Source organism: Mesocricetus auratus, unplaced genomic scaffold (genome assembly GCF_017639785.1).
Source record: "Mesocricetus auratus isolate SY011 unplaced genomic scaffold, BCM_Maur_2.0 Super-Scaffold_100676, whole genome shotgun sequence".
Taxonomy (NCBI): Eukaryota; Metazoa; Chordata; class Mammalia; order Rodentia; family Cricetidae; genus Mesocricetus; species Mesocricetus auratus.
Genome location: NW_024429266.1, coordinates 77,489,207 through 77,561,295, shown reverse-complemented (window position 1 = coordinate 77,561,295; position 72,089 = coordinate 77,489,207). Strand labels below are relative to the sequence as shown.

At 41.8% G+C, this 72,089-nt stretch overlaps 1 long non-coding RNA gene and 1 pseudogene across 1 annotated transcript in view; both read left to right on the top strand.

The window, feature by feature from the left end:
* Window positions 1-3,157, top strand: part of LOC121136699 — a 9,963-nt gene extending 6,806 nt beyond the window's left edge. The window contains exons 2-3 of the long non-coding RNA XR_005873755.1: window positions 1,753-1,806; window positions 2,988-3,157. This is a non-coding gene — a long non-coding RNA (uncharacterized LOC121136699). The remainder of the gene's footprint in view (window positions 1-1,752; window positions 1,807-2,987) is intronic.
* Window positions 3,158-28,486: 25,329 nt separating this feature from the next.
* Window positions 28,487-32,959, top strand: LOC110342975 (annotated as a pseudogene).
* Window positions 32,960-72,089: the final 39,130 nt, after the last annotated feature.

Below are 72,089 nucleotides of genomic sequence, written 5' to 3'. Positions count from 1 at the left end.
GCTAGGCTCAGCCGTTAAGAGCTCTTCTTGCACTTGCAGAAGACCCAGGTTCAATTTCCATCACCCTCATAGCTGCTTACTACTCTCCATAACTCCTGTCAAACATCTGGTGCCCTGAGCACACATGTACACATAAACAAAAAATTTGCATACAAAAAGTAGGTAAATCTAAAAGGTATTTTAAAACAAAGAAAAATATATTTTATAGGAAGAAATCTAACGAATGGCATCAAAGCCAGGATGTCACAGATAGTATTAGCAACAATGGAACACTAATATTTTCCTTTGTCATATGAAGAGTGCTACTAGAAATATGCACACCTTATATTCATGTCAAAATATGTAAAAATGAATGTAATCATGAGGAAATATGGGACATTATTTGGGATTATCTCAGTATTTAATTCAAAATATCAAACCATCAAAGTAAATACAGGATACTGTTCTAGATGAAAGGATTCTCAAGAGAGATGACAACTAGATATAATGCTTGATTTTATTGGTTCCTTGAATTAAAACTCTAAAAGGCATTTGGGGGTAATTAGATAATTAAACTATGAGCGTATTAGACACTTTTTGCCTCAATCAATGCTAACTTTCTTAGGTAAAGTAATAACAAGGTAGCTTGTAGGAAAAAGCCTGTCTTCGAGAGACGTATACAGAAACACCAAAGGTTGGAATGCCGTGATGCAGGAAAATTAATAGAAAAGCCAAAGTAAATGTAATAAAATATTAACACAATCTAAGAGGGGTAAACAATGTACTGTTTCAGTTTTCTCTTGGTGTGAATGTTTTTTCAAAATAAAATGAAGAGTCTAGAGTTCCCAAGTACACATCCAGAGGATTCATGAAGATAGTACAGAGCCAGGCTCCATTGATACACAACTCAGTCACTATACGTCGATGTGACTATAATGAAATGGAAACCTTCTTACCACTTAGTAGTTTCACAGCCATTATAACATCAGCACAATACATTCCTGACTTACTTGTGATGATTCTGGTATAATAAGCCCATGGTGCTGCCCACCATATGAAAGTGTAACACATGCAGCTGTATGTAGTATGTACATTGCTTGAAGATGGTAAGTGTTTGCTCCTGGTGCATGTACTATACTTGGTTATTTTGGAGTGCCCTACCTATACATAACAGAGTGCTGTGGCACACTCACACCAGACTCATGTTTATTGTGTGTCTTGGTTGTGTTGGGAAGTCATCTGGATGCATTCTGTAGCGTTCAGACAGTAACATCAGCTAGCCATGCGTTTCTCAGAATGTATTTCTGTTGTTAAGTGTGCTCTGCCACAGTTTCCACTCTGCAAGTATAGCTTAACACATTCATCAACCAGTTTTCTAAGTGGGACAAAACATTATTCAAAGTCCCTTCAAACCAAGATATAAGATTTGTAAAGGGGCTTAAAAAGGTGGAGAGCTGTTTTTCTGAATGTGTTACCTCAAGTTATTGACCTTTCAAAAAAACTTAGGGAGTAAAGCTGGACAGAACTAACTGGTCATGACTTGCAGACTCACAAGGTGTCCCAAGAATCGGTTTGTCAATGTGTTACAAAGGAAACCTGAGACAGAGCCAAGTCCAAACAAGGTCACCATCAGCGGAACCCTGAAGGGAGGCTGGAGAAAATCATAGGGCACAATAGTACAGTGGAGTGCCAAGAAGATGCCATCCTGCCTGGACTACCAGAATTCAATTCTCTTCATTAGTTGATCGTTTTATCTGCCTTCTTTCAAAACAGATCCAAGAGGCTGCTTGTCATCTGAAACCGGAAAATGGACAGCATGTTCACAGGGTAAAGCTGACTCCATACTCCTGGTGTGATCAGCTCCTACAGCCATGCATATAACTTTCTGTCACTGCTAACACCCACTCTGCCCTGGAGAAGAGTTCGTTCTTTTGGTCTGTCTTTTACTTTCATAAAGAATTCCCTTTCATCTGTCAGATTTTCACTCTGTAGCTGTAACTCAGAGAATCAGTCTTGACAAAGACTCCAGTGTCCTTGTGAGTTACTGTGAGAAATGGAGGCAGGCTTGCTACCTACCATCATGACGACAGGGCTGTTCCCATATTGGAACTGAATAAAAATCTGTTTTACCAGAACCTTATAGGTAAGTCAGAGTAACCATTCCCTCTGAGTGCTACCAATTGGGGTAATGATATGACCTATAATGATGACTCAGCCTGCTCTTCATGTTCTTTGAAATTATATATCATATTAATGTAAATAATATTGATATGAAACAATACTGCAAGACTACTGCACGCTGGAACAGACTTAATGTAGCTCGCTTGAGAGAGTAATTCTCTAGAATGCATGAAGACCCCAGTTCCATCCCCAGGGTTACATAAAGCCTGGCCTAGTGACACTCAGTTGTAACCCTAGCACTGGGAGGTAGGAGGATCAAATTTGCAAGGTTATCCTCAGCTACATAGTAAGTTTGAGGCCAGCCTAGGATATATGAGCCTTTTCATTTTCTTGAGACAGTTTCTCACAAGATATCTCTGGAAACAGGGTCTCACTGCCTGGCCTGGAATTCAGTATGCAAACAAGGCTGACCTTGAACACACAAGTGCTGAGACCATACCAAGACTGAAACCTTATTTTATAAAAATAGTTGGAAGAATTTTTATAATTATTCAGTTTTAAGTGTTACTTATCAATTTTAAAGGAATGGTTTCAAACCTTTGCACAAACAAAATAAAAAGTAGATTTAGTTAAGTCCTAGGTAAATCTGATTACTTTTTAAGATTATTTTATTTCTGAGATTATGATTACATCATTTCCCCTTACCTTTCCTCCCTCCAAACCCTCTCATATACCCTAATTGCTCTCTTTCAAGTTCATGATCTCTTTTTTCATTAAATGTTGCTACATACATATACATATATAATATATTCCTAAATATAATTGCAACCTGTATAATGTTACTTGCATGTGTGTAACTGATTTCTTTTAAAAATATATTCATTTAGGAGCCTGTGAGATGTCATTGGAGAAAAGCACTTGCCATACAAGCCCAATGTCCTGAATTTGATCGCCAGAACTTGGAACCCATGATTAAAGGAGAAAACCAACTCCTGCAAGTTGTCCTCTGACTGCCACACCTCACAATAATAATAAATAAAAATGTACTCTTAAAATTGATTTTTAAATTTTGCTAAAATACATGATAAGTCTATTTAGTCCATTTGAAAATTATAGTCAGTCAATTTAGAAAGATATATTCTGCATTTTCAACTGATTATCATAATCGCTGGAGCTATGCAAATATAAACTAAGCAAACATTAACTATGTTCTTGCTGTGTTTGCTTAAGAGTTTAGTTCAACATGTGATGCTGACTTTTGTTGGAACCCAGCCCCCACGGGGTCTCTGTGAGTTACTTGTTAGCCAGTAACCACAGGTGCATCCTGTTTTCTTGTCCTGGCTTACATCACCGGCCTTGCACCACTGGCATCAACCTCTACCTATGAAAACATGGACTCTTACACCTGGGGTTTCTCTACTCTACTGTGCTGTAAGTCTGCATATAAGGCTGCTCCCTCCTTGCAGTAAACACACACACACACACACACACACACACACACACACGCACACACACACACACACACACATATTCTCTATTAACAGATAGTTATTTTGTTACTAAACCTCTAATCAAGGTTCATTTTCCTACAGGATACAGAAGTATTTTAAATTTTTCATCACTCTTTGCAACGTTGATAGAGTTTTCAATCTAAGTCTCAAAGTTCTTATTGCTTTTAGGAAATTCTTCTCTTGTGTTTTTGTGAGACAGACTAAGATGAAAACTTTTAATTTGCACACACCTATTGGTTCTCAGATTCAACTGCAAGTATAAGACTAGCAAGCACATGGGGGGGATCCTTGTTGCCACTGAGATTTGGGTAGCCTGCAGAACCATTTTGGGTCTAGGAGAAGATTTTGGAGCTGGTGCCAGAAGACTTAGAAGTGACTAAAGAACATTGTCATCTGCTGGCCTCTGACCTCTCAGAGTCTGGGTTGCAGCTGATGACTCATCAAGCTAGTCACATGTAGGAGACAATCACATGGTACTAAATTGAGGCTCGTGAACATGATCAGTTCTTCCAGAACCCACGCCAGCACATTTACTGCTACAGCCAGCCAGTCCTTTGACTGCACAGTCTTGCAGTGCTTAAAGTCAAGGGATGCTGCCAGCTCTGGTAAAAGCTACACTGCCTCTTCCCCAGATGGCACCTGGTACCTGAACACTGAGCCAGTGGCCTTAAGAACTGATGCCATTCGTAGATGTAAAGGCTCAGGCGAGAGCTGCCCCAGTGATGGTTTCTGTTTTCTTCGCCCAAGCCTTCTAGCCAGTGTGTTCGTTACTCTGGTGGTTTGAAGTCACAGAAAGGAAGGAAATGACAGTCAAGGGAAAAAAATAATCATTTCCTCATAGGAAAACAAGACTACCTTAACAGAACAACCACAATGGTGTGAACGACCATGCTGAATGCTGGGCAGTGTGAATTTACTAGCGATTTTGTGAGCATCTATTCATCTTCATGGCACCCTTCAGACATGTGCCATTGTATAGATGAGGAAATGGAGGATGAGAGGTTAGATCATTTCCCCTAGGTCTTATCCTAGAAAGCAGCCCAGACATTCAAACAGTGGTTGGCCACCCTAAAACCAAGCTTCAGCTACTACACTGGTAATGACATGTGAGATACTTTCTCAATGAAACCAAAGAGTTTAATGTTTACCATTTGTTTCCTGAATATAAATCCATGTGAATCCACTACTAAAATTTTAACTAATACAATGAAAAACTAAATTAGCCACAATTCCTCTAAATGTAGTTAACGTTCGTTTGACCCACTCTCCATGGTACTAGGAATTGACTCGGGGTCTCCTGCAGGGTAGGAAAGTCCTCTACCACTGAGTCCTACCCCAGCCTACAAGTCCTGTTCAACGTTTTTCTGTGACTGAGTTGTGTAGAAGGTTCTGGGGCCTTGCACTTGTGGGAAGTACTTTACCACTGAGATACATAACTGACTGGTGATTTTTTTTACATTTATTTATTATGTGTGTGCACACACACATATCTTGGCCTGCCTGTGGAGGTCAAAGGGCAACTTGTAGGAGTTGATTTTCCCTTCTCTCCATGATTGTTGGCAAGAGGCTCTTACCAACTGAGCCATCCTGCAAGCCCCTGAGTGTTGGTTGTTGTAGAATACATATTCTACATATTTTAAACATTTTGTTTAAAAATAGATTTCTAGTTTCAATTTTGGATATTCACTAATATGTAGAAATATTATTGATTTTGGTATGTTAAAATTTTATTCTGCAACCTCACTGATTCCTTCAATACTTCTAGTAGTTTTGTGTATGTGTGCGTGTGTGCATACATGTGCATGTATATACTCATGCACATACATTCCTCAGTTTCACATACAGGATCATAAGTCTATAAGGATGCTTTTAATAAAGTTCTCATCCCTAGCCTTTTTTGTCTTCCCTGAACTGCCTAGAACTTCTAGAACAAAGCAAACAGCGATGACCAGAACTGGCACTTTTGCCTTCAGCCCAATCTTACCAGGAGAAAAATGTAGTGTTTTACTGTTTTTGCAAGTCTGTACATGTTTCATTCAGTGTGTGTGTGTGTGTGTGTGTGTGTGTGTGTGTGTGTGTGTGTGTGTGTGTGTGTTTCCTTCTATGTAGAAATGGTACACTGCTGAGCAATTGTCCTAGACTCCCGGCCATCCATCAAGGCTGTGGACCAGCAAACCTTCCCTGAAACTTTACATGCCAGGTCCACAAGGGCCTTCAGACTTCTGGGAAAGACAGAGGGTTTTATGCTTTCTCTAGTACTTACGAAATTGTACTTTGCATGTGTGGGTATTTTGTTTGCACTTATGTTTCTGTACTAAAGGAGTGTCTGGCACCCTCACAGGCCAGGAGAGGAGTGTGTGGAACTTTCAGAACCCCCAGTTGTGAGCATCCATCTGGCTGCTGGGAACCAAACTCTGGTATTTTGGGAGAGTGCACCTTGTGCTCATAAATTTCTGAGCCATCTTTCCAGATCCTGTTATATTTTCTAATCCTAAAGAGATGCTGGATTTTGGAAAGAAATGCTTTCTAGTTTTTGTTCACATGATTGTATGCTTTTTAAATTCTATTTTATTAAATGACATTCTGATATTAAACCAGTCTTACATTCCTGGAACAAATGTTAGTTGGTGCAATCTTTTTGTATATTATTGGTTTCACTTTGCTAATATTCTGCTTAGGGTTTTGCTGTGTTCCTACAAGGAACATTAAAAATATGAGTTTTTTTTCCTTAGTACTTACTCTTAAATTGTGCATATGTGTTTGTATTTTAATGTCTTTGGTTTGGGTACACATTTACATGGTCACAGAATAACTTGAAAATATTCCCTCTGGCTTTGTTTTCTGGGAGAGCTGAAGTTATTTTTCTTTTGTACATGACTTGTAGAATCTGTCCCTAGAAAAATAATTGGGCCTTGGATTTTAACTGTGGAAGTATTTTAAATTACAAATTCAAGTATTTCACTATGGGTCTGTTCAAAGGTTCTATTTCTTTTAGAATTCAGATGCTTGAATTTTTTCTTCATAGGAATTTGTCCATTTCATCTCAACTATATGATCTGTTAGCATAAAGTTCTTCATGATATTTTCTTTAGCCCCCCCCTTTTTGAGATAGGGTGTCACTATGCAGCTTTGACTGTTCTGGAACTCACTCTGTAAACCAGGCTGGCCTCTAACTCAGAGAGATGTACTTGCCTCTGCCTCCTGACTGCTGGGATTAAAGGCCTGTGCCACCACTGTCCAGCTTCCTTTAATGCCTTTAATTTAATTTTAATATTTATAATTTCAGTGGTGATGTTGTTCATTCATTCTTGCCTGTGTGTGGTCTGTCTGTCTGTCTGTCTGTCTGTCTGTCTTCTCATCATTTTTTCATCAATCCACCTAGAGTTTTGACATATTCTGATATTCTCTCAAAACCTTTCTACCTTTGATTTTTCTCTATCTGTTTCCTCTTTCATTGACCCCCCTCCCCATTTCTCAAATTGATTATTTCCTTCTTTTTATTAGTTTGGGCTTATTTGCTGTCTTGTCTTGTCTTGTTCTATTAACAGTGCTCCGCCAACTGGGTTCCTCTGTGTACTGCCTTAGCTACAGCCCCTACATTTTTTCTTTTTTTCTATATATTTTTTTCTATATTTCACTAAAGGTATTTCCCTTGAAATATTGACATCAAGTGAACTTGTTGGACTTATCCTAGAATTCATTTATTCTTTCATAACATCAAATCCATTACTGAGACTCCCCAGTGCATTTTTTCATTTCACTTTTCACCTACAAAATTTCTGCTTGGTTACTTTAACCATTTTCTATACTTTTATTAACATTTTTTGTTTGGCAAGATATTGTCATTTTGTTTATTGTTAACCTTGTTTCTCTCTCTCTCTCTTTTTTTTGGTGTTGTTTTTGAGACAGGGTTTCTCTGTGGCTTTGGAGACTGTCCTGGAACTAGCTCTTGTAGACCAGGCTGGGCTCGAACTCACAGAGATCCGCCTACCTCTGCCTCCCGAGTGCTGGGATTAAAGGTGTGAGCCACCACCGCCTTGTTTCCTTTTTTATTTTAAACTATACTTGGTTTTTGGCCACTGTCTCCAACATCTGACTCCACTCAGAGGTTGTCTCTTGTCTGTTCTTTTGTATATCTCGTGACTTTTTTTTTGGACATTTAGAGAGTATATTATAACAAAGCATTCGGTTCTAACACCTGCAGCTGTGGTCGTGGCTGTGATCTTTTAATCGTCTGATGGTTTACCTGGACTGGGGAGGCTGGCCTTCTAAAAACATGTAGCAGCTGTTGTCTGTGTTCAGCTCTTGATTGGTTTTTGGATTGAAATTCATCATTCACTGTGCAAAAAGTTCACATTTCTACCCTGTATCATAAAGCCTCATCTTCAGTTAGCTTCGAAGTTACACAAGGCCTGTGCTGCTCTCTTCTGAGCATGTTTACAACTGTGTACATGCATGCAGTCTTCAAACCTGCCAGGAAAATGGAGGAGCTTCTCAGGGTCACATAGGGGACACAGCCCCCAGATTGTCACACTGTTTAACTTCTCTTTGGTCTGATGGTGTGGTGCTTACCCCAGCCAATGGTATGATCTTAGGCTTTCCCTAATTGTTTGATACTGAAATCTCTATTGTTTTGGTCAATGTTCCTGGGTATGGGTTGTTTTTATTTTTGTTTGCTTGCCTGGTTGGTTTCTTGTTGTTTTTCCCATGTCTTCTCAGAATGATGTCAGACCTCTCTGATAGGTACAACTCATAGCACACTTTTTTTTCAGCTGAACTGCCACATGCTGGAGCCAGGGGGAAGGGACAGGTGGCAGCTCCAGGCTGAAACAGAAGACTTCCAAAAATTTCTCTTGAAGATACTGCTTTCAAATTTGTTGTATGACTCTGGCCAATTCACAGGGTGTTAAGATGGTTGTTTCTGACAATTCTATCCATTTTATGCATTCTGAAGAAAAGATTCGCCATTCATTACTGTACTTGTCTTAAAAATTAGTTTGTAGGGGCTGGGGAGATAGCTGAGTCAGTAAGTCCTCACTGTGTAAGTATGCAGACCCGAGTTTAACTTCTGGCACCCATGTGAAAAGTTCTAGGTAGGCAGAGGCGGGTAGATCCTTGGTGTTGACTGGTTAGCCAGCCTAGCCTACTCAGCAAGCCCTAGGTCCCACTGAAAGACTGTCTTTAAAAAACACTAAGCCTTGCTGATGGTTGATGTGGTCATATAGGCATTAGAGCTGGGCAGGGCTGTTGGTTGCATCCTTTTGGAAGCATGCATGGTGCCTTTTGACACCATGGAAGCTAATCTTCAGGGAGGAAGCATTCAGATCAGTTCCAGCTCAGGGGTCCCTGGACCCTATTTCTGAAGTGTGTTGTGTCTTTAGCAACAGAGACTCACCTTCTATCTCTAGAGAGCATCCAAGGGCAGCAGCAATAGGCTGTATGTTTTGGGAGTCTCTTGGACAGCCCTGGGTAATGACTCAAAAAAGGACTTCTTGTGTATGGTATTGGGGTTTCAGTTACGTGGTCTTTGTCTTTTGGATCGCTGTAAGTTCACACCCTAAAGGGTGACTGACGTGCAAATCTTGATGATAACCATCAACTCTCTAGCTAGACTTAAGACCCACTCAATAAAAGGGACATCATGCCTGGTACAGGAAACACAGCTAACTTCTCAGTGCTAGTGAAGTCATGGATATTGATGGAGAATCTACAACCAGTTTTACTAAACCAGCATAATCTGTAGCAATAATCTATAAACATTTGCTCATAAGTCCTCAGATAAGTGTTGTTTTCATATAACATCAATGAAACATCTCGGCAACAGATGGAGACCACTATAAAAAATGACAACCAATCAAATTGCAGAGTTGTGGAGCCTACTCCCATCAGATACGTCTATAAAACAGTCCTGCACTTCAGGCTCAGGGAACATTGCAGAATAGGGACAGAAAGACTGTAAGAGCCAGAGGACCAGGGTTTGCTGTGAGACTGTATCTCCTAGTAATATGAGAAGCCACCCCCGTAAGTTCTCACCAGCATGACTGTCCAGATATGCGCTGAACAAGGCCCATGAAATCTCAACCTTACAACAAACCATAGGCAACTGAGGAGTGCGGGGAGTGAGAGAGTTGGTCTTCTCTAGACAGGGACGTTGTAGGGCAGTGAGGAGGGATATATGAAAGGGCTTGGAGGGAGAAATGCTATATTATAATATCAAAACTTAAAACAAAAAGCCAGCACCAAGCCAGATGAGCTGAGTTCAGCACCAGACCCGTGTAGTACAAAAATAAAGCCTATTCCCTGTGTGTTTACATGCACACACAGTGTGTGACCACACAAACACAGACACACAAATAAAGTGTCACAAAAGTGTTAAAAAGAACATGAAAACAAACCATAAGGACAGTTCCTTAGGAACCATGCCTGAGACTTACATCTGACTTCCACATGCATGAACACACAAATGTGTGTAGCTTCATACACACAAACATACATACATACATACACAAAAATTAGTTTCTTTAGAAATCTATTCCTTCAATTTTTCATAGTCTAGTTAATGTTGTTTCTGCTTCATGCAAAATGTAAACCCTCCTTGGTGAAAACACTGTGGTTTAAAAAAAAAGTGCCCACCTCCTATCCTTTATCACATGTTTTATACATCTACAAACAGCTTCTAGGATTTGGGTTAAATATTCATGGAGCACGATTTCACTCCAAAGCACAAATGCCTCCAGGAGAGAAGAAAGTTCTAATAAAAATCCTTTGCATGTGTTCTTCATCTGTGAATAGTGCTGCCTTTTCTTGAAGTTTAGAATTCTCCAAACAGGAAATAAGACCTTCATATTTTCTGAAAGAGCACTTAGAGTAGTGAGTCTAATTCTTTCATTGTGCACAGTACGCAGACAGTTGTTTGTGGAAAAGGTATTGTGTATAGACCGAGTGGTCCATGTACACATAAAACACCTTTCCCCTGTGCAGGCACACATACTGAAGCTACATACCTTCTACAATGGGAGAAAGTTGGTTTCTTTCCAATCACAACTATGTCACCATTGTCACTACCATCTCTCAGAAGTGTGCATTTTCCATCTGTGACTATGTTAATATTTAGCATTGTAGCTGGGCCACAGCTTTTTTTAAGGTTGGATATCTGTTTGGAGTTATTATCTTACTTTTTAGAGAATAGATAATAATTTCATGTCATCTTTTGGAATACATTTTTCTCTTGCCTTACAATTATCTCTTGGTGATGTGTGCTGCTAATTTTGTGTTATGTATGTATGTGTGTTAATATTATGCAATGGAAATGCTATTTTATGCTATATGGCTGGCTCTACCACATTTGTCTATTTTGGAAAGTTAATTTTTAGCAACTGGAGAATGTGTTTATCTAACTTGCCAAAAATAGGCATGTCAGGCTCTTGTTTTATTCATTGTCTGAGATAGTTCTTATCCCTATCCTAAACCTGAGCTATCCTTGCTTTGACTCACTGCTCATGCAGGGCTCAACACTGTCCATTCCACCTTGGAATTGTCCAGTCTCTTTTTCCATCATCTATGCACATTTCTGAATCAGGACTTCATTCGGTAGCACAGGCTGGATTTGAATGTGCAGTAATCATCCTGCCTCAGCCTCCCAAATGCTAGCATGTAGGTGGAACTCTCTTGTCCCAATCACCTGCTACCAAATGACCAACTCAGAGGCTGAAATAATGCTCAGCCAACAGCTCAGGCTTGTTACTTCCTAACTCTTACACTTAAATTAACATATATTTCTTATATATGTTTTCTCATATGGCTTGGTACCTTTTCTTGGTACAATATGTTCATCTAGCTCTGATTCTGCCCTTCTTCATCCCCTAATTATCTGTTTGGTTCTCCCTCCTAATCTTATCCTGCCTTGCTATAGGCCAGTCAGCTTCTTTATTAACCAGTGAGAGCAATACATATTCACAGTGTACAGAAAGGTTAATCCACAGCAGTAGGAAGTATGTATTGAGTGCTCACTCTTTTAACGTTCTGATTAGGTTGCAGACGTTATGTAAAAGTTGTCTGTACCGATTGCTTCTCTGCACTTACAAGTGTTACTTGGTGGTGCTTTCTCCCCCTTATAAAATTTAGCAGGGCAACTTATGTGAAGTAACAAAAAGCTCAAGGAAAGTCAACTGGGTGTGATGCTTACACTTACAAATTTTCTTTAAATATACAAATGAAAACAATCCCAGTGTTGACATATATCATTTCATCGTGCTACACAAGACAACCCAGCAGAGACAGGGGACTAGCTTTGAAGCTATTCAAGTCTGCATAGTCACTCTTTGTTGGCACCCTTGCCCAGTGACCTTTATTTCTCTGGTTCTCTAAGAATTCTCTTTGTCTCTTTGTGTGTGTGTGTGTGTGTGAGAGAGAGAGAGAGAGAGAGAGAGAGAGAGAGAGAGAGAGAGAGAAGCAGAAAGAGAGAGAGGGGTTTATGTAACACGTGTACAGGTGTGCATGCCCTTGCCTGTGTGGCAGCCAGGGGAGACATCAGGTGTCCTGCTATATCTCTTCTTGTCTACTCCCATGACATGTTCTCTCTCGGGCCCACAGCTAGGCTGGCAGTCAGCAAACCCCACCAATCCTCCTGTTTTTTTTCCCCAGCAGAGAGCTTGGGTTATAGGTGTGTCTATCTGTTGTCTAAACATACACCAGGAAAAGCACCTGAGTGTCCTGGCCTAGTTCTAAGGCACCAGCAGAAGGAGAAATGTCCTTGGGATAAAGATATAAGACTTTTAGTCAGGTGGTGGTGACACATGCCTTTAATTCCAGCACTTGGAAGGCAGAAGCAGGCAGATCTCTGTGAGTTCAAGGCCAGAGTGAGTTACAGGACAGTCACAACTGTTACACAGAGACACCCTGCCTCGAAAAAACAAACAAACCAACAAAAGACACAAGATTTTTAACCCTTTGTTCACATCCTCTTCCTTCTTCGGAAAAATGAATGGTTTGGGAGACACTTAGCTGAATAGTTCTTAGGGTCTTGGAGCTGTAAAACTATATGGAATCTGCATTACATTCCACTGTGTGGCTGACTCCTCTGAGATTAGGAAACAGAGCACCTGAATTTAGTGTCTGCACAGTCACTGGCAGGTCTCAGCTGTCTACATGCCAGTGGCTTTGTGAACACTGCTCTCCCAGCCTGGACGATCAATCATCCCTCCATTAGTGCTGGTGGATGCCTGTCATTCTCTAATGTCCCCCGAGCCTGCCAGTCCAGGGAGCTTTTCTCTTTCTGAGCTACAGTTAACATTTGTCACCCAGTTCAGCAACTCTGCTTCCTCTTGATTGTGTGTGATTCTCATCTGTTCCAGGGGGACCTGAACTGTAACATTTACCCTCATCATGCCTCTGTGATAAATAGACACGCTGATTAAAAAGTGTGGCTTGTAAATTCAAAGATGGTCACGTGTGAAATTAATGAAATTTTGGACAAATTAAACTGCAAACTTCTTTTAATGAAATACTTCTTTTGAACCAAACATCACTGATTTTGCCAGGGACATTGACATTAAATGGCCATTTTAGGCTGTACACTGCTGGCTCCATTTTGTAAAGTAATGTCAAAAGGTGTCAAGGATTTTAAAACTGAGATGTGGGGAGGAGAGATGGGGGGTAAGTCTGAAACAATATACAATATATCTGTATGAAAATGTCATAATGAGAGCTAGCAAGGTGGTTCAGTGGATAAAGGCACCTACTGCCATGCCTGATGACCTGAGTTCAATCCCTCGGACTCACTTGTAGGAGAGAATCAATTCCCACAAATTGTTCTCTGATTTCCATGTATGTACTGTGGTACACACATGCACCATTTAAACAATTTTTAAAGCCATCATTGAAAAGTTTTTTTGTAGTCAGGCATGGTGTCACATACCTTTAATCCCAGCACTTGGGAGACAGAGGGAGGCAGAGTTTGAGGTCAGCCTGGTCTACAAAGTAAGTTCCAGGATAGCCAGGGTTACACAGAGAAACCCTGTCTCCAAAAACTAAAACAAACAAACAGAAGTTTGCTTTTTTTGTTTTTTGTTTGTAACCTTTTGTAGGTATGGTTGCACCTTTAGGAAACACTCCTAAATCAGAAAAAGGAAAAGAAAATAAATCTTCATATGAAGCAGAGTCGTGGTAGGATCATCTTTGCAGTAATGTTCACAAATAACACTTGAGCACATGCGCAGCTATGAGAGAATGTCATGTAACTTCAAAGCGGGAGCATAGGACAGGTTGGGTCTACAGAGCACCGAGTAACTGTTCCCCAAGAAAGGGGATGGGACCACAGGTCCTTCTCCTCCTCAGGGCCAGAATACTCCACAGCTCAGCCTCCAGGCAAAGGCGGAAACCCTGGATAAGGGGCCCTTAAATTCACTGGGGCACTGGAAATTCTTGATGACCCATTCACTCTGTGGAATTTCCCAGGAGCAAGTTAGTGTGTACACAAACAGGTGCATAATCTAATAAAGTAATGGATTCTGCTTGATCAGAATAGACAGACACAGTACTGGGCTTTCACTGCGTCGAAAGGTCCTGTTTAGGAACATCTGCCTCCAAATATCTGGTTTATTTTAATGAGGTTAGAAAGCAGGAAAGAACATTGACAGCAAATGGGAACAGTCAATACCATGGAAAACAGAAAGAGAGTACACTGAGAAACAGAACTGAAACTTAACGGGACAGGAAAGGAAACTGAAACTCAGCCAGCAGCACAATGAAAACATAATTCTGACCCCAAAGAGTCCCAGCAGGTAGGCGTCTCAGAGCCAGCATTATCAGAAGTCAAACTTCCCCAAGTGATAAGCGGACTGGAAATGAACGAGCTGCCTGACCTTGTTACTCCTCTGAAAGAGGAGCCATTACAGCCCGTCAGCTTGACGAAGCACAGGGCATCAGGCTTTCCGAAGGCCTTAGGGAGCAGGGGACCGGAGCAGGTCCCTGAGCCTACCCTATTGGCTCTTGTTCCTGTAAGCAAGCTCTCCAGCCACTAGAGTTTGGGGTCTGGGCTGGGGTTGCATTGAACCCTACGAGCAACAAGAGGGGAGCATGAAAAGGGAAGGCTGGGGGAAATATTGACTGATCTGGCTCAGAAGGTGCCTGTGTGAGGACAGTGGTGCAATCAGTCATTCCCAGAGATCAAGCCAATAGAGCTTATGCAGCAATGGAGTGAGGCCAGGAAACCAAGAGGAGGTGTACAGGGCATGGGAACAGCGCATACAAGGCCCGGTCTTCAGAACAGCCCTAAAGATGGCCGATGAGGCTAGGAATAGTGGCTCACCCTAGCACTTGGCAGGCTGAGGCAGAACATAGGCTACGTGTTGGATTTGAAGTCAGCCTCTCATGTACGAGACCCTATCTCAAAAACCAGGAAACAGATTCTGCTAATGCCATCTTGGAGTTTTAATGCTTTTTAATTCAAATGTAATTGCATCATTTCCATCCTCCTGCCTCCAACTCTTCTCATGACCCCCCTTCCTCCTTTTCTTAGTTATTCTTACATATAGAAACAAAATGTTATTATCACATATATACACATAGGTAATCATATACATATCTAATACCACCTCCTGAGTCTGTTTAGTGTTGCTTGTACATATGTTTTTAGAGATGACTACTTGGTATTGGATAACCAGTCAGGTGGCTCATCCCTGAAGAGGGCTACTTCTCCCTCTCTCAGCAGTCATTAGTTGCCTACAGCTCTTCATCTGGGGGTGGGACCTCATGAGATTCCCCACATCCACTCTGGCATGTCAGCTGGGATTGTCCTTGTTCGGGTCTTGTTTAGTCAACTATTGCTGGGATTGCGCTGGCGTACCTCCCTATCTAGAAGACGGCCACACAGCAGACTTCCTTGTGCTCTGGCTCTTACAGCCTTTCCACACCCTGTCCCATACTCTTCCCTGGGACTGGCATCTCACGGTCAGTTGTTTGCTGCTTTTTGACCAATCGTGGCTCTCTGTAATGACCTTCTGCAAAAAAAGGGCTTTTGCTTGTTTGCTTTTCCGTTTTTATGAGAGGTGTGAGCCTCACTTACCTGTGAATTTAAGGATACATATTTAGAATGCAATTAGGAATTTACACTGGTTGAGGAAATTTGGTAATAAGTTTTCCTCTAAGACCCGTGGCCTCCCTAGCCACAGGCATGGTTTGCCTCCTGTAGAGCAGAACTATAAGTCCACTTGACTAGGCTATTGGTCACCACCAAGACATAAATATCACTGTTACACCTTTAGGGATAGCTTGCCTTGATGACCATTGTTTTGGAAGGAATATTGACTGCTTTCCTCACTGGCAGCTTGCAAAGCCATTCTGTTACTATGAAAGCCAGTCCGCAGGGAGGAGGCATTTGAGTCAGATAAGCTCAACTCCTCTGAGACCTGTGTCCAAAGTGCGTGAATTCTTCAGTAATACAGAGTTATCTTCAGATTCTTGGAGGTAACCAAGGGCAATAGCAATAGCCTATATTGTTAAGGAGTCTCTTGGAGTCTCCTGGTCAATAACTCAAAATGAGTTTTTTAAAATGATTGTCTATGGATCTTAGAGGGTGAGTATTATAACCCCAAGTGCTATAACTTCATTAAAAATATAGATGTGTGCAAATACATTTATATATATGCAATCTTAGGCAACTATACAGTAATATGGTTCCCAATGGATTTTCAAACATCCTTAGTGTTATTTATCCTTTCTTCCCCTTCCTCTTCGGCATCCTCCTCCCCCTCTCCAATTAGAGCCTCCCCATTTTTCCCACTTTTCTTTTCGTATCACCTTCATCCCACTATTTCCATATTTAGCATGTGCCCCAAATACCCCACCCCACTCCTTACACATGATCCCTATTTTCTGCCGTTTCTCCAGTTTGTATATACTCACTTCTGAAGACTTGAAGCTAGGATCCATGAATAAGAGAGAGCATGCATCATTTGTCTTTCTGGGTCTGAGTTAACCACACTCAATACATTTTTCATTCATTTATCTGCGATTTCATGACATCCCATTAGAGCTGTGTGTTCCAAGGTCTCAGTCTCTGCCCAATGTCTACACAGTCTGTCTTTTAACTATGTCTGCAATTGCCTTCTTGATTCTTTGTTTTTTGAGTTCTTTATATAGTCTGGGTATTAATTGTGGTCATTTGAAAGAGAATGGCCCCCAAAGGGAGTGGCATTATTGGGAGGTGTGGCATTGTAGGAGTAGGTGTGGCCTTGTTGGAGAAAGTGTGTCACTGTAGAGACAGGTTTTGAGGTCTCATATATGCTCAAGTTTTGCTCAGTGTGACACTCAGCCACTTCCTGTTGCTTGCAAGATGTAGCACTCTCAGCTCCAGCACCATGTATGCGTGCACACCACCATGCTCCCCATCATAATGATAATGGACTGAACTTCTAAACTGTAGGCTACCACTGTTGGGGAAGTCCTGTTATTTGCCTGTTATTTGCCAATAAAGCACTGTCTGGCCTATAGGGCATCTAGATAGGAGGGACTAGGAGTCCAGGAGGACTCTGGGAAGGAGAAACACAAGAGAGTCAAGATGTAATGCCATGGGGGGTAGGAAGCCCGGAACCATTCTCCGGTAAGAGAAATACTTAGATTAACAATTATGGGGTAATTACTTAAGTCAGAGGTAGCCAGTAAGAAACAAGCAAGGCCAACAGCTTCATAATTAATACAGCGTCTTGTGTGTTATTTGGAGACTACAACGCGGCAGAGCCCAGGCGACGGGCGGGTGATAAACCAAAGCGGCTCAAAGAAAAAGCTTCTTTTTACATACCACCTCAATTAAATGTTTTCCTTTATAAGAGTTACTGTAGTCATAGTCTCTTCACAGCAATAGAAACCTGAATGAAGACATTAATCATCTATATATGTATAATCATGTATATATGACAAAGACTCTCTCCCACCCAGTGGCTTCCTCTTTACTTGATTGTTTCCTGAGTAGTACACAAGTTTTAGTTTCATGAGGTCCCACTTGTCGATTGTTGGCCTTAGTTCCTGGGCAAAGGTTTCCTACTCAGAAAGTCCTTTCCCACACCTATGCCATTCAGGGCACGTCCTATGCTTTCTTCCTCCAGCAGTTCCAGTGTTTTGGGTTTAGGTCTTTGATCCATTTGGAGTCAATTTTTATGCAGTGTGATAGATACAGCTATAATTTCATTCTTCTGCTTGTCGACACTCAGTTTTCTCAGCACCATTTGTTTAAGATCCTCCTTTTTCTTCGGTATTTTTGTCATCTTTGTTAAATGTTATACAGCTGTAGTTATGTCTCATATTTGGGTCTTCTAAACCAATTTATAAAACTCAGTAGCTTTTCTATACACGAACAACAAACATTCTGATACAGAGATCATGGACACAGTCCCATTCAAAATAGCCTCAAAGAAAGTGAAATAGGAATCAGCCTAATCAAAGAAGTGAAAGACCTCTAGGAGGAAAACTTTAAATGTTTGAAGAAAGAGATTGAGAAAGGCACGAGAAAATGGAAAGACGTCCATCCTTGTGGATTGGTAGAAAATGAGCATCCTACCAAAAACAATGTACAGATTCAATACAATTCCAATCAAAATCCCCTCAACATTATTCATAGAATAGAAAATAGAACAAAAAAACCTACTAAAATGTATAGAGCACCACAAAAGAATCATGAGTAAAAAGAACAATGGGGGAAGGGTGGCTATTCTAGATTTCAAGATAAGTTACAGAGCTGTGGTAATAAAAAACAGTATGGTACAGGCACAAAAACAGGCAGATCAATTATTAACTTCAACAGAGAGTCACCCAATTTCATCTTATATGGTACTCTGCAAATGACATAGCCCAGGCAGGTGCTGCATATGAAGACCTATAACAGAAGGTTGGAGAGGAGAGAAGAGAGACAGAGAGATGTATGACCTTTTCCTAAGCCACAGTAAACAGCCAGACAAAGCCAGATCTCCTGCACACACAGACATGAGTTAGATTTGAAGGATCCGGATGAGAGTTTGTGAGATGATGGGCTGTGCCTATACAGGCAACTCTACATGCCTGTATAGGCACAGCCCCAAGCTCAGTTCTTGGGATTGAGCAAGGACTTGGTTCATGTCGTCCTGGTATTTCTTTCTGTTGTTTTGCTTTATAGAGGTGTTTTAGTTTGGGTTTCTATTGTTGTGAAGAGACACCATGACCACAGCAGCTCTTACAAAGAAAACATTTAATTAAGGTGATATTTAATTACAGTTTCAGAGGTTCAGTCCATTATCATCATGACGGGATCATGACAGTGTGCAGGAAATCGACTTGAGTGTCACACTGAGTGAAGCTGAAGAAAAGAGGCCTCAAAGCCTGCCACCATTGTGACATACTCCTCCAACAAGACCACACCTTCTCCAAGGCCACACCTCTGAATAGTGCCACTCCCTTTGGAGGCCATTTTCTTTCAAACCACCACAAGAGGTAAAAATTACATGGCATAAAAGGAATCATTTAAAGTATTGAATTGAGTGGCATTTTAGTACACACCACAACAACCTGATATGTACACCTAGTTCTAAAACACTGTAGGCATTTCTAAAGGAAACCTGTACCCACTCAGGAGCTGGTCCCACCAAGCCTGAGCTCCAATCCTACATTAGGTGACACAGTAAGTCTGGTTTCTTTCACTTAACATGTTTTTGAGGTTCACTCAAATTTCAAGTGATGCATGAGACACTGAAATATTGTAATTCATTTATATTCCAGTGCCGTACACATATACTTCTCAGCTTTAGTTCGGCTTTGCCTCAATAAGTCCATTGTAGGGTGAGAATTTTGTAAGTTGAAAGTGAATTCTGTACTGTACGTAACTTCATAGCTTAGCTAGATGGTGTGTCATTGGCATCTGTTGTTACCAAGAGTGAACACGGACTGACTGGGAGCTGTGACTTGCTGCCCAGCAGCTTAAGGCATGATCTTCCTGCACATAAGCCTGGGAAAGAAGAAAACTCCGAGCTCACGGGCTTTCAGATGAGTGTATACGGCTTTCACACTAGAGTTGAAACCTTAAATCAGTGGCTAGAGTGATTATTCAGAGAAGCGATCGGCATGAGACCTAAATTTAGCTCCTCTACACCCACATAAAAGGCCAGTCATGGTGGTATATTGACAATCCTAGTACTGGAGATACAAAGAGAGATAGAAGGATCCCTGGGCTTGCTAACCATCTAGGCTAGCCAAATTAGCAAACTCCAGTTTCACTAAGAAACTGACCACATGCATGCATACATACATAGATACATACACCAAAAACAAGGTGGCCAGCAATTGAGACACCCAACATTGATCTCTGACCTGCACATGCACACACACAAACACACACAAAACTCACATGTATGTATACCTACATGAACATGTATACACATGTAGTGTGTATCAAACCATCATCAAGCCAGTAATTGACTTCATAAACCATATTTGGTTTATTCATTTACATTGTTGATGAACATGTGGGTTATTTTACCCTTTAGCTATTGTCAGTGGTGCTGTGAAGGGAGAGATCCCGTACCCGCAGCACTGACCACGCCCCCTTGGGGTGTGGTCACAGGTACGTGGGAAATATCAGGGATAAAAGAGAGACCAGTGTGGGCTCTCCCTCTCTCACTCTCTCTTGTATCCCGGCAGAGGTTTGGAGACTAAAGAGCGCTGACCCAGTTCTCAGCTTCTCATGTAAGTTACTTCTCTCTGTCTTAATAAATATCCAACTACCTTTTCCCAGCATCCTTAGTGTGATTCGTTTCCAATCACAGTGCTGCTGTGGACATTTGTGTACAAGTACTTAAGTACCTATTTCAGTTATTTTGGTGTGTATTTCTGGGGACCTGGCTTTATTGGAATGCTATGTTGACTTTTTTGAGGAATTGCTAAATGATTTTACATAGTGGCTTCACCATTTTCCATTCATTCCAGCGATGTCCACAGGCCTCCAATTCTCCATACCTTTGACAGCATTTGCCATTTTTTATTTTCTTCTCACAGCAGCAGTCCTAGTGGATATAAAGTGTGTCTTATTGTGGTCTTAAAAGTATTTCCCTTATTTTTTGAGAGTAATATAAATATATAATTTCCCCCTTCTCTTTCCTGTCCATAAGTCCTCCTGTATACCCCTCCTCGTTTATTTCTTTCCTTCAAATTCATGACCTTTCTTCATTGTTCTCTCTCTCTCTCTCTCTCTCTCTCTCTCTCTCTCTCTCTCTCTCTCTCTCTCTCTCTCTCTCTCTCACACACACACACACACACACACACACTCTTAAATGCATAAGTACAACTTACTTAGTCTATGTATTTTATTTGTATGTATGTATGGTACTGACCATTTCACATTGGATAATCAATTAGTGTGTTCTTCCCTGGAAGACTATTTCTCCTGCTTTCATTACTCCTTAGTTGCCTGCAGTTCTTTGTGTAGGGTTGAGACCTCGTGGACACCCCCCCCCATGTATTTTAGCATGCTGTGTTGTCATCCTTGTCCAGCTTATGTTTGGGCAGTTGTGTTGGTTAGACTTTATAGACATTGCTTCCAACATTCCCTAGAAACACAGTCTCACAGCAAACCCTGGTCCTCTGACTTTTATAGCCTTTCTGTCCCCTCTTCTGTAATGTTCCTTGAGCCTTGGGTGCAGAAATGTTTTGTAGATGTATCTATTGGGAGTGGGCTCCACAACTCTGCATTTTGATTAGTTGTGATTTTCTGCAGTAGTCTCTGTCTGTTCCAAAGAGAATTTTTGTTGGTGAGGAGTGAAGACTACTCTGAGACTATCTGAGAGTCTAAGTACAAATATTTAAATATTGTTGTTAGGGATTATGCTGGTGTTGTAAAGTGATGGTTTGTAGGTTCTCTGTCAAGACCCATGAGTTCATTAGCCCTGGGAAGTTGGCCAGATTTCCAGTACTAAGCATGGTTTCCCTCTTGTTGAGCAGGTCTCAAGTAAAATTAGAGAACTGCTGATTGCCATCAAGGTATTTGTGACACTACTGTATACTTAAGATTATCATGTGATGCTGGTCATTATTGTAGATTATAGGAGTCTTCGCTGGGTAGGACTGCTGGTTTGTTTCCCTTCTGTGGAAGCCTGCATGGTGCCCTCTGGTACCATGAAAGTTGGTCCTCAGAAAGAAGGCTTTTAGGCAAGTTCCAGTTCAGGGGCCTCTGTGACCTATGACTGAAGTGCTTGGTATCTTCAACAACAGGGATTTCCCTTCCACCTCTGGGAGGTTGTGTGTTTTGGGAGTCTCTTGGACAACTGTGACTAACAACTTAAAGGAGGAATTCTCATGCCTGGTATTGAGGGGTTTTGTAAAGCTTTCTTGTTGGACTCTTTGGATTGCCAGCCTGCAAATAATGACGCAGAGTTTTTATCATTAATTATGAAAGCTCAGCCTATAGCTTAGGCTTGTTTCTAAGTAGTTCTTATAACTTAAATGAACCAATTTCTATTAATCTGTGTCCTGCCATATGGCTTGTCCTGCACGTCCTGCTTACTCTGTCTGGCTGGTGACTCCACCTTTCTTCTTCCCAGAATCGTCTCTGTCTGGAAGTCCCACCTATACCTTCTAGCTATTGGATGTTCAGCTTTTTATTACACCAATCACAGCAATACATTTTCACACAGTATATAAATATCCCACAACAGTTTTTGTCAGTCTAGATGGGAAAATGTCATTAAAATTATGTATGTATATTTAATATACTGACTTATATGTATCATAGGTATTTTTAGGTAGATAGTTAATCCTGTGATTCCTTGTGACTTTTCAGATATCCTTACTGTTATTATCTTCCTCCCTCCTTCTTTTGTGTTTGTCTCCCTTCCCTCGCCCTAATTATAGTCCCCCATTTTCATTCCCCCCGTTAGGATCAGATCACTGTACCCTGCTATTCCTCTCTATGGCTCCCTCACTTAGCTACCCCAGCAATGGTCTGCCTTTGATTTCCCAGTGTCTGAATTACTCCAGAATATGTACTTACATCTGAAGATTTGGAGTTTGGAGGCTCCAAATAGAGAGAACATGTGATGTTTGTCTTTCTGGGTCTGGGTTGCTCATTCAGTGTGATCATGTCCAATTCTATCCATCCTGTCGAGGTATGTGACTGTGGTCTTGATTTCATCCCCACCATGCCAGGTGATGTGGTGCATGTCAGTATCCAGGCATCTGTACTGGCCTGCCTTTGGATATGCCCTCAGCTGCTGCTACTAAGAGCACCACCTGTGCCTATTCAATATGTTCCCTTTTGAAGGAGCCCTGCCCACCTCCCATGCCCCTCTCCCTCTCTCTGTTCCTCTCTTCTCTGCCTCTCTTTCCTTTCTCCTGCTGCTCCTGTCCACTGAGGCCAGTCTCCCTCCTACCCTTTCCCCTTTTCACGATCCTTTTCCACTAAAACCTCTCAGTTTGAAATCTATCTGTCACATGGTGTCTTTCTCTCTTGAGCTGATATTTTCGCATGTGCCTGTTGTGCCATTAAAACAACTTCTTTGGAGAAATGTGCATCAAGTTGTTTGCCTGTGTTTGAATTTACTTGTGTCCTTTTGTTGTTGAACTATGCTTTTTTTTTAAATGTATGTCCTGGTTATAAATCTGTTCCATATACATGGTTTGCAAATGTTTTCTCTCATTGTGTTAGGTTATCATTTATTTTCTCAATGATATCTTTTTATGCATTACCTTTTTTGTTTGTTTTTCAACACAGGGTTTCTCTGTGTACCACTGGCTGTCCCGGAGCTCTCTTTGTAGACCAGGCTGGCATCAAACTCACAGAGATCTGCCTGTCTCTGTCTCCTGAGTGCTGGGATTAAAGACATGTGCCACCCCACCTGTTTTCATGGTTTTGCTTTTATTTGTTTGTCCTTCACTGGCTTGGAACTCATGATATAGGGCAGACTTGTTTCAGACTCACAGAGATCCTATAGCCTCTTTCTTCAAAGTATCAGGATTAGAGACATATACTGCCACACTTGGATTCCATTCTGATTTGTGTGTGTGTGTGTGTGTGTGTGTGTGTGTGTGTGAATTCCAATAGACTTTTATTTTGTTGACTTTTATTTTGAGCCATTTCAGGGTCTGGTATCCAAAAGGAGGCCATAAAGTCTTACCCTTTGCTTTCTTCTAAGAGTCTCATAGTTTCAGCTTCCAGACTTAGATCTTAGATCTATGTGAACTCGTCGTTGTGTATAATATAAACCAGGTAGGGTTGTTTGAAAAAAAAATGTCCCGCAAAGGAAGTGGAGTGGCACTATTAGAAGGTGTGGCCTTTTCTGAGGAAGTGTGTCACTGTGAGGGCGGGCTTTGAGGTCTCTTTGCTCTCCCCTCAGTGTGTCTGTTAGTCAACTTCTGGTTGCCTGCAAGCCAAGATGTAGCCATCACCACATCTGCCTGCATGCCACCATGCTCCCTGCCACGATGATAATGGACTGAACCCCTGAAACTGTAAGCAAGTCACCCCAATTAAATGTTTTCTTTGTAAGAGTTGCCCTGGTCATGGTATCTCTTCACAGGAATAAAAACCCTAACTAAGATACCAAGGGTCCAACTTCTTTCTTTTACATGTGACTATCCATTGGCGGGGAGACTATTCTTCTATATTCTGTTGTCTTGGTATTGTTGCTGATTAGTCATAAATATTTGGTGTTGTTTCTGGACTTTGAATTCTACTCATTTGTACATGAGTGTGTCAGGTTGGCCCATGTCATGCCTTCTATAGAAGCAGGATACATCAGTGCATTCTGGCTAGAGATCAAATGTGTACTTGTCTTCGTCTGTTTTCTGTGGCTGTAACAGAGTATTTAGGTAATCTATAATGGCACAATGCTTATTTGGCCCTGTCTTACGGGCCAGGTAAGTTCCAATTGAGAGAGGCTGTATCTAATGAGGCCCTTGTGCTGCTGGAACCCACAACAGAAAGTGGAAGGGATCCTTGACAATGGAGGAGGCGAGAGAGAGTTGAGAAAGTCAAACTTGATTTGGTAACAACTCACTCTCAAGGTAATTAATCCAGTTTCACAAGAGACAGAACTCACACAGGCAGGAAAGGCGTGAGTCTATGAAGCTTCTGGCTTCCTGAGGCCAGCACTTCCCATGAAGTCTCCCTCCCCTCACAACCAGTCACATTGAGAAATGAAGGTTCCAACACAGGGATGGAACACACTCACACGCTAGCGATCATTTTTGGATCTCTTGGTAACAGAAGAGTGCTGTTAACATTAGGCACAAGTGCTGCCAACAAGTACACTGAGAGGACAGGGCTAGGGAATTTCTCAAGAACTTGAAATGGGTGTTTAAATAGAAACAGCCTAATGCAATCTTACTTGGCAGACCTGTCCAAGAAGCATAGCTTTATTATCTTGGTGGATGAATTCCTTCTACAAATACAAGATCAACATGTCAAGGAAAGGAAGATGTATTGAAGACACTGCAAGCAACGCAAAAACTTTCTTTGTGATAAAAGCATGCACCGGATTGGGGGAGCATTAGGATGGACTCACTTGACATCAGCATAAAAAAATCTCCCCTTTCTCGGACTTTGAATGTGAGAGTTTGGTATTTTTTACTTACTTTTCCATTGCTGTGATAAAACACCATGACCCAAAGCAATTTAAGGTAGAAAGGGGTAATAGGCTTACCTGCAGCTGCAGAGAGATAGGGTTCATAATGGCTTGAGAGCAGGAGAAGGGAGCAGACAGATGAATTTCATCAGAATGGGAACAGGAAGTGGGGTGAGGCTATGACCCCTCAAAGCTTGTCCCCAGTGACATAATTTCTTAAGCAAAGTTGTACCTCCATGACTTCCTCAAACAGTGTCACGACCTAGGGACCAAGTGTTCAAACACAAGAGCCGATGGGGGACAATCCTCATTCAAACCACAACAGTAGTGAAATTTTCTAAGACTAAATTTAGTTTATCTGTATGTGATAAAGCTTTTAAAATTCATTTCATATTTTAATTAAATAAAAATTATTTATAGTCTATTGTGTATATTTGTAATTAGATCATTACAACACATTGTTTATATTTATATTATTAATATGGTAACTATTTAGACATTTAAAAATAATTTCCTAACAATTAATTGAGTATTTGTTTTCTGTACCATGCTGGATGATATTTGTTGACTCATTCAACAAATACTATATGATTGCCTTGGATGAACTGTCATGTGCTCTTGGCACAAGGGTGGGACACAGGTAGGCTATGCCTTCCTGAAGCTGACAGATCCTTGGTGTCCATATTTCCATGAAAATCTTTTCCTAGACCCAGTTTTCTTCATACCCCACCAACATCTCTCTCTTGAGTTTCAGGACATTCTGAATTCGTGTCTGAATAAGCCCACTTCTGCTCTCAGACCTCTCCCCTAACCTCTAGTAGAGGGCTGCAGCCCATATGTCTCAATATTTAACAGTTGTAAATCCAGTCAACAAATCATGCATTATAGCATCCTTCCTTGATAAATGTAACTTTACAGTGACTTAGAGACAGGTTGGAAACGTGGTTTTCCTGCCCATCCAATCCACGACATTCTTATCTTATTTCATGGGATGTTTTTAAGATCTGTGTGCACACTCCAGACAGTAGCCCATATCCATATTACTTCTCTCGTTCTCTCTCTCTCTCTCTCTCTCTCTCTCTCTCTCTCTCTCTCTCTCTCTGTCTCTCTCTCTCTCTCTCTCTCTCTCTCTCTCTGTCTCTCTCTCTGTCTCTCTCTCTCTGTCTCCCTTCCTCCCTCCCTCCCTTCCTTCCTCCCTTTTCTTCTTTCTTGTTTGATTTTTCAAGAGCATGGATCTTCCTTCAGGACTGTCCTCCCTAGTGGGTCTTACTGCCCTGACACTATGGGACCCTCTAGGCCTCGGGGACACAAAGTTTCTTGGGGTGCAGAGGCAGAGCTTAACCTGAAACGTGACAGATGATGCACGTGGCCTGTTGTAGGAGACAAAGACCAGCAGGGCTTATATTCCTTTCTGTATGTGTCATAGGAGAGATGCCAGAGGATCCAGCCCTGACAGGTTCCTTGAACTCCAGCAAGTGAGACATGATCCACGTAATACCTAAGAGGCAAACATAGACTCCCTACTCTAGTCAGCTACGTGCCACTATGATATCAAGCCAGAACCAGGCACCCGTCCAAAGACAGAAGGTACAAATCTGACAAGGAATGTTCCATCGTTGCTCCAGGTCTTGCTAGCAGCCTCTTCATGACAGAATAGCCCCCATTCTTTGGGGGCAACTGATCCTGGGAACTAGGGATTCAGGGTACAGTTGGGAGCCCAGCTGGAGTTCGGTGATTTCAGAGATCTTATGTTAGCAACAGGATCGTTTCACAGCCACACAGGGATGAGTGCTTTATAATCTTGAACCTTTATTTTTCTGGTCCAGCCTGGTCCAGCTGGGTGCTGGCTTCAGTTACAAGCATCAGAAGCCACAGGTGCCATGGGAACCACCAAGGCCAGCCCTGCCCACACCTCTCCCTGATCAAGGGAAGGGACCTCACTGGTATTTACAGACCTTTCTTAGAGCTGTGCAGCACACCTGCCAGGCATCTGGGACGTGGTGGATAAAGTAGAGCCACTCTTGAAGTCTATGAGAATGCTGACCAAGGACCAAAGTATTGATTCCCCGGGGGGAGGTCAATAGAAATGTGTCAATTCATATTAGAGGGTGGCTGGCTCTCAAAAGAATAATTGAAGGGACTCCCAAGGTTTCTCCAAATGCTAGGAAGCCTGTTTTGGAGTAAAGTAAAAATAGAGAGAAGGATTAGCATCTCATGTGCAGTTCTGCTCAGATGGGGACTAGCCAGTCAGGGTCCTCAAGGCCCTGGGTGGCAGGAAGAAATCCACACCTGCCCCCTCCCCCATGCAGTTCTGCTTAGGCAGGGTTCTCAAGGCCCTGGCTGGTTGGGGACATCCATGGGTCTCACGATAAGCAAATATGTGGTGGACAAATAGGAGAGAAAGAAAAGTGGGATAATTCATGCACTGTGGAAAGAGGAGAAAGGAAGAAATGAAGACATCGAGGGATAGGCTGAGGGGGAGGTCTGCTTGCCACCCAGGGCCGTGCAGATCTGAGTAGCCTTTGCTGCTGGGGCCATGGTGACAACCAGACCAGGGCTGTTGCAGAGGACCATGTCTGGGTTCATGGTTCTACCACAGCCAAAGTCTGTATTGATGTCTGTGGCCCATATTGCCACCAAAGGCCACATGAACGTTGTGGGTCTGAGCCACAACATGTAGTCTTATTGGTGTCCAGGGGCCGTGCTGCCTGCCGCCAGAGTCACCCAGATCTGAATAGCCAGGGCCCAAGTCTCTGCCAAGAGCTATGTCTGGGTTCATGGTCCAGCTGCAGCTGGGATCTGTGTTGATGTCTGTGGCCCGCCTCACTTCAGGGGGCCTAAGGAACCATGAAATCAGAGGGCCATGCTGAGCTGGCCCCCACCCCTCGCTGGCCCAGGGAAAGCTGGCCTCCCTCGCTGGCCCAGGGAAAGATGGCCTTGCTTCTTGCTGGACACTTCAGCAAGAGAGCTGGCCCCGACCCTCACAGGAGAGCTGACCCCTGCACTCGGGAGAGATGGCCTCCACCCCTCACCACAGCCAAGGCTGAACCGACCCTGAGGAAATGGGAGTAGAGTTGCTGACTCCATCTCCCGGCCTGAGGTGGGTGGCCCTAGGGGCCTAGACTGACCAGCTCAGATGCCTCCTAGACCTACAGCCAGACGTTGGATTGGCCGACCCTAACATTTTCCCCAGCTAGGACCTCGTGAAGGGACTGGTCCTGAGGAATACCCGAAGGATCTCTTAAGACTCGGGGTGGCCACGGGATATCCCAGAGGAGTTCCCGTGAGGATCCAGCGATGACTGTGAACCAGAAACCAGAGGCCTTGAACCTGTAAAGCTTGTTTAGCTGGGAACTCTGCCTAGGCACTCCCCCTTCCAGACCCTGCCTTCAGAAAGCCCGAAAAGCAGTGGCCCCCACCCCCAGCCTATAAGACTGCACCTACCGGGTATTTAAAACTGCCTCCTGGCGAGCGGCCACCAGGGGTTTCCTGGTCTCCTCTCAGCCTCATCTCTTGTGGTCAGGAAAATCACCTGGGAACGTTTCAGCAATAGACCTGGTCTTTTATTTTAATTCGACTTGATTCGGATTCCTGCATCAGCCGAGAGAGTTAGTGTCAGGGTATGGGAACCTTTCAAAGCTGATTGAACAAAATGGTGTACTGAGTGACACACTGAGGCCCCCGATGAACGAACTAGGATGAACGAAGGGGTAGGTATTGGAGAGGTGGGAAGGAAGAAGTGAAGGGAGCTTTTGTTGTTGTTGTTGTTGTTTGTTTGGGTTTGTTTCATTCTTGTTTTTGTTTGTTTGCTTGCTTTGTTTTCTTTTCTTTTGTGGGGGACACTTCAGGGGTGAGGGAAGAATTAGAGGTAATCAGGAGGTGAGCAGAATTGGGATACATGATGGGAAACTCCCAAAGAATCAATAAAGAAGTTAAATTTAAAAAAAGAAAATAGTTATGAGCCAATGTAAGGTAATTTTTTTTATCTTACAAAGTAAGTTCTCCCAAATATTGATATATCCCAAGGGGGACCACTTTTGGCTTCATCACAGGAAGACGACTTTTCAACTATGTTGACATTCACATTCCCTCTGGTTGAAAAGTCCTCACATTGTTGTTTTGAATGGTCCAACATTTTTAAAGTAAATTTTTCTTAAAAATTCAAGAAAAAGGAAAAGCATAACATCATGGGTGAGGAATTGTGGAAGGGGCCAGCTTAACACAACTGGAAGAAGGGAAAGGAACAGAGTTTTTCAGGACAGAACCTGTGATTTTTACCTCAGATTAAGCAGATACAAAAACTCTAAATCAGGAATTCTGTTTCTGTGTTTGTCCCAGACATTTAGACACTTCACAAAGGCGCACGCTTGTCAACACACACACACACACACACACACACACACACACACACACACAAATGCTGGAACTGAAGGCTCATGCCACCACCACCCAGCCTTTGTATAATTTTCATGCTAGCTAAAATCTCAGCTCCTTGATCACTCCAGCACTTACTGCTATAATCCTTCTCAACACCCAAAGATCCTGTGTGTAATGCTGTAAACATCTTGGTGTCAAATTTTATGTCTAGGTTTGAATATATAATTCGTATTCTGTAAGGCAGTTCTGAGCACACAATAAATATTTCATGGCCAATTGTTAATCACAGTGCATAAAAGGATGACATGTATTCATTTATATGCAATAAATTTCTATTGCAAGCCATTATGAGCTAGCCATTGTCCTAATCATGAGACATCAGTGACCATGTCCTTCTGTATTCTGTGAATATGTTTTTCTTATTGGTTGAAGAATAAAGCAGTTTTGGCCAATAGACAGGCAGAATTTAGCTAGGTAGGAATTCTAAACAAAGAAACAAGGAAAGGAAGAAAAAGGACAGTCATCATGTAGCCTCTAGGGAGGCAGGATCCAGGCCATCACTTGTAAGCAAAGGCCATGTAGAAATACATTGATTAGTAGAAATGGGTTAATAATTATGAGAGAGATAGCCAATAAGAAGCCTAAGCCAATGGCCAAACAATTACGAAAATATATCAAGTCACTGGATGGTTATTTCTTAAGGGGCTGTGGGCCTGGTGGGCAGGCAAAACTGGACCAGTGGGACTGAGATAGAAGGAGAAGATCTCCTTCAACATCTAGTCTCCTGCTCTCTTGGAATTCATATTAAGGGCATTTATTGCTATCATTGTTTTTGCTTTAGTGACATACATTTTAAGTCTTCAAATCCTTGAGCTCCACATCCATGCCAGAATTAAAAACATTTACAGCCTCCTGTAATTCTAGCTCCATAGGACCCAAAGCCCTTTTCTCAGCCCTCTACACATCTGCATGCATGTGTTTATAACTCCCTAAACACATGGTTTGCTTGTTTGTCTGTTTTTTCAAGACAGTGTTTCTCTGTGTAGCCCTGGCTGTCCTGGAACTAACTCTGTAGACCAGGCTGACCTGGAATTCACATAGCTCTTCCTGCCTCTACCTCCCAAGTGCTGGGATTTAAGGCGTGTGCCACCATCACCTGGCAACACATGTTAACTTTTCTTAAACAACTCTTTTAAAAAGTGGCAAATGCACCTGAAAAGGTCCCTGCACTAGGTCACACAGCAGCTGTCATGGCTGCTGGCAGACACTCTTCATCTTTTGCTGAGTTCACCCTTCACAGCTCAGATAGCCTTCTGCTGCCTTTTGACATATTCCTAGTGTGCTTTATGATCAAAGTGTTTTCTAAGCAGTGGTTCTCAAATGCTTGTGGCTCAGGACCTCTTTATACTCCCAAAAGTAACTCCTGATTTGTTTTATGGTTCAATAGTTATTTCCTCTATTATAAATTTATTTCTTTCATATGTGTTTATTTTTGAGGCAAGCTCTAATGCAGCATACGCTGGTCTCAAACTCACTATGTAGTTGAGGACAACCTTGAACTTCTGATTTTTTGCCTCCATCCCTGGGCTGAATTACAGGTGTGTCCTCACACCCAGTTTATGTGTTGCTGGGGATCAAACTTAGGGTTTTGTGCCTGTTGTATAAGCAGTTTACCAACAGTACTATATTCCCCAGCCCTCGTATTAAAAATTTACAATACTTATTAAATCTTTTAAGAGTAACCATACATTTTTGCATATTAATATCAATGACATTTTAATGAAAATAACTGCATTTTCCAAACCAAAAACTTCACTAAGAAAATTTATGAGCATATATATATATACGTATGCACATGTGTGTGTGTGTGTGTGTTGGTTTTTCAAGACAGTATTTCTCTGTGTGACCCCGGCTGTCCTAGAACTCACTCTGTAGACCAGGCTGGTCTAGAACTCATAGAGATCCACCTGTGTTTGCCTCCAGAGTGCTGGGATTAAAGGTGTGCACCACCACACCCAGCTTCCTTTTTTAAGCTTTCAGAGCTCCTTAATATTAGGTTTACTATGCTCTAACAGCATAGTAACGCAATGAATGATCTCATGTAAAAAAAAAATGGTCTCATGTAGATGTTGTGGTTGAAAAGTCCTATCTTTTCCACATGTTTCAGATTTTGAAATCTCATCAAAAGTAGACCAGTAGCCATTTGTTTAGTTGTGATGTGGTGTCTGATACTGTGTAAGTCTACTTTTCCTGTGGTGATATCTTTCTTGCATAGATAAAGCCTGACTGGGGGTCAGAGAATGTAACTTACCACTAGTTAACCACAGAGATCTGGAGGTCTGTACAGACAGACAGGAAGTGAGGTAGCTGGGCAGAAACAGTATATAAGCAGGGAGAAACAGGAAATCGCTCTCTGCTCTACTGAGACGCTTAGGAGGTAAGGTGTGCTGTGGCTTGCTCCTTCTCTCTGATCTCTCAGCATTTCCTTCTGTATCTGCCTCCAGCTTTTTATTATCTAGACCAGTTAAGAACTCCTTTTATATTTTCCCCTTTGGGTGACACTAATTCTGGGCCAATCTTGTACTGAGTGGCTATTTTATCCCTCACATATCTTGCATGGATTATTGATTACTGACTTCTGTAGGTAGAAGTACTGATGCACTTTGTTAAAAATGACATTCATTACATTACTACAAATTGCATCTGAAAAGTCTCCTTCTAAAAATGCAACAGTATTTGGAGAAAGGGCCTTTAAGAGGGTAATTAATTAAAAGAGACCCATAGGGTGTCCCTCTTCCACTCTACCCGTGTCCTCATATGAAGAGGAAACGAGGCGCTTCTGGGAGAGCTCTCCGTGCACAAGGGCAAACCCTTCAAGGCCAAGTACAAGCTCACCAACCACACCCAGGTGCACAAAGCTGCATTTCCTGGCCTGCAACATGGTTTTTCTGGGCTCTGAGAGCCTGGAGATCCACAAGCGTACTCCTGCGGGGGAAAGACCTTTCTAAAGTGAATTTGATTGCCAATCGCAGTGATTGAAAAAAACACTCCTGTGTCCATACCAGTGTCGACAAGCCTTACTACTGTAAGATTTAATGCTGTGATAAATTTTACATTCACCCAACACATGAAGATTCACTGCAAGACACCACAGCTTCTCCAGACTATTGTCAGTGGGGACTCTAATGAGTGACCCTTTGTCACCTGAGCTGCAACCAACCAGGAGTTGTTCCAGCACTCTGTTCCTTCAGGTAACCAACCTCAATGGTTGGTCATTGGCCAGGCCATTGGGTCTCAACCCATGTTCACACACTTTCCAGCAAAGTAACCACATCTGAATTTGAACAAGAGGAAATGTATGGGAACCCTGAAGTTGTGCAAACCGTATGTTAGAATTATTTTTAGTGAGTGAGACAGCATGGGAGTCCTTGGAACGTGTCCTAACCTGAGATGATGCTGAGCCTGAGACAAACTGGTGACTCAGACTTGCCACCAGGTCTAATTAGCCCTATTTATTCAATATGAAACCCTATGGCGTTTGTACATATAACTAATTTAACTAAAATACTTTTTCTCTCTTTAAAAAACAAACAGAAAGCTGGGTGGTGGTGGTGGTACACACCCTTTAACCCCAGCACTTGGGAGGCAGAGGCAGGCAACTCTCTGGTCCACAAGGCTACACAGAAAAACCCTGTCTCAAAAAAAAAAAAAAGACACACTGTAGGAGGATACTTAGGACTGCATCATTAGCCATGTGGGCCACTAATAATAATAATAATAATAATAATAATAATAATAATAATGTTTTAAAACCATGAAAGTAGGCGTGGAGGTGCTTGGAAAGGTGAAGACTGTAGGGAGTGCGAAGGGGACAAGACAGTAACAGCCTGAAAATAGGATTAAAATGCATTGTGCATACATGTGAAAATGTCATAATAAAACCCATTGCTATGTATAAAAAAAGAATGACCATTATGGGCTGGCAAGATGGCTCAGTAGGTGAAGGTGCTGACCACCAAACCTGAGGACCTGAGGCTTACCCACAGGATCCATATGGTGGTAGGTGAAAACTAATTCTCGGGAACCGTCTTCTGACCTCCACATGTGTGTCATGACACGTGTGTACACCCTAAATGAATAAGTGACTAAGTAGATGTTATAAAAATAGAAACACATTCAGAAAAGAAAACCCAGGACTGGGGATGTAGATCAATGGGAGAGAGCTTGCCTGGCTTGTGTGAAGCCCTGGGTCCAGTCTCTAGCACTGAAAAAAAAAGTAATAGCAAATAAAAGAAAGCAACTGAGTTGGACTTGTACATTGTAGGACAGGCCTGGAGGTGGACTGTAGCAGGGAAAATGAGTGTAGAATTAGGATATACCCTGTGTGTGTGTGTGAGAGAGAGAGAGAGAGAGAGAGAGAGAATGTATTAAAGGGAAAAAGAGAACATTAGGCCAGAACCTAATGCAGAAGGGAAGCAGGCCCTGTCTATGTCCCAGTGCTTGTCGGATCCTTTGTCACCATAAGAAGAGCTGCTTTTGAGTCTCCTTGTTGAGCCTGACTGTAAAGGCCTCGTCATTGTAAAGCACACACTTGCCGCACTGCCAGGCAATCCTGGGCGGTGCCTGTATCCAAAAGTCTTTGTTATACACATACCCCAAAACTTTAATTTTTTAAAAATTATCATTTTGTGATTTTGTTATTAATCTCACTGTAGCACTATTTTTGTACAAGATTGTTTTTCAGTATCTTTCCTTGTATGATTTAAAGAACAAGTAAAAACCAAACAAAATCCAGCTACTTTAATATAGCTGCATACATCATGCTGCCAAACCCTCTTTAACACTACTGTATTAACCTGCTTTCTTTTTTAAAGAAGGTCTTCATTTTTAATGCATTTTTCTTTCACCTGTGCCATGAACACTAAATCCTCTTCTATTTTAAAATGATAGTGTAAAATATATATGATTTATATGACAAGAGGAGGAGTTGCTATACAGGTTAAAAGTTTTAAAAGGTTTATAGTTCCCAGCAATCACTGATGAATGTGTAACCTTTGCCAGAGCTGTCAGGTCAGGATATAAAGAGTCAAGGACTTGGCACAGTAACTCTTACTCAGTGTATGTTCAGTTGGTACAACACATCTCTTGGGCAAACTGTAGCCCAGCAGAAATATCACACCCATATACTAATGAACACTGATTTACCCTCAGAGATCTTGAAGACATGCCCCCCACCCCTAGGACTTGTAGGGATCTGCTTTGTGTGCTGTGAGTGATTGGTGTAGTTTTGTCATTGTAAATGACTGTCTGTGAATACTTTTATTTGTACAGATTTTTAATTCATTTACTTTTAGAGATTCCCTCTCTTTTTTTTTCTGAAACAATTCAAAACACACCAAAGAAATACACTATACATTTTGGTGAAAAAATTGTCATTTATGATCCATGATTTATTTAAGAAAAAAAGAAGAGAAAATATAAAATACACTTTTAAATGTCCTTGAATGGGCAAAGTAATGTGGCAACCAAAGACGCTTCCTGAGGGTCTTTTTGCCTCATGTCGATGAGATTACGAAGTTTACAGAATACCTCAGGGCACGGTTTCGTTACTTAGGTGCCTTTCAATGTTGTTATCATAACCATGGCATGGCAGGCTCTTCTCTACAAAGAGAAAGATTTCGAATATAAAATAATTCTACATAAAAAGGAACAGCCAGACATTATGGCACAGAAAAGCAATCCCAGTTATCAGGGCCTAAAGCAGGGGGGTTACAAAGTCAAGGCTTCCCTGGACTACGGAGTGATTTCATGGTTAGTTGTGCAACTTAGTGGGATTTTGCCTGAAAACACAAGGTAAAAGCAAGAGGCTAGAACACACAGCCCAGTGGCAGAATGCTTGCCTGTTGTGCTCTGGGCCACAGTACTACACCCAAAAAGCAGAAGAGATTAGAGCACACTGATGCCAGGTCATGGATGAAAAGGGAGGCGATAGCAAGAGAGAAGCCGCCTTGCATGGAAGGAAAGGCCTCAGAGGAGACCAGGTTCATAGCATCTCCCCCTGGGACATGTCGCCTCAATATTGTTCAGCCACTCAATCTGAGATGTTTTACTTCAGCAGCACTGGGAAATAAATATGGAATCTCTCACTGCATCTTCTCTCAGATGACCTTTGTACCTTGTGTCCCTTGAAAGTCAGCTCTGCCTCTTTTTCTGGTGGGACAGCTCAAGCACATGAGTCTTACTGGCCTTCTGGCTGAGCTGGCTAGCCTCTCTTAGTAGTTGGATCGGTGTCTATGCACAGACTTGGTGTGCCTTATCTACCCACAGATCTGCTTCTCTGATGCATTATGAGTAGGCCTCTGGGTGTGTCTCAGAGTGCATTTTCTGCTCCAGTGCAGGGTTCAGTAGTGGATGTTTAAATGAACAGATGAATGGAGGCAGCACAGTGATTACTGACTATCCTTATCCTTTGCTTCTGTCCAGCTGCAACACCCCCACTCCTGGTACCAATGTCTGTCCCAGCATCCCTCTAAGTCTAAGTGCACTTCCATTCTGATAGATTCGAGTCCCAGGACCTCCTGGCCCATGGTCATAACTTCCTGTGTAATATCAGTTTAGGTATCATGTTAACAACTTTATCACAGTGTGAAAATGTGCTATTTTTCCTATTGTACATAGTCAGCAATGAACTACAGTTAAACTTTCACTGGGCACAGGCTGAAGGAAAATAAATTTAACTTCCCATTAGAATGACACTTTTATTCTTTAGAAAATATATACGCTCTCCCCAAGATGTTCACCAGACAAAGTTGTACTTTTGTGTGTCAGTAAATCCATTTGTTAACTTTACAAATACCCACTAAATGCTACTTCTGGGGCCAGAACAATTTAGATGTTAAGGATACAGCAATGAACTAGAGGAATTACTTTGGTATAAAACTCAATGGTGTATCTTGTTTTAAAACCATCCCACAAAAAAACTTTAGTAGAATACATTAAATGTTTCAATAAGTTCTACAATTGAACAGTATTGAAAATATTTTAATATTACAGTACAATAAAGTTCAAAATTAAATATAAACCAGAGCATCATTTGTGTTTCCTGCCATATAGAAAGAAAACAAATGCTTTTAACACTTGCTTCTTTAAAGTCATAGTTCAAAGTGGTAGTCACATTTTTTCTTCACTTGCTAACCATCTCCCCATTTCCCCCCTACACGCTTTTATTTGTCCTATTTCCTACCCACCGGTGCTCTGTGGGAATAAACAGAGCCAAGGAGTCATGAGGTCCCTGAGGTTGGGAGGAGTGACTTCTCAGGGAGCCCTGTTAATGAGACCCTCCACCTTCCCAGGCCTCCTCCTCTTTTCCTTTTGTAGCTGGACAGTGAGGGTTCCCTCTCTCCTTATCCTTGACTCATTTTGTTGTTCCTCTCTCCTGAGAGCATTTGTGACACAAGCGCCTATTTTGTCTCTCCACACTGTGGCTGTGCCTCAGATTGTTAACTCAGCCAGCTGCTGTAGCACCACTCGCTCCAGATCTTTCTTTCCCCGATTTCTACATCTCCAACAAATCCAGCTGGTGCAAGGAAAGGTTATATTTATCTGTGAGACATGCTGTAAGACAGAGAGAGTAAAAGAAGATGAAAAACACATATTTTGAACAGAGAGATTTGAAAAGAAGATGAAATAATAAAATAAGAAGGAGTTAGCTATCAGAAAGCCGTATGAGGTGGAAGAGAATGCATGGTTCCCTGCTTTGTGAACAGTCCCTCCCTATCCACCCACACCTTGGAGTCTGCTTTTGGAACACCCTCACTTTACCCTGTGGTAGGTAATGCTTTACATGGCTTGTTTTCATTAAATTTCGGGTACTTTGAGATAAAAATAGGTATGTTTCTATCTCAATCTTTAGCAGTCAGCACAGTGCTCAGAAAACAACTGGTGCTCAATGGACAGGGGATTGTTTCTGAAAGGAGAGAGAGAGAGAGAGAGAGAGAGAGAGAGAGAGAGAGAGAGAGAGAGAGAGAGAGAGAGAGAGAGAGAGAGAGAAGAGTGAATTGGAATCTTAAAAAATTAACCAGATAACCCCCAGAAACAGCTGACCTGACAAGGGTTAGCTCTTGAATCCCAGACTGATGCCTGAGAATCCAGGGAATCCAGTATGGGACTGATCAAGAACCCCTGAATGTGGGTGTCAGTGAGGAGGCCCAGGTAATCTATTGAGCTTTGGGTAGTAGATCAATATTTATCCCGGGTATACAAATGGACTTTGGACTCCCATCCAACAATGAGAGACACACTCCCACCCTGAACTCTTGGGGGAGGGTCCAGGTCCTGCCCTGGATGAAAAGACAGACTATGGGCACCCCCATGGACAGCCTCACCCTCCCTGGGGAAATGAGGGAATACTGGGGGGGTTGGTGGGAGGGCACGGGAGGACGGGAGGGAAACGGAGAGGGACCTGGAATTGACATGTGAAGCAACCTTGTTTCTAATTTAAATTTAAAAATAAAAAATATAAAAACAATTTAACCAGATGGTGCAGAGAGGTTCCTGGGGTGTGTCTTCTGTAACCATAATGTTATATTTTGCCTCTGACTTTTGGGAAAGATTTGAGTATCATTTATTGGGGGGGAGTGGAATGAAGATGCAGATGATGAATTTTAGAGCAGCATTTTTTTCACTCCCATATCCTCTTTAGGCTGTAAGAATGAAAACAAGTTTAATTAATCACCAAGTATGAACAAGTGTGAACAGCCTTTGAATTTACCACGAACTGTCTTGGTGATTTTTTTTCTTTAAATATAGATCACTTCGCAGATTTACATGTCATCCTTGCAGAGGCAGTGGTATAAAACTCAATGGTGCATCTTGTTTTAAAACCATCACATGAAAAGCTTTCATAGAATACAATTTTGGCATACGAGCTGTTGAAGCAGTCATGTTCCAGGGATATTTGAAGAATGAAAGATGAACAAAAGAATGAACACAAATAGGTCTTCGGTGTCTTTAGTAAGAATCGCAAGAAGGCTATCCCACCAGCCATCACCAGACAGGAACATGGTCAGCATCACACACAGATGCATCTCAGAGATGGCTCTTCCATCTGTAGACTGAGGAAGCCGATGGGGTATGCTGGCAATGAGCTGTGACATTCCGATTTTGCCACAGTTAGAGCATCTCCGTCAGTATAAGATTTCCCAAACAGTTAGTATTCTGTTAACATGGAGGAAGACAGAATTCAAGATTTTTATATCTTCTGAAACAGATGGTTATAATTTAAACTTCATGAAATATGGGGGGGGCACTGTGGAGAGAAATGTAATCAAAAAACCTGAAAATCCCAGTTTCGTGTTTTCCAGGCCAAAGCCTGCAGGATGGCTGTATAAATAGTTCTGAGACTCTCATCTATTTGCCTTCCTTCCTGGAGATAATCTGTGGAGTGTCTGTCTGGACACATCTAATGGTTAGCCAGATGGCATTTCCAGAATCACTCCTTCTAGAAGCCCCAGATCTTATCAGATACAATGGTCTGATCTCAAGCTGGTGGAGAGGAAGCAGTAGAAAAGCAAAGGAATGAAGGCAGAGGAAGAGGATAAAGAAGCTTACAGGAAACATTTAGTTTTAAATGCAACAGTTGAGGGCAAGACAAGAAAAGCCTTGTGTGCATTGACTGTCACAGCTCTTACACAGCGTTGCCCTGATCCCGTCTTAAACACACCTAGGTGTGTCCCAGCTGTGGTCTGCATGCCGTTGAGGGCCCACAAGACTTTCCTAATTTGAAGTCAAATAGGTTGCAAAGCAGCCGGGGTTCAGGCAGTTGCAGGCTCAGTTTACGCTGGTAACAAACCTTGGGGTGTCTCCTGTAAGGTGTTGCTTTAACAGAAATGCACAATGCAAGAGACACGGGGTCATGGTAGCTGCCACCAAGATCAGAGAAAGTTAGGAAGCCAGTAATGTGCTATGGTGTTTAAGTCCCTGGAAGGCAGTCCCCAAGAAGGTGATAAATGATGGAGTTGTGGCAATGACACGAAAGCTGCAGGGAGAGCCCCTGGAAGACAGATGTTCCAGCAACAGGGGAATTACCCAGGGAAACCTTTAAGCAGAATGTAAAGTAAGCCAAGGGAGTAGCCATGTGGAATAAGGTTGTTTAGTCTGAGCCTCTTTCATCAGGTATCTGGGAAGTGTGTAACACCCCTCCCCATCATCTTTAATCAGGAACATAGAATTGAGTTTATCTTTCAAGCTCTGAACTGTTTTTTGGACAGGGTCTCATCCTGTAGCCCAAGCTGACCAGAAACACACTATGTAGCAAATGCTAGCCTTGGACTGAGACACTTAAATCCCTTCTACCCAGTCACCTCATTGCTGGAACTATAGGAATGCGCCACCACTCACAGTAAGACTTGAACTTTTGATCAATGCCGCAACAGTTCATCTGGAAACTCTTAGAGACAGAATAATAATTATGGGATGCACATGGACCTCCGAGTTCAGGGCTAGATGCAATGGTTTGGAGGTCAAAGGGTCCTGTGATAGTTTGTGAGCTTGAATGGATATATGATCATCATGGAAACACACCTCTGAGTCAATGAAGGTGTTCCCAAGAGCTTTACCTGAAGAGGAAAGCCCTGCCTGACCCTGGGTGGTGCATCCCATGTCTGGGATTCTAAGCTGAATAAAAGGAGAAAGGGAACTGAGCACCAGCATCCGTCTCGCTCTGCTACCTGACTCGGGTTCAGTGTGACATCACTTTACCCTCCTATTGCCATGCTGTCCCCACTATGATTGACTGGATCCCTAGTGCCTTCTCCTGAAATTGCTTCTTATCAGGTCATGATGATGAGAAAAGTATTAGTGCATCCCACTGCCCAACACAGTTCATCTGGACATATTGTGGACCTTCAAGAGATGGGGCTTGTTGGTGGCTCATGCCTTTAATCCCACACTCAGGAAGCAGAGGCAGGCAGATCTCTGTGGGTTTGAGGCCAGCCTGGTCTACAGAGAGAGTTCCAGGAACTTCGAAAAAAAACCGAGAGAGAGAGAGAGAGAGAGAGAGAGAGAGAGAGAGAGAGAGAGAGAGAGAGAGAGAGAGAGAGAGAGAGAGAGATGGGGCTTGGTGGGAGGTGCTTGGGTTATCAGAGGTATGTCCCTAAAAGCAACTGTGGGACACTGGCTGCTTCTATTTTCTCCTTATCTTAACCTCTGCAGTGTTTTGCTCCGTCATACATTTCTGTCATGATATGCTGCCCCTATCAGAAACCAGAGCACAAAGGTCACATGATTCTGGACTGGGACTTTCAGAATGAACCTATTCTCTTTACAGGTTAATTATCTCAGACTATTTCTTTGTAGTGACACAAAGCTGGCAAAAGAGGTGGAGTCTTTATATTTGTGACAGGGAGTTTTGTCAGCTGGACACGGTCTAGAATCATGTGGGAAGAGTCTCAATGAGAAATTACCTAGATCAGTCTGGAACACGGGCCTGTCTGGGAGGGGGGAGCATTATCTTGATTGTGGTGGTTGAGGTGTAAAGACTCATACTATGGGCGGCTCCATTCCCCAGGCAGGGCGTTCTGAACTGTCTAAGAGTAGAAAAAGCTACCTGAGCATCAGCATGCATGCATGAATTCACAGCTCTCTGGTCTTGACTGTGTGACAGGACCAGTTGCTTCCAGCACTTGTTTCCTTGGCCTTCCATAATGACAGGCTGTGACCTGGAGGTGTCAGTCACATTGACCTCGGCTACCTCCAGTTGGTTTGTCAGGGTGTGGTATCACAGCAACAGAAAATAAAATAAAGATAATATTCATCTTATTTAATGTTCGATATTGTTATTAAAAACATTCAAAAATGGTAACTGTAACATTTATTTCTGTTTGTACCTAATTGCTCCTGGACACATCAATTAGTTCCAGTAATTTGAACACTGAAATTATTTTTCTAAGCATCAAACTCAATAATTTTCAGTAAAAGAAAAAGCTTTTCTTGAAAGTAAACCTATTTTATTCATTCTTAAAGTTAATTTATTTTTCACTTTTCATAATACTGGGATTGAACACAGAGTTTTGTGTGTATTATATAAACTCTCTCACACTTGTTGCTCTAGTCCCCAACTAATTTGGAATTAATTCTGAACCAACATAGGCAAAAAGTGAAAAAAATTTGAATTATAAGAAAACAAAATGGTAATAAGTCATATCTTATGAGGCACTTAGAAAAAATTATAGTCTTGAATGTGCATATTTTAAGAGAAATGATGTAAAATTGGTAACCTACGCAGAAGACACAAAGAGTAGGGCATATGAAGATGGAGGCAGAAACTGGGATGGTGCTTAAAATGGCCAGAGTTACGGAAGATACATGAAACATTCTCCCTGAGAGTAGGCAGAATGAAATAATCTTGCTAATTGTTAGATTTAGGACTTCTGGTCTGCACAACCGTGAAAGCAGACATTTGTTTTGTCAGTCTCAGGAAAACTAATACAGAATCTATCCATGAATAACCTATTGCAAAAACCACACTCACAGAAAACTGGAGAATGTCTTCTCCAAAACCAAGGCAGAATTGGGAACAACCATTCACTTCCTGAAACATCTAGTAGAAGAAAGAAATGTCAGGAACAGAGGGAAAGGTTGAGGAAATACCACTTTAAAACATCCATAAAGGAAAAAAAAATAGATGCACATGACCACAGCTTCCAAGAGGTGAAACACAAGAATCTATAACACAGGGCTAGAATATGGCAGCTCAAGAAAAGGGCTTGCTGTGCAAGCATGACGACCTGACACTGGGTTTCCAGCACCCACATAAAAACTCAAGTGACTAGAAGTAGTAAGTTCCATGCTTAGTTAGAAACCCTGCCTCAAAAAATAAGGTGAATGTCTGGGCGTGTAGTTAGTGATAAGTGCTTGCCTCACATGTATGAGGCCCTAAATTCAGTTCCAAATACTACTACTACTACTACTACTACTACTACTACTAATAATAATAATAATAATAATGATAATAATATGAAGAGTGGCAGAAGATACATGACCTTGATGTTGATTTTTTACCTCCAAATACACACACACACTCCCTGAATACCACCCTTACCCACACAAAGAAAAGAAAAAGAATCCATGACTGAGATAAACACTAAATATATGGAGAATATGAAGAATCTATTTGATGAAACTAGAGCAGAAATTTTCCCAACTTGAAGGAAAAAATGACATCCAAGAACAGGAGTAACTTTTATAAATTGACAGGGAATAATGTCTTGTGATATATTAGTTAAGATATATTAGTTACTTTTACATTCCAACACCATGAACAAAGCAACTTATAGAAGAAAGAGTTTATCTGGGATAAAGCTTTCCAAGGGGTAGGAGTCTGCCATGGTGGATAGGCATGATGGCTGAAGCAGCAGCTGCGAGTTTACATCTGGAACCACAAGCATAAAGTAGAGAGTAAACTGGGAAGGGTGCATGGCTCTAAAATGTCAAAGCCTGCCCAAGTGACATATTTCCTCCAGCAAGGACAAACATCCTTAATCTACCCAAGCAGTGCCACCAACTGGGTACCAAACTTTCAAATGCCTGAGACTATAGAGGGCATCTCATTCAAACCACCACACAAGACAGATATCAAAAATGCAAAGCAAAGAAACAATATTACAAGCTGTAAATGATGAACATGAATTCATCTACCAAGGCAAACAACAGCAGAATGACATCAGATCTCTCATCAGCAACCCTAAAAGCCAAGAGAGCAATGGACAAGGCTTGATTGCCACATCCAGCAAAGCTGTCTTTTGACACTGATAGAGAAATAAAGACATTTCAAGACAAACACAAACTAAGGCAGTTCGTGGACACCAACCTAGTACTGCCAAAGATACTTGCAGAACACTATACATAAACGAGGGAGAATGATAGTTTTACCATGGGAGAAAAGGAATGAAGACATTTCATGTGTGAACTATATGAACAAAGGAGAACTAGTAAGGAATCCACCATGTTCAACACAGTAAAACAGAAAATCCCTAGTACTAGTATCGGAGGGAGAAAAGTACAAGCAATAATCCAACCAACCAGTAAAATTAAAGGAACTAATAAACACCTAACCATGGGAACTTTAAATTCAGATGGCCTAAACTCACCAGTAAAGAGACACAAGAATAGCTGACCTGACTGGAAAACAAGATCTGGCCCTGTAAGATGGCTCAACAGATAACAGCACTTGCCACCAAGTTTAACAATTTGAATTTGACTCCTGGGACCCACTTGATGGAAGAAGAGAACTGACTCCCTCAAGCTGTCCTCTGACCTCCAGGTTTTATGGCACATGAGCAACCACATACATACACACGCATGCACACATAATAAATGAAAAAAACCAAGATCTAATGAGGCTCTAACTACTGCCAACAATATCTATTAGTCAGCGAGTTTGTATAGCCAAGTACTTAGGGTCCAGGCAGAGAGGTATGAAAGCCTGCACAGTTCACATTCCCAGGGCCATAGACAGTGATCAATGGCATCTACAGACACTGGTAAGTGTCACAGGAGAACTGCAGAATGCCCTGAGATGAGGAGCAGGAAGACCACCCAATCAGAGGTGCTGGGACAGCTCCCCAGGACAATATGTTATTCTGAGAACTGAAGGAAAAGTAGGTCTACCCATACCTAGAGACTGGCAGAGAGCAAGCCAGGTATGGGAGACAGCAAGCACGTAGCCCAAGATGTGAGACAGCCCAGACAGCCTGAGTAGTTGAAAGAAGTTTGGCTATGTATCCAGAGCACACTGATATCAGGAAGGAGAGGTTGACAGGGGTGGGAACACACACAGGCCTTTTAGAACACCCACTGCACTTTGAATTAGAATCTTCTGGGCAGAGGGAAGCAAAGGAAGAGTTTCAAGCAGGAAAGTAACCAAAGCAGCCTGTTCCAACACACCTGAACTAAAGCCTCTCTTCCCGAAGCTACCAGGAGCTCCTCATGCCACGGCTTTCTCTGCTTTACTGAGCAGAAAGATAAGAGTATCCACATCCTGCCATGATTCTGCTAAGGTTCTCTTACTAGTTCCTGTGGATGTAAACTAGAGTCTGGGCTCCTCAGCTATCATCTGGCCCTTTTCTTAACTCATCCTACATGCAAACTCAATTGTTGACTGGGTGGAAATAGAAATTTCTCATAGTTTTGAAGGTTGAATGTTCAGTGTGTGTATATTTACAAATGTTCTGTTTTCTTGATAAATTGTTCCCTTTATTAATATGAAGTGAACGTCTTTGTCTCTTCCTCCTTGTTTTGGCTCTGAGTCTATTTTATTAGCTATCAGAACATCTACACCAGCTGGTTTGGGGTTTCTATCCACTAACAGATTGACTTCCATATCAAAATACTAAATCAAAACTTAGTCTGTGTGTCTTTGCCAGTTAGGTGTGTTTCAGAGACAACAGGACAATGGGAATAGAAATGACAAAGACACAATGACAAAACAATACTATAAATCCATGCCTGTCCTTCCCTAAACCATTCTAAATCAAAGGTCAGAAAACTAGACAATCCCAAATAATGGCAGCATTTTTGTAAATGCAGTAGTTTTATTTGAGAGAAAGAGAGGGGGTAAGGGAGAGAGGGAGGGGTGTTGTTGTTGTTAAACCCAAAAATTGCAGGGAGGAATGCAAAATCCAATTGTCCAGTTGAAACAATCTTTATTTTGGGGTGCATCTAGGACTGAATAGTCCAACTGCCTTTCTGTAAGTAAAGTTTTAGAGAGTAGTCCATGCTGGCCTCTCCTTTTTATAGGAGAGATAAGGTGTTCACTGTGGTGAGTTGACTGTTATACACTGTTAAAAACATTGAAAGGGGAGGAACAGGTTAGGGATATACATCATGTGAATAGGGTCCCAAGTTTAGTGTAGGTTGAAAAACATCTTTTGTGCTTTAAATCAATTCTAAGAAACAGGAGTTCATTCTCAATTAGAAATAGAGGCAGGCAGATCTCTGTGAGTTTGAGACCAGCCTGGTCTACAAGAGCTAGTTCCAGGACAGCCTCCAAAGCCACAGAGAAACCCTGTCTCGAAAAACAGAAAGAAAAAAAAAAAAAAGAAATAGAAACCTTAACTTGGAAGGATGTTAACACAGGACAAACAGGAGTTTATTCTTTAACTATTGCAGGGATTTACACAGAGCAAACAGGAATTTATTCTTTAACTACAAACAAACCTTAACCTGCTCAGGGCAAACAGGAACTTATTCTTAACTCTCTTAACTGCTAACAGAAACCTTAACCTGCAAGGGATATTGTTCCCGTTTTGGAACAATACTCCCCACCCCTACCCCCACTCTCAACCCCCACTGAGTTGTATACTGAGTCAAATCCTTGACTCTGTAGTGGACATCTTGTTACACTGAAATCTAATAACTATCAGTTTAATGATACCAAGACAGAATTTATGTATCTAATTAAAGCATTGACGATACAGAAACACAAAGGTCAAAGGCCCTGTAATGGCTGACATCAGTTACTATGTGGGAGGAGCCCAAAATCAGAATGGGCACCAGTTATTAATTTCATCTCATGTCCCCTCTTTGCAATGTTTCTTTGAGTATAACCAGATTATCTCCAATAATTTCTGAGTGGTTTTGTATAGAGACAACAATTTTCTCTTAAAGCCATATAAAACTATTTGTTCTACATAGAGCAGGTCAAGTGCCCTATAGAACTATTTCAGCTAATGAATTTACCTGTTGATACATCTGGGTCTACTTGGTTTTAATAAGTGCCTTCCCTATTGGCACCATAGGTGGCCGTTTTTGTTCTCCATGTCAGTGAGTTTCCTTTTGACTAAACATTCCAACCTGTTGAAGACAGCAGTCAACATACTCTCTTCTGTAACTATGTCCTGCTGAAACCAGAACACCTTGTCAGGGCCCAGGAGGGCTAGAATGTTAGTCAAAGGCAGGGAGGGGATGTGGGCAAATGTGGGGCATTCATCAGAAGCATGTGCTTAATTGACCCAGCTGAAGAGACAGGGAGCATCAAATTGGCTGGACCGGTCCACAGCAGATTTCAGCAAGTCTAGATCTTACAGCCATTTGGAACAGTTTGAAGTCCACAGCTGATTTCTGGATGGTGTCTATCAACCAAGTGGAAATCTGACAAGACAGATATAGACTAGGGACAAAAGTTAAATTTTGGGAACTTAGAGGAAAATCGTAAGTTCTAATCATTTGGAACTTTCAGGCTCATTATCCTAGTAGATGGGAGATGGGAGGAGTTCCAAGACCACAAGAGATCCCATTCTCAGAAATAGAGAGGTGGAGAAACTTAGCCTGTACCTATTTAGAGTCTGTTTGACCTGTAACAGGAGGATCCAAGTCTTATGACTCTCTCAATTGCCTGAAACTTACATGAATTTTTTAGTTTACAGAGAGACAATAGTTTTAGATATATTAGCATTACCACTGTTTGTAATCTGAAAACCTAAATCAGAAAAAAGCAGGTGTCTGTAAAATGGCTAGAATGGACTGATGCCTTCTAGTAATAGCAAAAGCAATGGCTTTTGGTTAAAAATCATGAACATTCTTTTGACAAAGATAATTTTAGCCCAACGAGAGGCACTTTTAAGTCTATACTTGGAAGACAACCAGAGGAAATTTGACTGATGCTGGTAGTCAGTGCTTTACCAGATTATCAGAATTCTATTGATCTATGTTAAAACTCTGAGCTTCTAAAATTTCCATATAACAATAGAATAGATGTGGGAACGAATTATAAACATTTCTTGTTTTCACATGCCTTAAATCATTTTCTCGTCCTTTAGACCTTTATATACCTTAGAAAACTTTCTTAGACCCTCAGAACTTGCATAGACTTTAAACCTTTTCCTTTCCAGCTAATCATTTATCAGAGACACGAGTAGAGATTACTGAGAACAGTCATTGCAAGCAAGTTCGTTTATTTTTTATATTTAAAACAATCTTATTTTACATGGCAATCCCAGCTCCCTCTCCCTCCCATCCTCCGTCCCCTCCACACCTTCTCACTCCATGCCCCCATCCACTCCTCAGAGAGGGTCTCCCATGGGAGAGCAACAAAGTTTGTCACATCAGAGTTAAGGGAGGACCAAGTCCCTTCCCATTGTATCTAGGCTGAGCAAGGTATCCCTCGATAGGGAATGGACTCCAAAAAGCCAGTTCACCCACTGAGGATGAATACTGATTCCACTGCTAGTGGCCCGACAAACTGCCCAAGTTCTCCAACTGTCACCCACATTCAGAAGGCCTAGTTCGGGCTTATGCGGGTTCTCTAGCTGTCAGTCTGGAGTCAGTGAGCTCTCACTTGCTCAGGTCAGCTGTTTCTGTGGGTTTGCCCAGCATGGTCTTGATCCCTTTGCTCATACTATTGTTCCTCCCTCTCTATGACTGAACTCCAGAAGTTCAGTCCAGTGCTCAGCTGTGGATCTCTGCATCTGCTTCCATCAGTTACTAGATGAAGGTTCTGTGATAACAATTAAAGTAGTCATTAATCTGATTACAGGAGAAGGCCAGTTAAGGTAGTCTCTCAGCTATCGCTTAGATTCCTAGCTAGGGTTATTCTCGTGAATTCCTGGGAATTTTCCTAGTTCTAGGTGCTGTTAATTAGGGAACCCGTGACCCGCACAATAGAAGGAGCACAAGCCACGGAGACCATATTAATCATAGTTTATTATAGTGAGACCAAAAGTGGGGAGACAGATATGAGAGAGAAAGGTAAGAAAGAAGAGAGAGAAGATGAGAGTAAGGGAAGATGAGAGAGAGAGCGCGCATAAGTGGGCAGGGGTCTGTCCTTTAAAGGGGTCCTTTGCACCTGTGTGCAGACTGGTTCTCATGGAACTCTGGGCTGGCCAGAGTGCTGCCTGAGTGCATTCTGCCAGGTAACAGGACAGGCCAGAGTAATGTCTGAACCTTTCACTAGGTTTCTGGATAACCCTATAATGGCTCCCTCTATCAAGATATCTCTTTCCTTCTTCTCCTTCTCTGTCCTTTCCCCAATTCAACCTTCCCAATCCCACATATTCTCCTCCCCCTCCCCTTTTTCTTTCCCCACTTCCCTCCCTCCCCCATGCTGGCAATTTACTCAGGAGATTGTGTCTATTTCCCCTTCCCGGTGGTGGAGACTCCATGTTTTCCTAGCTTCTCTGGGGTTGTAGATTGTAGGTTGGTTATCTTTTGTTCTATGTCTAATATCCACTTATGAGTGAATACATACCATGTTTGTCTTTCTGTGTTTGGGTTACCTCACTTACAATGTTTTTTTGTTTGTTTGTTTGTTTTGTTTTGTTTTCTAGTTCCATCCATTTGCCTGCAAATTTCATGAGGTCATCATTTTTTTACAATTGAGTAGTACTCCATTGTGTAAATGTACCACATTTTCCTCATCCATTCTTTGGTTGATGGGTATTTAGGTTGTTTCCAGGTTCTGGCTTTTACAAACAATACTGCTATGAACATAGCTGAGCAAATATCTGTGTGGCATGAGTGTGCATCCTTTGGGTATTTGACCAAGAGTGGTATTGCTCGGTCTTGAGGTAGGTTGATTCCCAATTTTCTGAGAAACTGCCACACTGATTTCCAAAGTGGTTGTACAAGTTTGCACTCCCACCAGCAATGGAGGAATGTTCCCCTTACTCCACATCTTCTCCAGCCTAAGCTTGCATTGGTGTTTTTGATGGTACCATTAAATAAAGAGACAGCAAAAAGTTACATCGGAAATCGGTTTATTCTTTAGTATAAAGCCTATTAGCAAGACAAACCTGTCTGCCTTTCTTAGCATGAGACCTAGTAGCTCTAAAAAAGCAAGGACTTATTTTTACATATGAAATGAGCTAACAAGGTGGCTGTAGCCTTGGGGGAGGAGCTGGCTGCCTTCTGCAGTTAAAGTGACAAAGCTACAATTAGCCTAGCTGGCAATGTCACATCAGCCATCCGAGAAGGATAAATTATAGCAGGAAATATAATCCAAGTGGCCTATGCATCAGTTAAAATAACAGAGATTCACCCATTACCTAGATGGTTACCTTAGACTCCTGAGGTCTTGATGGCTTCATTGGGACAGAGGCCTCAGGACAACACCAGTCTTAGACCACCAAGTCCAGAAGATCTGAGAGGTTTTTCCTGTGGAAGAGGAACTTGAGGGATTGACCTTACTTTGTCTAGCCAAAGAGGGGCAAGCAACTCTACAGTGTCCTGCTTGTCCACAGTTTGGGAAGGGCCCTGGCAGCAGGCAAGGCATTGGGGCAGTCGCTCCCAGGGGTCAGCATTACCATAATCCAGGTGGAGTCATCATGCCCAATCAACATTTTGGAGACCTTGGGTTTACTGCTAGGAGCTGGGGATCTCTGTCATAGTATGCGCTTTCCATTAAACACTATAAATGCCAGATTCATCAGATCTCTAACAAGTTTGTTGACCATTATCTGCTAAGTGCAAACTTTGCTTTTTTTAGTTACTTGCTCTTGGATGAAACTTGAAAACATACAGGAGGTTAATTAAGGCTCATTTCTGTAATTAATTACATTAGTGCTTAGCATGACTACAAGCATAGTTTTGAACACATTAAAGAATCGCGTCCTTTATGAGGTAACTGACCATTAACTTTCATGCCTTAATTACCTTTAGCAGTGTACAGCACATTAGTAGTTTTCATAAGACAAGGACTTTACAGCTTTATCTTTGTTAAGTTTGAGCCCTAAAAAAATAAGAATTTCTGAATTGTAGCTCTTTTAGTAGTAAAATAAAACTTTTGGTCATAAATGCAGTCCATAGTGAGACTGGCAACGTTATGCTTTCCTGAACCTTACATAGTGCACCATTATAGAATATCACAGTTTCTTTTATGAATTAGTTTGGCAAAATAGCTAAAATTTAACAAAATAGCTAAGGAGGCTAGACAGCCATTCTTAAATCAGCGCCTATCATGCCTGAATAGACAGACCTTAGGTAAGGAGAGACCCTTTGCCAGACTGCTTCATAAGACAGGAACATCCCAGTTTCCAGGGTCTAGTACTTGGTGCTCATAGTTGTGGACCTAACTCTTTAGTTATTTATTAAAATTACATATTAATAAATATCATAAATTAAAACATTTTATAAATTTAAAATATCTTATAGACTGATAAACTTAAACATTTTAAAAGCCTGTCTTTAAGAAATACTCAGGTTTCTTTTAGTTTAATTTTCTGTAAAACTCCAAAATTTTCCAAACTGCAGATTTCCTAAAGTTTAAAATCTCTAAACTGTGGCCTCTTGCAATAACAAAAATAAAACATGCATCCCCTATGTGGCAGATGAGGGGTGGGGCTAGGTCTCCCATGCTCACATTCTCAGGGTTGGCTCGCCTGTACTCAACAGGGTCAACTCTGCTGTGTTGTCCTGACAAAGTGCAGGGTTTGCTCAAGGGGTGAGCTCTTTCACCATCTCAACCTACTCCCTTCCCGTCTCAGTTCTCTTCAGATGTGCCTCTGTCCACATGACCTGAATCATTATCATTATCCCCCCTCCCCCCCCTTCCCCTCTGTCTTCCATAAGACACCATACAGCACATCCTTCTTCTCGCTCTAATAGTGGCCTTCTGGCTGGTGCTGTAAGGTACTGGGTGGCCCACGTTTTATCTTTGCAGGCAGGATGAGCATCCTCAGGCCTGTGTGTGGGTCTCTCTATCTCACTCAGGTCTCTGTGAGGCTGGGCTGGGTCATGCTTCCTCATTACAAATGATCATTATAGTATCCAACCATCTGGTGCCTCTAACATGGAGTGGGCACTTGTCTGGAGGTGCTCGGGTCAAGATTAGAATTCCCTCCCTCTACTACGCTGCACTGTGCCCATTGCTGATTCAGGCCCAGGATGGGCCTGCAGCTCCTGCTAGATTGTGTCCCCCTCCTCCCTCCAGCAGATCAGAGAGTCTGGGGGGGACGCCCTCTGTGTCCATTGCCTATTCCAAGACAAGGTTTATATCTTAGCAAAAGTTAAATGAAACCAACAAGCTTTTGGGCTGTTTTACTTTACTCTCTTTCCCCTGGCAGAGTCAGGTGGCTCATCTGACACAGGACACAGAGGAAACTTAAATGAACATGCCAGAGTCTAGATAAAGGAGCATCATAACCCAACTCTATAGCCAGCTTTTCAATAAAGTAGAATAACATATAGCAATTTTAATATTAGCCATAACCAGAAGACATTTGAATCCCTGCTGATATGAATCCAGTGACCAGAAAGCTCAGAGATAAATTCTGAGCCCTGGCCATCAAAGCAGTTATGGCAAGAGGCATTAAGAGTAGTGGCTGATGGCTGGTGGTGGCAGAGAAACCAAAACCAAAACCAATAAACACACAAAGCTCACACCCTCAAAGAAGACCAGTCAGAAACAAAACATGCTATCATTCATTCATGCATTCAGATGAGCCTGAGCCATTTCTGTCTCAACTCCATGTTCACAACAAAATTCATGGACACATCAGAAAACACAGACACGCTCCCCCACACGCACACACTCACGCAAGACAGACAGACAAAACTTTCCCTTCTGTCATAGACTGGTGAATCACTGAGTGGTTCCCTACCTCCTTCAGTGTTGTAATGGGGAGGGAGGGCGGGGGAGGGGCGCGGAGGCGGGGGCAGGGGAGAAGCTATGTCTTGACAGGACCCTGTCCAGCCCTCCACTTAATGTGCCAGGGATTGCTTCAGCTGCCTCTTTGGCAGTCGCTGAATCCAATGCCTGCGAGGAGATCACCCTCACTGACTTTGCCCTTCTTCCTCCAGCCCCCACCCGCAGCAGGCTATAGTACCTGACTGCTTCTTAGGGGAAAGGGAGGACAATGGGACCTTCTGGTGTGTGGGGGTGGGGGGAGAGGCTAAAAGAACAGTGACTGGGCGACCCCGTGAGCCGCTGCAGTAGAGGAGCGATAACTCCAGCCACAGAGGGTTCCCCGTAGCTCGGGGTTGTTTTTCTGCAATGAGTGGTAGGGTGACTGTCCGGCAAGCTTCTGCACAGCCCCCACCCCCACCCCACCCCGACTTCAAAGCTGCCCACTGAGCCCTGAGCCTGCCATGCACAGACTCACCGCATATTGTCACCAACACTCTCCACCATGCCCCCAAAGCTTCACTGTCTCTGGAGTGACCTCTCTAAGCACAGTGTGGCTCTTAGTGATAGGATAGCCAAAATCTTCCTTAACTGGAGGGGAATGATTTTTAGAACGCAAGGCAGAGGGCTGTCCAGCTTACCAGTCTTGTTACCCGTGTCGCTAGTCCATTCCAGTCACCCCAAGTCAGAACATTCAAAGACACAAAAGACAAGACACAGGGCCAAAATGATGACATAAAACACAAGACAGCAACAACAATTTTGGGTTCATTCAGAGGTTCACCAGTTTGACCAAGGAAATTCTCTTAAACAAATAGGACCCCCCTTTTTTCTCTTCAATTGACTCCCCACACAAGCCAGGTGTTGGGACCCTACCAGAGGCATGGACTTTTCCAGGTTCTCCTATGCTTCCTGGATGTCCGACTTCCAGTGATGAGCCTCTCCTAAGCCTCAGCTGGGCCCCGAGTCAGAGAAAGACCTGGCCTCTCTGGCTGAGCTCCCAATTAACCAGAAATAACCAGAGGACCGTGCAATGTCTCATTTTGCCCTGAGCTGGGTCTAAAAGGTTTCTTCAATTCCAACCCCACCCTAACCCCCTGATTCCCAGATTGGGATTCTGCCGAAACAGAACCAGAAACCATGCAGACAGGTGTCATAGAAAACAGAAAAATCTTCTATGACTTAACAAAAGGAGGCATCCATCTAAAAGAAAAACATTTGCTATCTCCTTTTGAAAGACCCGTCTTCCATTCTGCCCTGGAACACTAGACTAACATTCCAAAGTGCAAACCCTGGTGTGTGTGTGTGTGTGTGTGTGTGTGTGTGTGTGTGTGTGTGTGTGTGTGTGTGTGCGTGCTTACCAGCCTCTCAAAGGTCCTAGATTGAAGGGTCCGGCTTCATAATGTGGGTGGACAGTATGATCACTCTGGGTAACTCCAAATGTTAAATCTGAGAGTTGCAATGAGAAAAACCACGTCCACGACTGTACAATTGAAGCAAGCTTTATTTTGGGGTGCATAAGTCTTTGGCCAGTGGTCAACAGTAGTCTCTAGTTTGATCTTAGAGAAACAAGCATAGGGGACAGGTGTTTTGGAAGTCGATTTAGGGACAAGTATCTCCTTTTGGCAACTTGCTGGTGAATGATCTCCAGACACCACCACAGGAGTAGTCTGGCTGAACAGTTAAGTACGGGTTCCCCAAACACTTGAAATCTTAATAAAACAATAGCATGGAGGGGGGAAGGACTCTGACACAGTTTTCTTTCCCTTACATCACTTTCTTATACCTTCAGAACTGTCTTAAGCGACCACATCCTCAGACCCTCAGAACACTTTCTTAGACCCTCATTGCTTGGGCTGTGTTTTCACCAATAGCCTCTCCTGGCCTCTATTTAGGAACCTCAGTCCTGCCACACGGTGCCAAGTCTCAGCTACTTTCAATGACCCCTTCAAGTCTTTTAAAAACTAACACCATCCAGGTGACTTATATTACAAAGTTCAGCTCCCAGGATAAGGTGCGTTCCTGTGTGAGTACATGGGGGTACTTTAAATACTTGGTGGTGCAGCTTCAAGACTTTACTTTAAAAAGGATTGTTTTTAAAAATCCTACCATAAACACTGCTTTCATGATTTTTGTTTCTTTTGGGGAAGGGGTGGGACTTTTCAGGGTGAAGTGTTCCAGGGTGAGGATTGGTGAGATTTCAAGTCTAGAGCTTGGGAGTTTGAGTGTTCTGTAGGTGGAACCCGGCAGTTGGAGGTCCTCAGACAAAGGGACTAAGGGCCTGGACACTCGTGTGTCTTCAGGGGCCTACAGAACTCATTCTGTAGACCAGGCTGGCCTCAAATTCAGAGATCTGCCTGCCTCTGCCTCCCAATTTCTTGGATTAAAGATGTGCACCACCACTGCCCATCTTGAAGTCCTCTTCATAGGAGAGATAAGGTGTTCACAGAGGCAAGAGAACTGGCTGTTGTACATTCTTAGAAAGATACATTGAGCCGGGCAGTGATGGTGCACGCCTTTAATCCCAGCACTCAGGAGGCAGAGGCAGACGGATCTCTGTGAGTTTGAGGCTGGGCTGGACCGACAGCCTCCAAAATAATACAGAGAAACCCTGTCTCAAAAAACAAAAACAACAACAACAAAAAAAGATACATTGAAAGGGGAGGAACAGGGTAGGGACATACATCATGTGAATGGGGTCCCAAATTTAGTGTAGGTTGAAAAACATGTTTTTCAATTTAAATCAATTCTAAGAAACAGGAACTTATTCTCAATTTCAAATAGAAACCTTAACTTGGAAGAACGTAACATGGGACAAGCAGGAACTTATTCTTTAACTATTGCAAGGGTTTACACAGGACAAACAGGAATTTATTCTTTAACTACAAACAAACCTTAACCTGCCCAAGGCAAACAGGAACTTATTTCTTAACTGGATTAACTGCTAAAAGAAACCTTAACCTGCAAGGGATATCATTCCTGTTTTGGTCTCACAGGACGTGTGTGTGTGTGTGTGTGTGTGTGTGTGTGTGTATGTGTGTGTGTATACAGGACCTCACTTTATTGCCTTGGCTAGGACATGAAATGTAGACCAGGTTGACCTGGAACTCACAAAGATCATCCTGAACCTGTCTCCCAAGTGTTAGAATTAAAGGCTTGTTCTACCATGTAAATGCAGCTTTGGGGTACTGAGCCATACCCATTCATTCAGGTATTGCTTGCAGCTGATCTCATTATACCAGGCCCAGGCTGAGTCTCTGAAGTGGGGAGTGAGAGCAAGTCTGTAGAACCTCACACCCGGCTTGGCGTTACACCAGCAAGGATTTCCAAACTTCCTCTGCAGGAAGACTGCAGGTTCACCACCCTTAGTGGTGCATGGAGCTGTGCAGTACGGCTGCAGATGAGCTTAGATCATACCCAACTTCCTACATTACTCAGTTTATATAAAGAACATATATTATTTTATAGTCAGTAAAAAATGAAGATTATTAAAAACCAGATGGAGTGTCCCACTAATTCTTTGTGTGTTTTGATTTTCAAGTGTTTTATACTTTTGTAGGCAAAACAAAACAACAAAACCATTCAGACCTTCCTCTTCAGAGCTATTACCTTCCTGCTTTGGAGAACACAGTGAAATAATTCTAAAGCGGCCTTGTACACCTCTGGCTCCCTGTCTTCCTGCCCCAGGGGATCTAGTTTTCTCTGCTGTTTGGAATCTAGCTTTCTATTCTGAGTTCAAACAATAAAGCTCAGTACTTCTGTGAGACATGTGTTCTAGCAAATGCCCCAAACTTGCAGCAATCCTCTTCCTTGGGCTTCCCAGTGCTGGGCTACAGGCTTGTATTCATAGCCATCCAGCTGTCCTTTCTGCTGCTGTAACAACACATTCTGATCGACAACAGTTAGGGGAGGGAGGGTTTGCTTGGTTTACAGCTTCCAGCCTCAGTCCATCACTGAGGGACATCCAGGCAGGAACTCAAGGCAAGAACCTGTAGGTAGGCCTTGTTTGCTGCTACATATAACATTACCTCCTCTAGGGCACACTCAGAGTCAAAGACATATAGCAGAAACCATGTAGATGCCACTTGTTGATTTGTAAGCTGTTTTTACTTAACTACTTTTCTTATATAATCGAGGACCCCTTGCCTAAGAATGGTATCCCACCACACACAGTGGGCTGGACCCTCCTACATCAGTTAGCAAAGCAATCCCTTACAGACCAATCTCATCTAGGTGTTCCTCAATTGAGACTCCTTTCTCAGGAAAGTCTAGGCTGTGTCAAGCTGACAGTTAAAACTACCTAAGCCAACAGCTTAAACTTACAAAAAGTGTGTGTGTGTGTGTGTGTGTGTGTGTGTGTGTGCGTGCGCCTGTGTCTGTTTCTGTGTGTGTCTGTGTGTGATGTATTTGTACATGTGAAGGACAGAGGTTGATATTAGGTGCCTTTTCCTATCACCCTCCACTTTCATTTTTGAGACAGAGTCTCTTGCTACACCTGAAGTTTGTTGTTTTGGCTAGTGTGGATGGCCTGGGAGTCCTGAAGATCTTCCTGTCTCTATCCCCTAACACTGAGGTTACAAATACATGCCACAGTACCTGGATTTTACACTGAGTGCTGGAGATCCGAACTCTGGTCCTAATGCCTGCCTAGCAAGCACTTTATTCACTGAGCCATCTCCCTATCCCATACTCATAACTTTTAAAATATGGTATTAGGTATACATCTGTATATACATATATATATAACCATTGTATAAATAACTGTATATATAAAATAACTTATATATAACCATATATGTAACCATGTATATTACCATTGTATATATAGCCATATTTATATAAAACATAACTTACTATGTATATTATATAATATTTGTAGATATAATTCTTGGTTGGTCTAAATAATACAAACTTGGAGTCACATATAGAGGAAAATGCTGAGAGATCAGAGAGAAGAAGGAGCAAGCCAAAGTCACCTTTACCTCATTAGCTTCCCAGCGGAAAAGAGAAGGAGTTTCTGTTTCTTCCCGCATATGTCTTCTCTCCACTCAGCCATCTCACTTCCTGTCTCTGCCCAGCCATCTCACTTCCTGTCTGTCCGTGCGGACCTCCAGACCTCTATGGTTAGCTAGTGGCAAGTTCTATCCTCTGATCTTCAGACAAGCTTTATTTGTACAAGCAAGTATGATACATGTACAGATGATACTTTTAAAATTAATCTACCTTACAAGACTATGCTATATAAATCCAAGATCTTTGCTAATATTATGATTGTATAATTACTTGAGTGGCACAAGTGCATTATTAATTCCTAGATTAGTTTCTTTTCTTTGCAATTGTACTGACGCTGGCTCTGTCAGTAAAGCATGTATCTGCTCATCACGTAGGCCTGAGGAAGTGAGTTCGGCACTGGAGCCTACATTTTACAAAAAGTCAAGTACGATGGCCTGCACCTTAAAAAACCAGCACTAGAGAAATGGAGAACTGTGGATCCCTGAGCCTCACTGACCAACCAGTCTTGCCTACTTGATGAGCTCTATGCCAGTGAGAAATTCTGTCCAAAAATAAAATACCCAGCAGAGTGTCCCCTGGAGTCAGGAGGAGGCATCAGACCCCCTGGATCTGGAGTTACAGGGGGTTGTGAGTCACCATGTGGGTGCTGGGACCCAACCAAGTCTCTGCAAGAACAAGTGCTCTTAACCTATGAACCATCTCTCTAGCCCCTGATGTTTCCATTTGGAATGACTGATGTCATTGATATTACACTTAATGTTAGAAATTTATCAGGCAGTTCCACCAGCGTAGACATGGAATAAATGTCTCCTGAAGATCAAATCCTAAGAACTGAATGAAGTTTAAGTCATCTCACTCAGTCACCACAATTGCTAACTAATTTTCAAGGTTTTTACTGGAACACAGCTTCTAAAAATAACTTCAGAGTGGACTTTCATGATAGACAAGCATTACCTACATAAATTTATAGGAGAAAAACAAAATTTCAAAGATAATAGTGACACACATCCCTGGAAAGTACAGATGTATTTATCTGTCTGTCCATGGTTGTTTATCCTTCCTTTGTATGCTGTTTTACAAAAACAGATCACAAATTATCTTCCATTCCCACAGTTCATATACATAAGGTGAAAATCAACCCAGTACCATTCAGAGTTCAGCATTGTCTAAGATTAGGAAAATATCAACAATAAAAATGTTAAAAATCATTTAGAAGATTTTACAGAATGTCTCCAGAGAAAATGAAATGTCAATAATTCACTTAGTTGTCATGCTCATACTTTCCCTATCACTGTTAGCTGAATTGGTTGTGATAATAGATGAAATTATGCTCATTCAGTTAGCATTTACTGTTGATTTGTATTGAGAGCTTGAGTATAAAGATGAAGCTACCTGAAACTTTCCATAAAGGAATCAAAAACATATCGAATAAAAGTTTATTATCTAGTGTTTGAAAAAACAGGCAGAATGGCTTATTCCAGTAACCTCATTACTTGGGAAGTGGAGGCAGGAGGATCAGGAATACAAAATCATCTGCAGCATTATAGAACTAGAAGCTAGCCTTGGATATGAAAGATCCTGTCAAAACAACACTAACACACACACACACACACACACACACACACCACTCTAATGCTATTTTAAACAACTTTGTGCATTTAAACGTGTCAAAGCCCTTGACAAGTGGTACACCATCCTAGAGTCTGATCTATTCTGCAATAGGAGAAAATGCTTGAATGTCTGTGTTTATGACAACAAGATTGTGGCCTGCCTGTGCTCTCTTTCCACTGTGAAAATGGAAAAGAGAATTGAAGTCACATAAAAATCATTTCCTTCAAGTCACCAAATATTTACTGAGTTTGTGTGATTATAAGTCAAACTGCTAACCCTGAAAGTAGCTGAGAAGGCTTTCTGATGAGTCATAGATATTAAATAAGGAACTCCATTTTCATAAAATGCTTTACAGCAACAGGGAAAAAAACAGTGAAGGTAAAAGATTATTTTCCTAGTCATGTGGGTTGCACCTGTATTGTCTCAGGCAGAGCGCTCCTTTTCTCTCTGTGTCTTTAAAACACTCCTCTGATCATGGAGGCCACTCTGTGGCCTGAGTACACTCAATGCCAGCTGCTGGGTCACCAGCCTTGGTTTTGCAACACCTTCATGCTCCCTGTGACCTCCAGAACCATTGTGAAATTTTCCAAAGAAAACTCATTTTGATTCACCGAGAGCAAATAAGACAAATACCTACTAGCCTGATCATTATGATCCCGGGAATGCTCCTAACACTCAGAAAACAGAAGATGAAGTCCTTCCTGTTGGTGTGACAGGAAAGGAAGGCAAGGGAACAATAGCGCTTTCACTGGACTGAATATGGCCAGTCAGCAGCTATGCATGAGTCTGGAACATATGGCAACACTAATGCATAGGGGCTTCAGATAAAGGGAAAGTCATGTCCTATCTATGTTGCACAATAATGTCCAAAAGATCCCCTGCTTTTAAAGCAGACTAGTGGGAAACAGCAAAGAAAATAATTGACTTCAGGGAAAATTTGAGATTTGAGACAGGTACTCACAGAGATGTACTAGCCAGGGTTCTCTGGAGAACAGAACCAATGGCGTGTGTGTTTGTGTTTGTGTGTGTGTGTGTGTGTGTGTGTGTGTGTGTTAATTCAAGGTTAAACACTGATAAGAGCTGAATCATACTTAGGAGCCTAAGACCCAGGTAGCTGCTTGGTCCTTGAGCCTGGGTGCTCAGCAGCTGGAGGGGTCCCACAGGGGTCTCTTACTGGGGAGCTGACAGTCCAGTAGCTACTCCGTCTACAAGGTTGGATGCCTCACCAATTCCAGTCTGGGTCCCAAATATGCAAGGTTCCTGAAGAGCCGCTGGTCCTTAGTGCAAGGCAGAAGCCTGGAAATACTGGTTTTGTTGTCAGCAAAGGGATCAGCAGCAGCAACAACAGAGTGAATCAACTTGGGGACAAGAGGTAAGGCAAGAGTGAGCAGGAGAGACGATATTCCTTCTGCTATGGCCCCTTTTTAAATCTGGGATGCTACCAGAGGTGTCACCCACAATTGAGAAAAGTCTGCCCTCATCAGTCAAGGGAACCAGAGCCCAGACTCCCTACTTAGGCTACTCTGATCTGTGGTAAGCTGACATTAAAACCAACCATTATAGAGCCCAGGCTAGCCCTGAGCTAGCTGTGTAGCTGACAATGACCTTGAACTCCCGTTCCTGCTCCCTATACCTCCCATCAGTTACAGGTGTGTGCGCCATCATGCCTGGCTTTATGTCATGCATGGTTGAACCCAGGGCAAGCAGTCTACTTAATCACATTACCAGACCTCACTGCTGTAAAGTATGTATTACTTCTATTATTTGGAATACTCAAAACAATACAGCATTCAAACATACAAAGAAACCACCCCTGGAAAGAGATCTGTGTCCAGTTCATGCTTTTATGATTACAAGCCTTAGATGCTGTTTTGGGCTTCTAGCATTTTAGCTCTTCTGGGAAGATCTGTTCTTCCTTTGTATAGAACTTTTACTACTTATTACTCATTATTTCAATAATTTAATACAATTTTATAAAGTAGAGCTGCATGGGAGGAGTCATTCCATGACTCTCTTGACATCATGTTTAAAAACTAGTTAGATAATGTGTAGATTGAAGGCATGCTTCTATATGAAATATGTGATCTTGGTAACAGGAGACATTTTTCAAAACCAGGTATAATCTGGTCTTTCACTGTGTAAGGAACAGCAGAAAACCAGTAGACCATTGATGAATGAACAGGAGACAAGGTGATGTCCTTTGGCTAGTCTGCCATCCCAGCATAGACATGGGGGGGCAGTGAGGAGAACATGTTGAGGCCCCAGGGGCCCTGAGAAAGAGATTGCTTGCTTAAACATAATATTTAAATGTTTTGACAGTGTCATATTTGTATGTTAAGCATTGTGATCATAGTCACCCCCACCTGTGACACACAAACTGCCATTTCTCACCCCTTCTCACTTCCACCAACCTTCTTTCCTCTGGCCCCTCTTTTTGTTTTTCTGGCCCCCTGAAAGCAATCACAGCTTCTATGTTCAGGATTACAATGGCCACGCTATATCCACAAGAAGACAGCATCCAACTCAGCCTTTGGTTACTACAGTCCTTTCGACCTCCTCTTCTGAGACGCTCTGTGGGCCTCAAAGGGAATCACACGGATGTGTTGTTTGAGGCAAAGCAGTCAGTAGTCAGTTATTCCCAGCCCTGTTCCCTGCTCACTGCCAGAAGAGGCTTCTCTAGGCTGGCCTGGGAGCTGTATCTGTCCATGGGTACAGACAGAAATATTTAGAAGGAGTTTAACTACATGCTGAGCAGAGATAGTTAAAGGACATGAGGAAGTGGCTTGGGACTGAGTGGATCGATAGTTCTGAGGTCTTCCATCTAATTCTCACACTTCGTTAACAAAGGTGGTGCTGAAGACCCCTAGGCATCGTGTGCTGAATCCATGCACCTCATGTGGGATTTCGCTCATACTTTTTTGAGACAGGTTCATGTAGACCATGTTGGTCTTGAACTCATTAGATGATGGAGTTCTTCTGATCCTTCTGCCTCTACCTCCCAATGCTGGGATCACAGGTTTACACCAACTTGCCCAGTTTTAGGACTTCCTACATGGTAGCCACCCACTCTACCAGATTAACTAGGATGTCACCCGCTTTACTGAATACTCTCCCTGGCTCTCACTCTACAGGGACAGGATACTGGAAGCAGTATTTACCCTTGGGGCAAACCTTTCTTGAAAATGTGACTGTGCTTCATCGCTTAAGTCCATCAGAGGTTACCAAGGCCAGGGCCACATTTTTGGTTAACAAGTCCCCCTACTATTGGACTGGTTTGGCCCTTCCATTTGCTGGGAGCAGGTGTTCATTGCCCTTGAGAAGCTTGGCCACACAAACAGCCCAGCAGCAGGAGCTGTCTGAAGAGTTTGAATGACATCCATCTCAGCAGCCAATGACCACATGTCACAATGTCACCTTGGCCTTGGTTTGGCAGACAGGAAATGTGGTGGCCTAGTAACAGTGACATATGTTCTGGCTTAGGCCTGAGCACTAAAAACAGGAGGGTGGATTTACCAGAGTTCTTGGCAATGTTAATGATCTCCTTATTAAGACTGCATTGAAGTTTCTTCAAGCAACTGTAGTTTGATTGGTCAGGCCTAGCTTTGAGAACTAGTAATGGATCAGGTATCTAACCAATCTGGGTACTCACCTAGACCATGCACCCTTGTGTTTGTTTCTTCTCATACCCTGCTTGGTTGTAAGTTTAGCAAATTTAACATCTGTCCTATGGGTCACTGTGAAGTTTCAATTCCCTTTGCAAATGACTTTGAGATCCTTGGTGGAAAGGAGAGAATAGCTGTTAAGTATGAATAATGAGTTAGAAGTTGAGCAGTGGTAACTCGAAGGTAATTCACTTGCTTTCACCTCCACGAAGAAATCTCAGAGTGCTGACATCTGCTGGATGTCTTGCATTTCCAACATTCAGCTGGCTTCTTAGGGCTTTCTTTCACAAAGAAGCCTTTAAGACCTGTGCTGCTGCTGAATCCCCCAGAGAGACCTGGAGGCAGAACAAAGTATCCAGTGTCTGCTTCCATTGCAGTCTTGGACCCACCTGCACCACCGGGAGAGGACAGAGCCTTGAACCCATAACCACCAGGAGAGGGAGAGACTACACCTGTACCCACTGGAAGAAGGGATGGGAAGACAATAGTATAAGATCACATTCAACAACAGAAAGACTAGTATGACACCACCAGAGTCCACAGATTCTATACCAGAAAGACCTGAATATCCCAACACAGATGAAGCAGAAGAGAATGACCTTAAGAACAAATTTCTGAAGATGATAGAGGCCCTCAAAGAGGAAATAAGAAAATCCCTCAAAGAAATGGAAGAAAAAAACAAACCAAAAAAATGGAAGAAATAGAGGAAAAGGCAAACCAAAAAATGCAAAAAACCAACAAATCTCTTAAAGAAAGCAAGGGAAGCCAAGAAAAAACAAGCAAATAGGTGAAGGAAACAATTCAAACAGTTCAAGACCTGGAAACTGAAATTGAGGCAATTAAAAAAAAACACAAACTGAGGGAATGCTGGAAATAGAAAATCTGGGTAAGTAATCAGGAACTAGAGATACAAGCATAACCAACAAAATACAAGAGATGGAAGAGAGACCCTCAGGTATTGAAGATACACTGAGGAAATAGATTCATGGATCAAATAAAATCTTAAGCCCAACAAATCCTTAACACAAAATATCCAGGAATTATGGGACACTGTGAAAAGGCCAAACCTACAAATAATAGGTATAGAAGAAGGCAAAGAAGCCCAGCTCAAAGGTTCAGAAAACATATTCAACAAAATCATAGAAGAAAACTTTCCTAACCTATAGAAGGACACACCTATGAAAGTACAAGAAGCTTACAGAACACCAAATAGACTGGACCAAATAAAAAGGCCCCTCACAACATAATAATCAAAACACCAAACACACAAAAAAAGAGTCTTAAGAGCAGCAAAGGAAAAAGCCAACTACCGTATAAAGTTAGACTTATCAGAATTACAGCTGACTTCTCCCTAAAAGCTAGAAAGTCCTGGATAGATATTCTACCAACACTAAAAGACCACTGATGCCAGCCCAGACTACTATACCCAGAAAAGCTTTCAATCACTATAGATGGAGAAAACAAGATATTCCATGACAAAACTAGATTAAACAATACATAGCCACAAATCCAGCCCTACAGAAAGTACTGGAAGGAAAACTCCAACTCAAGGAAGTTAACTACACTCACAAAAACATAGGCAATAGATAAACTCACATTAACAAAAGCCAAAAGGGGGGGGAGACCCACACACAATACCAAAACAAACAAGAAATCAACAACCAATGGTTATTAATATCCATAGTCTTAACTCACCTATACAATGATACAGGCTAAAAGAATGGATATGAAGATAGAATCCATCCTTCTCCTGCATATAAGAAACACATGTAAACTTCATAGATAGATGTTACCTCAGAGTAAAGGGTTGGGAAAAGATTTTCCAATCAAATGGACCTAAGAAACAATCTGGTATAACTATCATAATATCTAACAAATTAAACTTCAAGCTAAAATTAATCAAAAGAGATGAAGAAAGTCATTTCATATTCATCACAGAAAAAAATCATCAACATGAAGTCTCAATTCTGAACATCTATGCCCCAAATACAAAGGCACCCACATTCATCAAAGAAACATTACTAAAACTCAAATCACACATACAATCCCACACACATAGTGGGAGATTTCAACACCCCACTCTCACCACTGGACACAAATACCAGACAGAAACCTAACAAAGAAACAAAGGAACTACTAGAAGTTATGACCCATTTGGGTTTAGCTTATCTATAGAACATTCCTCCCAAACACAAAAGAATATACCTTGTTCTCAACACCACATGGAATCGTGTCTAAAATCAATCACATACTTGGAAACAAAGCAAACCTCAACAGATAAAAAAAATTGGGATAATCCCCTGTATTTTTTTTGGATAACTATGGTTTAAAATTAGAACTCAACAACTATACAAATTGCAGAAACCCTACAAACTCATGGAAATTGAACAATACTCAATTGTATAACTCCTGGGTCAAGGAAGAAATAAAGATTTCCTAGAATTCAATTAAAATGAAGACACAAGATAGCCAAACTTATGGGAAACTTTGAAAGCAATGCTAAGAGGAAAGTTCACAACACTAAGTGCCAACATGAAGAAACTGGAGAATAGTCATACTAGAGAATTAACAGCACACCTGAAAGCTCTAGAACAAAAAGAAGCAAACTAACCCAGGAGGAGTAGACACCAGGAAATAATCAAAGTGAGGGCTGAAATTAATAAAGTAGAAGCAAAGAAAACAATACAAAAAATCAATTAAACAAAGAGTTGGTTCTTTGAGAAAATCAACAAGATAACAAAACTTTATCCAAACTAACAAAAGGCAAAAAGAGAGCATGCAAATTAATAAAATCAGAAATGAAAAGGGGGACATAACAATGGACACTGAGGAAATCCAGAGAATCATCAGGTCATACTTTGAAAACCTGTGCTCCACAAAATAGGGAAATTTAAAGTAAATGAACAATTTTCTAGATATATATCACTTGCGAAAATTAAGTCAAGAACAGATAAACAGACCTATGGAAATGAATTGGAAATAGTCATCAAAAGTTTCCCAAACAAAAAAAGGCCCAGGACAGATGGTTTCAGTGTGAATTCTACAAGAAATTCAAAGAAAAGCTAATACCAATTCTCAAATTTCTCCACATAAAAGAAGTAGAAGACTCATTGCCAAACTCTTTTACGAGGTTACAATTACCTTGGTACCCAAACTACACAGAGACACAGCTAAGAAAGAGAGATACAGAACAATCTCCCTTATGAACATTGATGCAAAAATACTCAATAAAATACTAGCAAATCCAATCCAAAAACACATCAGAAAACTCATCCACCATGATCAAGTAGGCTTCATCCCAGAGATGCAGGGATGGTTCAATACAAGAAAATCCATCAAGGTAATAAACCATATAAACAAAATGAAAAAGAAAAACCACATGATCATTTCACTAGATGCTGAAAAGCTTTCAACAAAATCCAACACCCCTTCATGATAATGTTCTTAGAGAGATCTGGGATAACAGGAACATACATAAACATAGTAAAGACAATATACAGTAAACCAACAGTTAATATAAAACTAAATGGAGAGAAACGCAATTCCTCTAAAATCAAGAAAGAGACAAGGCTGTACACTCTCTCCATATCGCTTCAATACTGTACTTGAAGTTCTAGCTAGAGCAATAAGAAAATATAAGGAGATTAAGGGGGTACAAATTGGAAAGGAAGAAGTCAAACTTTCACTATTTGTAGATGATATGATAGTTTACATAAGTGACCTGAAAAATTCTACCAAGGAACTCCTACAGCTGATAAACACCTTCAGCAAAGGGGCAGAATACAAGATTAACTCAAAAAATGAATAGCCCTACTATATGCAGACAAATGGGCTGAGAAAGAAATCAGAGAAGCATCACCCTTTACAACAGCCACAAAAAATATAAAATACCTTGAGGTAACTCTAACCAAACAAGTGAAGTATGATAAGAACTAATCCCCATCAAAATCCCAGCACAATTCTTCACAGACCTTAAAAGAACAATACACAACTTTATATGGAAAAACAAAAAACCCAGGATATCCAAAACAACCCTGTACAATAAAGGAACTTCTAGAGGCATCACCATCCCTGACTTCAAGCTCTGCTATAGAGCTGTAGTAATGAAAACAACTTGGTATTGGCACAAAAACAGACAGGTAGACCAGTGGAATAGAATTTAAAACTCGTATATTAATCCACATACCTACGAACACCTGATTTTTTTTATAAAGAAGCTAAAATTATACAATGGAAAAAAGTATCTTTAACAAATAGTGCTGGCATAACTGGATGTGGACATGTAGAAGACTGTAGATAGATCTATATCTATCTCCATACACAACGTTAAGTCCAAATAGATCAAAGACCTCAACATAAATGCAGCCACACTGAACCTCTTAGAAGAGAAAGTGAGAAGTACCCTTGAACAAATTGGTACAGGAGACCACTTCCTGAACATAACAGACACTGAGATGGATAATTAATAAGTGGGAACTCCTGAACCTGAGACGCTTCTGTAAGGCAAAGGACACAGTCAACAAGATAAAATGGCAGCCCACAGAATGGAAAAAGATATTCACTAACCACATATCTGACAGAGGGCTGATCTCCAAAATATACAGAGAACTCAAGAAGCTAGTCACAAATACACAAAATAACCCAATTAAAAAGTAGGGTACAGAACTAACTAGAGAATTCTCAAAAGAGGAATCTAAAAATCACTTAAGAAATTGCTCAACATCCTTAGCCCTTAGGGAAATGCAAATCAAAACAACTGTGAGATACCTTCTTACACCTGTCAGAATGGCTAAAACCAAAAACACCAATGACAGTTTATGCTGGAGAGGATGTGGAGAAAGGGGAACACTCCTCCACTGCTGGTGGGAGTACAAACTTGTACAGTCACTTTGGAAATCAGTATGGCCCTTTCTCAGAAAAACGGGAATCAGTCTACCACAAGATCCAGCAACTCCACTCTTAAGCATGTACCCAAAAGACGCATTCATACTACAAGGACATCTGTTTAGCTATGTTCATAGCAGCATTATTTATAATAACAAGAACCTGCAAGCAACCTAGATGCCCCTCAACTGAAGAATGGATAAAGAAAATGTGGTACTACTCAGCAGAAAAAAAATGAAATCTTGAAATTTGCAGACGAATGGATGGAACTAGAAGAAACCATCCTGAGTGAGAAAACCCAGACACAGAAAGACAAGCATAGTATGTACTCACTCATATATGAACATTAGACATAGAACAAAGGGTAACCAGACTATAATCCACACCTCCAGAGATGCTAGGAAACAAGGAGGACCCCTTCCCAGAGAAGGGTAAAGGGACAAGAACTGAACAAATTGGGAGCACTGGGGAAGTGGAGAAGGAGGAGGGGGAGGAGAACATGAGGGGTCAGAAAGATTGAGTCAGGAAAGAATAGAGAAGGAGAGCAAGAAAAGTGATACCTTAATAGAGGGAGCCATTATAGGTTTAAAGAAAAATCTAAGCAATAGATGAGAGGCTACCTTTAAATGCCCTTCCCCTATAATGAGATTGATGACTACATTATATGCCATCCAAGAGCCTTCATCTAGTAGCTGATGGAAGCAGAAGCAGAGACCCACAACTAAACACCGAACTGAACTCCTGGAATCCAGTTGTAGAGAGGGAGGAGTGATAGGCAAAGGGGTCAAGACCTTGCTGGGGAAACATAAAGAAACGGCTGACCTGAGCAAAAGGGATCACACAGACCCCAATCTGACAGTTGGGGAATCATCATAGGACTGAACCTGGCCCCCTAAACATGGGTGTCAGTTAGGAGGTCTGGGCAGTCTAGGGGGTCTCTGGCAGTGGAACCAATATTTATTCCTAGTGCATGAATGGGAGCCCATTCCCCATGGAGGGTCACTCTCTCGGCCTAGATACACAGAGGAGGGTCTAGGCTCTGCCCCAAATGATGTGACAGACTTTGAAGATCCCCCATGGAAGGCCTCACCCTCCTGTGGAGTGGATGTGAAGTGTGATGGGGATGTCGATGAGGGGTATGGGATGATGGGAGGGAGAGGGAACTGGGATTGATATGTAAAATAAGAAATTTTCTAATTTAAATAAAAATTTATATTAAAATGAAGACTTTAAAGGAAATAAAAACACATGGAACCCTGGGCTGACCAGGATACTGCCTGAGTGCATTCTGCCAGGTGACGTGGGCAGGCCACCATAATGCCTGAATCCTTATATATATCACACAGTTGCTTGCTCACCCTCCCTCCCTCCCTCCCTCCCTCCCTCCCTCCCTCCCTCCCTCCCTCCCTCCCTCCCTCCCTCTCTCTTTCCCTTCTTCTTCTCTTAAGATAGATTGTGTTACATCTTGGATGGAAAGGTATCCTGGAAGTTGGGAGCCAAGGAATAAATACCACAAAGTCACACTGCACACACAAACAACAAACTTCACACAAGAGATTTATTGGGAAGGAAAAAAACATGAGGCTGGCTGTGTCTGCTGTAGGGAATTGAACCGAAGGCAGGGTTTACATAGAGTTTCTTAGTGGGGTGGGGGGAGCAGAGCTTTCCAGGGTGGGGATTGGTGAGATTTCAGGTCCAGATATTGGACTTTTTACTCTACAGGAAGGAGGCTAGGTCCAGCTGTTAGAGCAGTTAGTTGGAGTGTTTTATGAGTGGAACCTGACAGTTGGAGGTCCTCAGTGCTTTTAGGAACTTAGATACCCATCTTCTCTCTTGTGGCTGCTTTTCTAATTTCATAACATGCACGCGCGCACGCACACATACACAGTTATCATATTAGAGAGCACATATGGTATTTGGTTTTCTGTATCTACCTTATTTTACTTAATATAAAGCTCTCCACTTGAATCCATTTTCACAAACATCATGATTTCATCTTTCTTTATGGATGAATAAAATGCCATTGCATATATACACATTCTCTTCACCCACCCACCTATTGATAGATTTCCAGGCTGTTTTCATTCTTAGCTGTTTAAATAGAGCAATGGTGTTGTGTGAATTGTCTGTAAAAAGTCAATAGAGTTCTTCAGCTGGGTGTGCCACAGTTATGGTATAGTTGGATCATATGGTAGTTCTTATTTTGGTTTTCTAAGGCACCTGCACACCAATTTCCATCATGATTACTCTGGTTAACACTCAGCAACAGTGTATTAGGGTTCCTATTTCTCCACATCTTTGGCAGAATTTGCTGTTGTTTATCGATGATAGCCATTGTGACTTATTTTGTATTACCTTGCATCATATGATTCATGTCTGTTCAACCTACCTTGCTTCCCTAGGAGGAAACCAACTTGGTTGTGATCTATGGTCTTCTTAAAGTGTTCTTGAATACAACTTGTAAGAATTTGATTGAAAATATTTGAATCTACATTTGTCCAAGAAATTGGTCTATTGTTTTCTTTTCATGCTGTGTCCTTACCCTGTTTTTAGAATCAGTACAAAACCGGATTCATAAAATGGTATGGCGGTGTGCCTTCCATTTTGATTTTGTGGGACAGCTTGAAGAGTTTAATGATAGCTTTTCTTTTTTTAATTGTTTTATTTAAATTAGAAGCAAGCTTGTTTCACATGTCAATCCCAGCTCCCTCTCCCTCCCCTCCTCCTTCCCCCTCCAGCCTCCCCCCCCCACCGCCTCACCCAATCCCCACTTTGCTCTCCAGGGAGGGTGAGGCCCTCCATGGGGGATCTCCAGAGTCTGTCATTTCATCCAGAGCAAGGCCTAGGCCCACCCACATGTGTCCAGGCTGAGAGAGCATCTCTCCATGTGGAAAGTCCATTTGTATGACAGGGATAAATACTGATCTACTATCTGAAGCCCCATAGATTGCCAAGACCTCCCCACTGACACCCAAATTTAGGGGGTCTGGATAAGTCCCTTACTGGCCTCTCAGCCATCAGTCTGGGGTCCATGAGCTCTCCCTTGTTCAGGTCAGCTGTTTCTGTGGGTTTCACCAGCCTGGTCTTGACCCCTTTGCTCATCACTCCTCCCTCTCTGCAACTGGGTTCCAGGAGTTCAAGTTCAGTGTTTAGCTGTGGTTGTCTGCCTCTGCTTCCATAAGCCACTGGATGAAGCCTCTATTATAAAATATTCTTTAATGATCTTCTGGATTTCACTGGAATCTGTAGAGATAACCGTTTTGATCTCTAATACTCTTATTTGATTCTTTTTCCATTTGTTAGTTTGGCTAGAAATTTGTCACACTTATTTATCATTTCAAAGATACAACTCTTTGAATGACTCCATGACTTTTTTCAGCTTCAAATACAATTTTGAGAAAAGCACATATTAAATTTAAGTCAAATAATAAACAAGCAAGAATTATTATTTTACTAGAGAACTCTGTAAAGGTTTTCACATAAATAGGAGAAGCCACATAGACATGAGTGCCACATAAATTCCTTATTTGTACCAAAGCTCATGAATATTTTTCTGCAAGGTCAGCATTTTAAATCTAATGTTACTACTTTTAATTTTAATCTTACTTTTTTCTTGTGCATAATTTCCACTTTCTTAATTTTTCCCCTGATCTTTATTGACTTATTTGACCATGCAGTGCTTTTTTGGGGAGATATGATTTGCTCTTATTTCTTTTTCTTTCTGAAACAGTGAGGTGTATCTTTAGGTTATTTATTTTAAATGTATCTTTTTTTTACTGTAAATACTTATACCTGTAACTTTCTTCTTGGAACTGTTGTAGCTGCATCCCAAAGGTTCTAGTAACACACACACTTTCATTTTATTGGATTCAAAGAATTTTTAAACTTCCTCCTTGATTTCTTCAACGACACACTAGTCATTCATCAGCGTGTTATTTAGCTTTCAGGTATTTATGCATTATCAGTGTTTTTGTCCTAGTTTTAATCCATTGTGATCTGATAAAATATGGCTGGTTCTTTTCTCTTCGTTCAAGATTGCTTTGTGATCTAGGATGTGGTATATTTGAGAAGATTCCATGGACTGCTAAGAATAATATATAGTTCATTTCTAGCAGATGAAGTATTCTGTAGATATTTGTTAGATCTACTAGATATGATATAGTTTAACTCAGAAGTTTCTTTGTTGACCTTTAGTTTGCATGACCAATCAAAGGTGTTCAGTGTTACATCCACTAAAATTGTTAGGATCTAGCTGACTTTTTATGCTTACTAATTCTTTTTATAAAATTAGAAGTTTCAAGGGCTGAAGAGATGACTCAGAGGTTAAGAGCACTGACTGCTCTTTCAGGGGTCCTGAGTTCAATTCCCAGCAACCACATGGTGGCTCACAATCATCTACAATTCAATCTGGTGCTCTCTTCTGGCATGTAGGCAGAACACTGTATAAGTGACAAATAAACAAATCTCTTTTAAAAAATTAGAAGCTTCATTATTCAGTATATACATTTCACTTGTAATATCTTCTTTTTGAATTGCTCCCTTTATTAATGTGTAGCAGTTTTCTTTATAACTTCTACATAATTGTACTTTGAAGGCTAACTTAACAAATATACACTAGCTTGTGTTGGGGCTTCCATCAACACTTGATAGACTGACCTCCAACCTTTGACTGCCAGTCTGTAGGTATCTTTACCAGCAGATGAACTTCTGCTTCTTAGAGAGAATAGCTGGCTCGATC